Source organism: Pollicipes pollicipes, unplaced genomic scaffold (assembly GCF_011947565.3).
Source record: "Pollicipes pollicipes isolate AB1234 unplaced genomic scaffold, Ppol_2.1 Scaffold_3087;HRSCAF=3621_pilon_pilon_pilon, whole genome shotgun sequence".
In the NCBI taxonomy this organism is placed as follows: Eukaryota; Metazoa; Arthropoda; class Thecostraca; order Pollicipedomorpha; family Pollicipedidae; genus Pollicipes; species Pollicipes pollicipes.
Window position 1 is genome coordinate 29,609,506 of NW_023596225.1, and position 62,500 is coordinate 29,672,005.

Below are 62,500 nucleotides of genomic sequence, written 5' to 3' on the forward strand. Positions count from 1 at the left end.
GGGAGAGAGGAGGGGAGAAGAGAGAGAGAGAGAGATGAGGAGAGAGGGAGAGAAGAGCGAAGAGAGAGAGCGACAGACAGACAGACAGACAGACAGACAGACAGGACAGACAGACAGACAGGGACAGACAGCGACAGACAGACAGACCAGACAGGACAGACAGAGAAAGAGAGAGAGAGAGAGATAGAGAGGGAGACTGGAGAGAGTGAAAGAAAGAAAGAAAGAGGGAGAAAAAATAGGAGGAGAGGATGAGATGGAGAGGAGAGCCGCTTGGCGGATACCCTAGCTGCAGGCAAAATTGTGTTTCTTTCTACGTGTTTGCTCTAAGCATAAATGATCTTCAATTATGTTGTCATGAACAAAGGATGATTGAAAGGAACTAAACGGGGTCGCGACTGAAAGTGTACGGCACAACAGCTTGTTAACAAGAAATGGAACCGGTTGTAAAAAAAACTCGAGTTTAATGGGCAAATGTTTTTAAATTGCGTAAGTTGTTCAGTGTATTAGCAAGGAACATTATTCACAAAGATAAGATAGAAGGATGAGCCTTATTCCTCAGAAAAAGCAGGAGGTTTTTCAGGAGTCAAACCAACCTATCTATATTTCCATTCTCTTGGTTTTTCTTCGCGTAACAAGGTTAATACTGCTGTCTTATCTAGGCAAATGTTTCTCATGGAATTTTTGTGTGATGTGAACATAGTGGAACCAGTATAATGCTTAATAAAAATTGTATCTATTCGGCGCTCTCCCTCCTCTCTTCCTATTCAGCCTGTACGTTTCAGGAGGAAATCTTATCTTGCACTTGTCTTTCGATAATCTTTGAGGGTCCCGTTTATGAACACAAGCATGCAGTGGGAGCACGATACAAGGGCGAAACGCTGCAGTAAACCTTCAGTGCCTCCTCGCGCAGTTTTAACACCGTCATTTCGTGAGCTGTCTCTGTTTTTGTTCGCCGGCAGCCGACTTTCTGGTGCATAACTCAGCCTTGCTTACGTGCCGAGCGGCGCGTGTTTATCAACAGGCGAAAACAGCACGCTCTCTATGTGTCACCGCGCTGACGTGCCGCCCGCTGACCAGCGGTGCCGCCCCAGATACCGGCCACAGAGTCGACCGGACACACCTAGGGGTTTGCCAGAGGTGCTGGAAGACAACCTGTGCGGGAAATTTGTGGGCACCAATTGAAATAAACGTCCTAATAAGCCTTCACTGCTCTAGAGTTTTAAGGGGAAATTTGGAGAGCAGTTTAATATTGATAAGATACCCGACGTCGAGCAACTACGAACACTAAGGACTTCAGGCCCCGTATCCAACATGGCAACAAAAAACAAAACCCTAAATTTGCTCTAATGAGCGAGGGCTTCTGTTTGTCTGGCGTCCCTTTTTTGCCTTTTAGCTGAATATAACTGACCCTCGATGTATCAGGATGCACTGGTTAAACCACGTGACCAAATAACCAATGGCTATGCTGATTTGAGAAAATCTCTGCTTTGATGTTCTCGTTGTTGAATCTTGCGAGCATGAGTGATTAAAATGTTTGTGATGTCGTTCAGTGTTCGTAATACCTGATGTGCATGATGGGTAGATCATAGCCTTATAACACTCAGCACAGGTATTCATCGAATTGCTCCTAAGTCATATGCTTCGCAAGGCCCAGGGCATACTGCATATATTTGGTGTTTGGATAAGAGCTTCAAGTGTGGCTATTTTTAAATGTTTTGATATCTATGTCTCGACAGATTCGCGGAAATTATGCATTTCACGTCGACCGTTCTGAAGTTCACGTCTTTTTGGCATAGAATGCCCGACTGATACCGCAATTTTGTTCAAATGATCCAAGACCTACAGCGACATTATGACATTCCATGTTCAATACGTATTTAATGCAAAAACCTTCCTTTTGTAATTTCTGCTGCGAGTGTCATGATTTTTGAATGTGCAACGTGACCTATTGTAGAGCCCTTCGGAACAGCTGAAGGCTGACATCATCAACCAATAGCCCAGTTCAGGAGTTTTGGTCATGCCTCCAAGCGATCAGTTCGTGCACCATCGGACACTTCCTTTGAACAAGGTGTTCGAACGCCAGAGAACTTTAACTTCTGACTATCGCTGGAATTTCAAATAGAAGGGTTCCCCAACTTATTTTGCGTGGGCGTCGTTCTGAGCAGCATTGAGCAGCTGCATGAGCGCCACCCGGCGATGCTCGAGCGCGGCTTGTGTGAGGCCCTGTCAGGGTCGCGCTGTCTTCGTGGCCGGTGTCTTGGGTCGGCCCCTGGTCTGCCGTTAGTACGTCCGGATGGTGGCACGAAGGACGCGTGTTGTTCTCGCCTGGCACCAGCGCCGGGGCTCGTGAGCGATGCTGAGTTATGCGCCAGGAAGCCAGATCCCGGGGGATGGACAGACAAAGAAGATTACAAAACAACAGCGATGCAACTGGACGAGGTTCCAGTATCATTCTTGCGATACACACACATAAAATACCCGACGTTGAGCAACTACGGACACTAAGGACTTCAGGCCCCCGTATCCAACATGGCAACAAAAAACAAAACCCTAAATTTGCTCTAATGAGCGAGGGCTTCTGTTTGTTTGGCGTCCCTTTTTTACCTTTTAGCTGAATATAACTGACACACACACACACACACACACACACACACACACACACACACAACACACACACACACACACACACACACACACACACACACACACACAACACACACACACACACACACACACACACACACACACACACACACACACACGCATATATATATATATATATATATATATATATATATATATATATATATATATATATCTATATCTATATCTATATCTATATCTATATCTATATCTATATCTATTTATCTATATATTTACATATCTATATATTATATATCGCGCTGAATCCCGCTGCCTTGCATTTCATGATATTCAGTGTATGGCCACCACATACAGCATGTCTGTGGCATGGGAATTCATGGACCCGAAGGACGATTTCAGAGTAGTTTGTCGAAATGCTATATTCACCACCTATCGGAAATGGTTGTCATATATCTGACCGTTCAGTGAGCGATAGTCTTCGCCTAGCACGTCCAAGTGCCGACTTCTTTTGTGTAAACTAGCTGACATGAACAGCTCTGGGTATGGACTAGGCAAGGCAATTGGACAATGCATCAATTGTAGACCAGGCAGAGTTGTCCGAGAGGTTTCTCAAGGATAGATGACCCAATCTGCTTATCATATGAATAGCGCTAATGATATGGCCAACTCGTAACAAAGCAAACTATGTCGGCGGCAACAATAAATTTGGCTAACTCTGAACCGCTGTGATGGAAAAGATACCAAAACTAGTGATAAATATTTATTGATATAGAAGCTAGAGCCGCATCCCTATTAACCAATGAGTTAACAACAGCGAAGGATGCAACGGTTACCCCGTCACCGCCGATCCGGGTGGTCACTTGTTTTACCTCGTTCCCGAAAGATAGTGATAAACGGTGCTAAATGTCAGCTGGCCACTTGCTGCGCATTGTGGACGGGCACGAAGGCTCACAAAGACCGGGGTTCGGAGAGTCCGGGAATTTTCTGCGACTTTTTCGATTCACATGTGTTTGTGATCTCCCCAAACATCAGTACTATTTGGCCGCTCCCTGATACCCCCTTCCCAGGCAGCAGAGCCTTTATGTCTAGTTTAAAGTTATCGCCTGAAGAAATACACCTTTTAGAGGCCCTGCCAGTCAGTACGTCGCAAAAAGCCTGGCTGGCTCATAACCGGCCCGATCACCACCAATGAGGCGCTCATCTGGGCGGTAACGCGACGTCGATTAGCCATTAGCTCGGCGCATCGGCAGTCCGGTGGGGCCTCTAAATTACAGGCTGGCTGAAACGGACGCCGGGCGCGGCTGCTCGCTCAAATTCACGCGTCGGAGGCGGTTAAACGGACGTCTGGACCGACGGCGCATCCGACCCATTGATATTCAATGGCGGGACGCCCTGGGGCCCTGTGATGTTGTAATCAAACAGAGCAGCGGCAGCGCTGCTTGTGCCGCGGAGGTAGCGAACTGCTGCTTATGCGAACAGAGGACTGCACACACGAATCAGCAACTGGGCTGCGGCTGTCGTCCTCTCCAATCACTTCCCACGTGTGTGTGTCTAGCTAGGCTGGAAGCCTGCCGCCTGAGGGCCTCAAAGCTCGCCTTTTTATGCCATCTTCCGCACCCCACCGTTCGTCGGCCCGGCTGGCAACACTCGGCTGGTTTGTTGTGACTACGCGATGGTTCAAAGCCGGCGCGAGCGGCCGCTTACGGAGGACTCTGTCAGCACGTCGTTTCCTGTGCCCTCCGGTGCCGGGCTTCAGCCTCTTGAACAGTGATGCAGCCTCCTGCCGCCGGATCTTGCCCGAATGTAAGTAATGATCGACCCGGGCTAGATTCTTGCGGAGATACAGATGCTGTGCCTTAGATGTAAAACTCCATGGTAATCACCTCTACCAAGTCAAAAGCTTTATTAAGGCTACCAGTCAGTGGGACAGATGAGGGTTTGCTGGCGTTATGCAGTTGGAGCCATCACAGACATAATAGATATCAATATATTTATATGAAGTCTCCCTTTTGAAACTCTGCGGTGACTGCGGCGTGAATATGCGCTATGCATTATCTGAAGGGGTGCATTTTCAGGCACATTGGAATCAGCCCCGTGATTCAAATAAGGATATAAAAACTTTCAACAATATAATCAGCAATATGTAAACGTTTGCATTAATACATTCATTGGCAAAAGTTCCATCATTTACACAGCTCGACGCACATTCCATGCCTTGATGAAGCTTGATTTGTACTCGATTGCCTGCATTTACAGCATGGCGTGACATGATGAGCAGAATTCCGTAGGTATGGATAGCATTTGCTGGGACCCGAAGGAATACTATTCCTCTCCAATTAATTTGATTTCGTTTGGCTATTTTGCACCGTATAACATCAATGTTTCCGATGAAATAATATATCACGATATGTCAACATGTCTATGAAGTCAGAGGACAAAACAGCATCTTTTCCGTTTCAGGTAATGTTATAGCTTGGAGGTTATGTAGCAATGATAGTCATGAGGAATTCAGGGTACAAATACTGACGCCATGCTAATAACCAAGGGCGGCGCCAACGGGCGGTGGGACGGGGGAACGCGTCCTCCTCTATGGCCAGATAGGAGGGGACAGCGCTCTATCCCAACAGCCTTCGTGCAAGGGGATGCACATTTGCACAGATTGTCACGAAGGAAACAGTTTTCCCAATTTTTACCACACTGATTTCCCTCATATCGGCAGGATTGCATGACTACAAATACTAATACGACGCTGCTAACACTTCAAAGGACCACCCGGCGATATTCCCCTAGCAATTACAAACACATCGTCAGCACGAGCACAAGCACAAGCACAAAAGGCCGAGCACATTCGATGTCTTCCCTGCCTGGTGTTTACAGCCGGATGAGGAGGCGATTGTCCGGGTCTGATTGAATCACGTGCGTGGAACCTATGGATCTTTATGCGTGACGGTGAAAACTGCTATTGAATTGCAGCATGCGTGATGCTACAATGCAATGCACTTAATCCCCCTGGTGCTGCTGCTATTTTCGCACACCCTCCCTCGCCGTCCACCACACGCTATCTCCACTTCTGACGTCGTGTTTTTGTAGTAGCTTTAAAGCACAAATAAACCCCACCCTGCATTTTGGCGCTTGTTTTTTTCACCGCACACCTTGAAGCATTTTGCATCTATATTGGTGTTTTGCATAATGGTGTCATTGCATGTTGCTTTCTTTACCCATTGCCGTAACCAGAAATGGCAACGTGTAATACAATGCTGATGAATTTTCATGTCATCGCTACATTTGGATTCATCATCACTGCCTCTTTGAATGATAGTTTTTCAGCAGCTTTGGTGTCAAGTTTCTCTTTGAAATCTAAAGATAGGGTCCCAGCCGGGCTCGGCCGGGGGGGGGGGACGGAAGTCCTTCCCATTAAAGGGAGTGTTCCATTTCTTAGGCATATTTCAAAAACAGACCCTAGTGAAACCTCAAGACTAGTTACGTCTTATAATAACGTGGGTAGTGCCACTGCAGCGCCGTCAAGACTTAACATGGATATCAATTTTAATTATTTTCTACTCTAAATTACGCCGTCAACACTTTGTAACAGCACTACGCTTCTTCCCTGCAGCCTCGACCATCGTCATGACAATTATTGCCCTCATGACAACCATCGTGTTCACCTATGCTGGTGCGAATAAAAGTGCGTTTGTGATTGGCCCAGTGGGCCAGGGCCTGTTACCGAGAAGTGCATTTGTTGAATTTGTGGAGTTACAGCGCGTCGCATGCATCATGTGGTACTTCCATTCCCAAAGCCGAGGTGCGCCTCAAATAGAGCCACGGTGTTAAACATCATAGGGGGGGGGGGGGGACATCATAGGTGGGGAATAAAAGCCATAGCGTAACGTTTCGTCGAATTCGCGGGATAATAGCTTCATATTCGCATATTTTTGGTCTAAACAGACTGTTTCAAGCTTTTTCAGTACTTATTACATCAACATTTTGACAGGTTAGTGTGTTACAAAAATGACAGGATGCATACGTTGGAAAAAGCAAGGCAAATGAAATGTATGCTTTCATAGTGGTGAGCAAGGAGTCAAATGAGATTTCTCCTGCAGGGTCAGTTTCTTCAAATCAAAAGTATCAGCTAAAAAGGATTTCGGAAAAGCAAAAAGGATAAAAAGGATTTTAAAAAGGACTTCAATAGGATTTCGAACGCCCGACACGACTGATCAAATCGTATGCGTCTGATATGATAATAGTAAAAGTGCAAAGAAGGTGGGATACTCCCCATAATGTTTTAGGACCTAGTAGAAATATATTAAAAACGGCGAAGAGCAGCGGCACAAAATATTTGATATCCCTTCTGCATCCGCCTTGTAACCGGGAAATTTTAAAGTTATATACAAGTCACTCCGCTGGCCGAGGTTGCTCTGAGGTCGAAGTCTAAGAATTAGAACCTTCATTACTTGTTAACGCGCGTTCGGGTGGGGGTCAAATGACCCCCCCCCCCCGAAGGTTTTTCCAGAATGCTTTCCGAACCGCGCCGTGCAGCCGCGCCAAATTTTGCATACTGTAGGCAATTCAATAGTAGATTGTTTGGTGTCAAAAATTTAGATATACCTTGTAAAGTCACTGACCTATGGCAGGTCAATGTCAGACCATGATTTCAGCGAAGTCATCAAATTTCAGATCATGATTTCTAGGGATTTCAATTTCAGTCTGATGCAACGACGGAGTGTTAGACAAAGCCATTTATATCTGAGATGCTCTCTTAGACAACACAACAATTAAATGAGCACATGAAATTGACCTAAGATCAGGTATGAACGTCAGCCCAAGGTCAAAACCAACCTGTTTTGTTATCCTAGGGCTTCGCTGTATGGGCTAGTTTCTGGTGCTCGTTTTGAATTTATTGATGGCAAGAACCGGCATTCTACATCTTCTATGGACTTCCTAGAGGTCATAATAGGTCACTGACCTTAAATGGCCCAGGTCAACATTTTTTAGGAATATGCTGCCTAGAGCAGTCTTGTATGATTTCGGTTGCCGTGACTTTCAAAAGGTCAAAAATGTCACTGACCTTAAATGAGCAAGTGACCTTTTGCTTCAAAACGGGTTTCTAGGTTCTGGGGGCACTTTGGAGACCAACCTGGAATTTGACATTGTTTGATCTTATTTTCCCCGAAGATCATGACCTAGGAATCTGTAACTTAGACTTAAGTGAGTTCACGCACAGGTTAACACACCCTGCTAATGTTGTGCCTATAACGCACTTAGTTCCCGAGATCTCAGGGGGGGGGGGGCTCAAATTGACCTCCCCACCCGAGCGAAGGATATCCAGCCGGCCACCCGGGCACTTGTTAACGTTCGGACAGATTTAATGCACATTGCAAAAGTGTGTCGTGCTACATGGGCGTTTACTGCTTTTTAAATTAAAGCATTCTCCAGTCTTATAACTTGCAGTGGAATGGATTTTAGTGAGTATTCCGCTAATGGCTACCCGGACTGCAGAAACCAACTTCCAGTGTGTTGCCCCTGGGTAACCGGGCCCGTGTTTTTTGGATCGATGTCAATCAAACAGATTCGTGAAATGTTTCGTTTCTTTGGATTCCAGAAGCTTCTTCAACATGGCTAATATCAGTAATTGGATAAAGGAGTGTTAATATACTATGAGTTATCGGCTCGATAATAACAAGTAAAAAGCAATCGTAGTTAAACACGCACTCGGGTGGGGGTCAAATGGAATCTCCCAGGGTTTTTTCCGGACATGGTTTTCGAACAATGCGGTGTAGCCGCGCGACCTTTGCATAGCCGTAGGCAAATTAAATAGCGGATCGTGTGGTATCAAACAAATTAGATGTACCTCGTAAGGTCGCTGACCTGTGGCAGGCTAGAATTGGACCATGGATTCAGCGAAGTGAATTTCTAGGGAATCGTTTAATCTGATGAAACAACGAAGTGTAAGGCAAAGCTGCACATCTCTGAGATACTTTCGTAGGAAACACGGCAATCGAATGACCAAATTCCATTGACTTATGGTCAGGTGTGAGGGTCAAACCAAGGTCAAAACCAACTTGTTTTATTACTCTATGGCTTGCTGTAAGGGGTAGTTTCTGGTGCTCATTTCGAATTCATTTATTATAGGAATCGCATTAGACATCTTTCATGGATTTCCGAAAGGTCGGAATAGGTCACTGGCCTAAAATGACCCAGGTCAATATTGTAAAACACTGCGAAATGCATTTTATTTAAGGCCATTGCGATGCAACATGTCGGTCATGTAACCTGAAGATACCCCATTTCACTCAGTTCTTTCCTCTTTTCCAGCTGGTAACATTCTTACTCCATTCCGCGCAGAAGCTGCGTATACCAGTCCTCAGGAGAGTCCCAGACGCAGAGAAGGATCAACGCAGCAGCAGTATGTTACGTGCCTGCCTTCGCCTGGATTTAGTGGATCCAGCCGATGCCGCAGTCGCTTTTGCCAGTCGAACGCATCACGTCAGAGAACGTTTGGCTGCGTTCGGGACCGTACCGCGCGTGGTGGTGTTGCAGACCAGGAGAACGTATGTGAACTCAGTGACCCTGAAACAGTGCCGATGAAGTGCATTTGTCGTCACCGTATTAAATGGCTGAATTTACTCTCGCTATTACTTTCCATAAGCGAACAACACTTTTGGATTCAGGCGCCCGAGCCATAGCGTAGCTACGTTGTAAAAATGCATGAAATGTCATCATGCGAAGCTTTGCCACAGTACTCACGTTTGTGCACTGATACGTTATATGACCAGCTGATGAGATGCTGAAGTGCGTTGTGTTGAAGAGAAGCTACGAAACTGCGATGAGATTCTTCCGCCGGCATAGAGCAACGGACTTCCTTCCATGTAGGGGCGGCAAGGGGATGATAACCCATTGTTTCTTTTTTTGGTTTGGTTGGACTATTTCTTCCAGTCGACGCTCACAGAACCAATGTTAAATTTTCAGAAAGTTGTGAGTCTCAGCCCCCAGGCCCCATCCCCGGTCTCCGCACTGGCATGCCTTACGGTGGTGCAGTGCCAGGTACATGAGGATTTTGTGTAGCAGTGATCACTGACGAAGATGCTAGTTGTTACACGCGCAAGTTCCCAGCCATTTATTTTTGTTGCAGAGTCTCAATGGATTTCGCCCTCGTTCACCCTATCAAAAACTGGGGCGCGCCACTGCTTGTAGTTGCATGTTTTAACCAACACATACAGGAAAAATTTCAGGGTACAGCGAACCCACGGCCCCATGCCTTGCTACCTTATAATGGCTTCGGTTGTAATCTCCCAGCCCCGGATCATCAGACATTCTTCATCCAGTAGATGTGTCACCTTCCAGCCCGCGTTATCGTTTGCAAGAGTATATCAAACCGATGAATCTGAAATATGAACTAGAATGATAGTAAATGCGATGACAGAAATATCATCACCATGATGAATAAGACCTATCAACTTCTTTTTTCCTCCCTTCTCTGTTTTTTTTTGTTCCGCCTCCCTAGCTGTTATCTGTGCAATCTCTCCTTTCAGCCGTACAGTAGTAGTAGTCTTGTCCACAGCCGCGGGCCTGAAGCGCGGAGCTTGTCAGCCGGCCGCGGCCGGCGCCGGCTGTACCGCTGGCCGTCATCAGCTGATCCTGGCGACCTGAGTGATGCGCCGGCGGCGGTGCCCGGGGAGCCATCCGTCTTGGCCAGCCTGCGGCCGCCGTACCATCGGTGCGGCCGGTACGGCCGGGTCCGCCCGCCAGGGGAGCAGCGCGTGGAGACGTGCTCATCGATCTGGCGCCGGAGAGGACGCTCACAACCCGCACCCCGCCCTCGCAGCCGGCCGCGCCCCCGAGCCCGACGTAAACATTTATTTGATTGATGGTGCGCGTATGCGCTTGGCGCTAGACGTCTGGAAACTATGTACGGCGGGCGAAACAAGATATCAAGGGAGCACGCAATTTTTTGTCACGGAGCCGATCGTGTTGACACACATATTTGCGTCCTAATCTAGAAGGAGAAATATCTAATGAAATGATTCCGTGTTAGACATGAGCGCAAAAGTAGCATGCAGCAGTAAGCAACAGGTGGCAGCGAGGCACAAAAATAAGGGTAAATGTGACAGTGACCGAATGGATACGAAGCACGGTAATAGGTGTCCATCACATGATCGTTATGCTCGACCGGCTTTAGCATATAACCATTTGTCATGCCTAGTTACACCACTTAACGTTAGCATATGCCATCAGCGGAATAGGTTAGGTCACGGATGCAAGTGCGCTCCGACCGCTCGGCCAGATGCGACGGAGGAATATTTGCCATTGTGTGCGACACCACGGCGAGCCGACTGTGGCGGATACGCCACGGGAGACGAACAAAAACAAAATATACTAAAAGCTCGTGGAGAGGCATTAGCCTAGGGTTGATTTTACGAGAGAAGCCCAGAATGTCGCTTTCCCTGATTTTTGTCATCCAATTTTGCCATCTGGAGGAAATTGATACTTTGCTTTAGAATTTTGCTTTTTATGTTTTTGCTCGCGAGCTACGCGGATGCGAAGTAAACATGACTTGAACGACATACATGTCTTTAATGTGCATGATATTGTACGCCTCTATTTTTATTCCTGCGCTGTTTGTGTTTCCCAGCATTTTCCGCCCAGCCTAGAAGGCTTAACTGTCAATTTTAAAATACAAAATGACCCCCAAAATCCGCAGTAATAGCTCAACGCAGACAGGCTCCACCCCCATTTCATTAAAAACTACCGTTTCCCGGCTGGTTTAGCTCGATTTTGGGATTATTTTGATGTCAGATATCTACCACAAAGAGTAGAGCAGAGTCAAAATGTTCTTGGCCCAAAGCAGGCAAACTCGTTCAGTGTCAAGTGAAAGACATTGTTTGGTGTGCACAGTTTTAGCTCAGTTTATGGAAACCTCACACCGAACTAAAGCTCAAAAGAGAGGCAAATGGACGGCAAAAATTGTCTTATTTGGACAATGTGCTTATGCTAGTTCAAACACTCCACCGGTGCCTGCGCGTGTCTTTGTCGAGCGGCTATTACATACGATAATTACATCATTCATCATTCGTTGTTGGGTGATATGCTTCAACTTTGCCGCTGTAATTCGCCGCTGGACGCCACTGTCATGGCATGTGGGAAAAGCTTGGGGAAAGGAAATAGTGAGGGTCGATAGCCAGCCACCATTTGGTTTCTGACCACCAACACGATTATTAGCTTTGAAGTTTTCATGACACCTTTTACCACGCTTCAAATGTAAATGTTATAGTTCTGTTGTGGTTCCCTGGATTGTGATATCGAACGTTGGTTTTAGCGGGTGGTCGCTGCAATTTAACAAGGACTACAAAATACAGGGAACTGCCATGACTGCAGCCTGCAGCTATATCTGACAAAATCCCCCGATCTTTTCCTTGGCAGTTGTCGCAGGCTTCGTTCCTGAATTTCCACAACAAAATCCCTGACATCGCGGCTCTGGAGTGCTGAATAAAACGGATCAAAGCGCAGTAATGCAGCTGATATCGAACACAAAGCTGTTGTAAGTCCTGTCTCGTATCTCAATCACAGGGGGCTCAGTCAGTAATCCGCTTCATTCGGTGCGGTGAGCTGGCCACAGTTGATGACCTGAAGCTCCACAGATGACGCCAGAAGAGGCGCGGCAAATATTTTTGTCTGAAAAAATAAATCGAGTTTTCGGACTAAAAGGCTTATCATCGCCCAGAAAAGCTCGACCAAAATGCCCGGACTCAAGTGCCGTTAGGTCACTTCCCATGCCTTGGCTGTCCACCTTTGAACGCTATTGGAGTGAGATTGGAATGTTTGCAGCCCGTTAATTGTTATATCAATAATTGAGGAAAGGGAAGGGGAGCAGGGATTAGTGCATGTTGATCGAATAGCCGCCACACTCGCTGGATGCGAAACCGCTTGTCTTGATGACAAAATCAACGTCAGCGGAATCGATGAGGCTCGAGCTACGGCAAGGCAATCTAAGGACAATTCTTTTGTTTTCAGTCACGACGGACGTCATCAATTTTTTTGCAGCGACCGTATCAGCCTACTTTGCCCTGTTGATTGAACTGGAAGCTTGTTTTCTCCCAAATTCTGGACACAAAAAAATAGTTAACTGGCTTGCGCTGCGCGAACGGGAGTGTTTGGATGATGTTGCCTTTAAGTCGATGTCTCCTAGATGAATCGGAAGTGACGCCGACGCTCGCACATCATGCTCGTGACCGTCAAGGTCTGTGTTCGAATCCCGCGCGCGGAACATCCCGCCGTTCAGCCACCACCACCAGTGGCAGAACTGAGCCATAGCAGGCGTTCGCGCCGCACCGATATTAGCCGTTTTCAAATGAGATGGCCAGTCAAGTCAACATGCAGCAAGCGTGTCTTTCAATTATGGCCTCGGCTTTCAGGCGACGCGTTGAAATATGAGAAGGTGTGGCTGTGGAAGCTTCTTAAGCTTTCCTGTATTATTATGTTGCCAACACAACTGTGATGCTTATGGGCTCCTACTTCATCGTTGCCGCAGTCGGTGGACACTGCATGAAACTGGTATGGCATGTAGAGACGATTTGGCGGGTCCATGATTAGGTCTGAGTAAAGTGCCCTTAAAGTCCTAGGGCTTTTATCCGCATCGGGAGAGCACAACCTGCACGAATACGCTGTGTTGGGGAATGGCAGGCACATCTGACTCCGAATGGAACTATGGGCTTAAGAACCAAGCAAGAGCACGCCATAGTGTCCTAAAAGACAATCTTTTGACTCATCTCGTGCAGCTAGTCACCTTTCCATGCAATGGAATTTACGCGATCCAAAACAGCGCGCGCTAACAAATGTGAGCAACAATACATTGGAAATTATATTGGTAGCATAATATAAAGTTTACTAGGCCAAAAACCCAATGGTCTCAACTCACTGAGATTTTTTCACGCCAAAATTCACTCGCCCGATTTCATGGGAATCATCTATTTTATGTCATGCCAGCACCTGCCAGTCAGTCACTGCCCAGCGGTGTGCATTCTTAAGCTTGAAAAAATGAATAAACAGGGTCCTCTGAAATACAAAAGAATATTTTCCGAAAATATTTAGGGGACTTGAAGAATGTCTGGATATACTTGCAGCAAGCCCTTGATATGTGTCCCTATACGACCCCATCCACCTTCATGCAGGTACCTGCTTTCATATTCACTTCAATTGCTGTATACTCAGGAGACCGAATTGTTCGCGTGACGTTTAATGAGAGAGTGGTAGCAACAAGCAATCTATTGTGCGGAACGTGCCGTTGGCACGCTTGTGACTTAAAACTATCAAAGCAAGTGCTGTTAGTTGTTGCATGCTAGATGTCGTTGACCTGTCCACGCTAGCAGCATTAGACAGGAACTTCACTTAACACTTTATCCGAAATCCACGAAAGCTTGGAAAGACAAAAGCAAACCGGTGCTTGGCTTCAACTCTATCAACATACCCGGTAATTTTTCGGCGGAAGCGTTTTTGTTTAGTCATCATGTACCTCTTCGTCAGTTTACGGCCGCAAATTTGCTTCCGTGGAGCCAAAAAAGCGTGAGAGGAGGAGTAGGCACATGATGCCGAAACAAAAACGCTGCTGTCGTGGCGGGTACCGGCTGTATTGAGAGCCTTCATGACACTTTCGGTTCCGGTCTTCTTGAAGGGGAATGTTTCACATTTGGAGATATTAAAACAAGCATTAGATCCATATCTAAGTGCAAAAGACTGCTCTAGACAAAAAGACACTAATTAGTAAATGTCTGCTCCTCAAATCGTTAGCGCTTAATTATGTCATTAAACGTTTGCATAACATTTGAGTGGTTGCCAAACCGGCCGTGAGAAATTGCCACCCTAGCATATGGGCTGATTCACCTGTAGTACTTCAACTTTTCGAGAGGTGTTGTGGTGATGGGTGCTGTGTGTCTGGGACCCAAATATCGCCGTGTGCACGTGTTTTGGCCGTTTCTCGTGTTCTTTCATATAAATCCTAGGTCTTATATTGTCAGCTTGCATTCATGTGCTCGGTTATGGCGCTATGATTTAGTTATTGGATTGCAAGTCTCATTGCTGTAATGCCACCTCCTTGTAAGGATCGTAAATCTGTGTTGTAGTCTATGTACATTACTACGTTTGTGCGGATTCCAGACCATGGATGTATCACGGGGAATGAGTGGGCCGACCAATAAGGCAAGGGAGTTTTAACGGACTTTCATAGTGCACCAACTGATCGACTGAGACGAGGTAGTATTGTTACGGGTGAAGCAATTGTTCGAGCTACTATTGCCGCCCAGTGTGTTAACAGGTGCACTTTGTGCATACTAACACTCGAGACGGGCATGATTGTTCGAAGAATGACTCCCTCCGAGAAAGGTCTTGTTTCTTACAGCATATTGCATCCTTATTTAAGTATTTACTGTACGAAATACGACGCTATGAGGCATTATAGCTGAACTGCATAATAACAAAAGACGTATGTATCCTCTTAACGGCATAGTTTGGAACTCAACGTCACGAGGACAAGTTAGGATCTTATTAGCAAGGGTAAATAACAAGCACCTAAAGCGACTCGAACACACCACGCCACGGCTGGATGTATTGGGAGGTGGGCGTTCTGACTAACTAGTACTCCGGGATGGACCTAGCTAGGTATTCCTAGAACATTTTTGACACACTTAGGTCGGAAAGCGATCAAAAAGAAAGTCCGAAATCATTCGGATGGGAAGGGTGCAATTCTCACACTGACAGGAAGGTCATCGCCGTCATTAGGACTTAATGACGCACTCAGCTATTGAGGCTATATGGCGTTGCCTACCTCTCACCCTAACAGGAAAGGCGGGCACCGCGGGGAATCGAACCCCGCACCTCTGGTTTCCCAGACACGCAGTGATTAACGCGGACGAGTTAACCACTACACTATTGGCATCCCGCTGATAGGAAGGGAACATTTTTATCAACCAAAGTGAGACCAGGTTAAAGACCAGATCGACTAATGTTGATCTTTGACAGGTCACTCGTCAAATATCTCAGCTCGTATCACACGAGCCACAGAAAACCATCTTGAGAGTTAAGCATGTTCAGTTTAACGGTACTTCATCAAACGCCAGATAAGCCCTGTGAACTTTGTGAATTGACCTAGGTCGTGTGGCTCCTGAGTCCAGGATCGGTCAGGCACTGAGCTTAGAAAAAACGGCGGGACGAAAAATGACCAATTCAAAAGGATGAAAAGATTAGGTCAGTAAAACTTAAATCAAGAGCGGTGGGGTCAAGTCAAGTCTGCTCATGGTTTAGGTATTTGCACCGAGAACTATCCCATGAAATACCGGCACACCACGTTCTCAAAGCCGTTTACCTACGCCGCATGAAGAACACTTGCTGTTCACAATAGCAATGCCTCCAACCGATGGGATGCGTGACCTGACCTAGGTTTATTGGCCTGAGTGGCACTTGCTCATCTTACCAGGATTCTAGGCACACCATGTCATCAGTTTTAAGGCGAACAAATGCGATTTTTTCCATCCCCGCCCATAGATATACGGTAAATCATGCAAATATAACATGGCCCAAAGCTAGTGGCTTGGCCATAAAAACAAAATCGCAGCCAATTGTAGACATCTTGCACTACCTGAGACTGACAGCGATTTGTTTCGTCTGCAAATCTAGAGAAAACTTAAGCTTTTTAACTAGGCATGGTTTTACCCATCACAGTTCAGTGACCTAAGGAACAGCTCCGAAAATAAACACACACGGTCCGAAGTTAAGTGCAAAGTAGACAAGCATTAAGTTAACGGAATATTTATTTGGTCATCTATATCAGTTTGTCTGCAATCGTCGATGTGTTTCATTTTTGTGCTTTTGATGGCATGACTCATTTGGTTCAAGTAATTGGAAATGGGCTAGGAGACTTCCTCGTACTACACCGTGCAGACACCTAGCTGCGAAGCAGGATGAGAGGATTCGTGGCCGAGTTGGGATAAAACAATTTACCACGGGCCATGGGTAGGTAGGTGTGTTTTTCAGGACATGCCGCACCAAAACCATTACTAGCTCCGCACACTTTTAAGGACAACACCTACGCGAGCTAAGCTGAAAAGTTCGCCACGCTCAGAGAAAAAAATTCAGAAAGCTTTGAAATTCTTAATGCCATTCGTTACATCCTTAAACTTTGAAAATTAAATGAGAATGCCCAACTGCCACCAAAGAAGTCCACACTAGTGAATCACACTGCGTTTTCGGTTCGCGAGTGCAGTCGGCAGATCATGCGCTTGACCAAATTGGACCGCCTGCCGCGAGAAGCTTCATATATATATATGGGTGTGGGTGTGGGTCTTTATGTGGGTGCGGGTGTGTGTGTGTGTGTGTGTGTGTGTGTGTGGTGTGTGTGTGTGGGTGTGTGTGTGGTGTGTGTGTGGGTGTGTGTGTGTGTGTTTGTGTTGATTTTCCTTAGCTGCGGGCTACTTTTTGGATAAGACAAAGTCCTAGCTGAGGGAAAGGTCTTCGGCTGTTTAAGTCCATGGTCATCACTCCGTTATCGTTGCAGTGGTCGGAAAACGGTGCGGCGTTAAAAAAAAACATTGACTGCAGGCAAATATGCCCAATAAGTTAAGTATATTATATTCTGAACCATAACACGATGACCTGTCGGTGAAAGCGCTTGAGGACTTCATCGTCCCCCAGGTCATACTCGAGCAGGCATTCGCACACGAACACGCGGCGCCGGGCACACTGGGCAGGGGAAGCTGGGCTTATGAAAACCTTTGACTAGACACTCTTAATTTCACGAAGCTCCCCGCGTAAAGTCTGAACAGTTTGTGTGAGGAGGTCTGGGTCCAAAGCACCTACACGAAACGTGTTGTGGAGACCTCGAGCTTGCCACTCGAGAAGCTCAGCTCCAGTTCAGCAGACTATCGCTTCCGGTCTTGTACTTAGATAGCGTCATGCTTCGGTGTTTGTCATGTCTCACATAGTTACCCGCAAAAGCTGGTTTCTCATCAAGAAATACGATGCATATAGTATAGTAGATATATGCATATATCTATGTTATATACCACTGCACAGGACCGCCCTGATACATATACCGGCCTTGACCAGTCAGTTACATTATATATATATATATATATATATATATATATATGCGCTTGCAAAAAGAACATGAAAAATCCCAAAATATGCAGGACACTTAACAACCAGATAGCCGCCGCACTCGCACTTGTTCTTTCGCTTGGACGTTATTGAAGTGAAAATGTCCTAATGTGATATTGGCGTCATTTCAACTGACCGCCAAAAAGCGCCAGTTTGAGCCAAACATGTTTAAAGAAATATCAAAAATATTGAAACTAAATGTTGACCAATTGCTGGACGACGAAAATCCCCACGAAATGCAGCGTTTCTAGATCAAAGGTTTTTAGGCAGCCCTACACAAAGCAGTCTTCATCAGCGACGGAGGCCGGCCACCATTGATGGTGAGCACTTCGTCGACTAACTTGAGCGGGTGACAGTTGCCTAGCATTGCAAGGAAGCCATCCGGCGTGTGCTGCCTCCGTCTGCCTAAATGCGCTGAAGCAGAAGCGACTAAGGGAACGGATGGCGAGCGAGGCAGTGGTACACACGGTTGTCGACGCTTTGGAACAACGTTCCCTCATACCTCGTCGCGACCAGCGACTCGGAGTACAATCTAAGCACACGGCGATTGAACGCCATTTTCAGAACGCTCTTTCCCGTCCGATAATACCTCACGCACCGCTGGTTCAACAACCATACAGAGCAGCACCAATCCGGCGCCAACCCAGCACTGATTTAGCGTCAATTCATTCCGTACCGATCCGCCCCGAGCCGTAACGATCCACCGCGCTCCAGTGCCAAGCAAGCACAGGTCCACGAGCGGACATACGCGATTCAGCACCGATAGGGTCCTCAAATACCGACCCCGTCCCGACTCAGTCCACTGCTAGCGCTGAGGCCACAGCTCCACTGGCACCGTTCGTCGCTCCTCCGCGCTCGGGGGACCTCTAGCACCGAGACCGCAGCTCCACTGGCACCGTCCGCCGCTCCTCCGCGCTCGGGGCGCCTCCAGCACCGATGCCGCAGCTCCACTGGCACCGTCCGCCGCTCCTCCGCGCTCGGGGCGCCTCCAGCACCGATGCCGCAGCTTCACTGGCACCGTCCGCCGCTCCTCCGCGCTCGAGGCACCTCCAGCGCTGAGCCCGCAGCTCCACCGGCACCGCCCGCGCTCGAGCCACTTCCAGCGCCGAGGCCGCAACTCCACCGGCACTGTCCCTCGCGCCCCCGCGCTCGTGCCGCCTCCAACGCTGAGGCCACAGCTCCACCGGCACCGCCCGCCGCTCCCCGCGCTCGTGCCGCCTCCAACGCTGAGGCTACAGCTCCACTGGCACCGACTGCCGTTCTCACACGCTCGGATCGCCCCCAGCACCGTCTCCGACGATGGCTACGCCACGAACGCGTCAGACGTTACTCTCGTAGATGACGATCTGCAAGAGCGGAGGTGACGGCTGCAGTGCGTCCAGCTCGGCGTCGTCCCATCCCAGACTATCCTTCAGCTTGGCATGTGCCATCGTCTTGCGCAGCTCCTTGAGCTCGCGAACCAGGTCGACGTCGACGGTGACGCCGTGGCCGTGCTCTCCCAGCTTCTTCAGGTGTTCGGCCAGCGGCCCGGACAGGCTCTGCGGGCGCCCGAGGTCCGGTGAGGGTCCGACGGTAAGAACCCGGCGGCTCGGAGGGTGACAGGCCGCGGAGGGTCGATCAAACACAGGTCAGCGACGACCAACGTGCGGCAGCCGGCCACGACGGGGCGAAGAGTGGAATGTTACGTCAGATCAATGCCAGGAATGAGGAGATATTCTTTATTTCAAAGTCTCTGCTGCCAGCTGATTTTGGCGCATTTGGTTAATTGATGATTGATACGGATTGCTGCACTTTTTGCACAAACTGACATCGTGGAAGTATTTGCATTTGCACCCGGTCTACAGAACAAGGATGTCAATCATAAACGGGTAGTGGTATTCCTTCCAACAAATAGGCCTGGTCTTCGCCCAGTGAAAGGAACTAGTGGCGCCACACATTCAGCACTGCATTGATACACCCCCAGTAAGCCACGCCATTAAGACATCACAAGAGGGCTGTGATGGATTTTGGAATAAGGCGTCACGCAACGCCAGTAAACCATGTACATAATTAGCCCGAATTGAATGACTGATCCTGTGTTCAACTTAAGAGAGAAATTAAGAGCCCTTCCTGCCGTCGGCTTAGACAAGTTTGGGAGCAAGTGTAGCCAGCGACAACAGGCATAAGTTTCATACGTCGTCGATATATATATATATATATATATATATATATATATATATATATATATATATATGTAGTTATGAACACAATGCCTTCCATTACTCTCCTCTGAGCGAGCTGAAGCTCTGAATAAGTGTTTCTAGCTGTGGATTATATTTTACACCGAGATAATGCTGGAATTCGCAGCTACTTCTCGTAATTTCGGCCCCCAATCATAGCTGCAATGGCGATTGTTTGGTTCAGACTTAAATGTGTCCTGCATCATCCTCGCAATGCTTTTAAAGGAAACACCCAGCGCTCGCACTGCCAGTGCTGAAGCAGCTTTTACACTCGTTTCCCACCTGGATTCTGGAGGAGAGCATCTTCATTTGGCGCCAGGACTGCGCGTACTGGCGACGGACGATCTCGATGATGGTGGTGGTGAGCGCCAGCCCCACCAGGATGTACACCGTACACACCAGCATGTACTCGGCGTTCTCTGCCGAGCGGCCGCGGGGTCAGCCAGGTCACGGGCTGGTCGAGGTCAGGGGTCAGCTGGCCTCGGCTACTGTTGTCAGTACTAAGCATCGCGTGCTTGCAGAAGGATCAGAAAGAATTCCGATTCGGAACACTGCCTGAAAGCGATTTGTCAGAGACGAGTAGCAATTCAATTAGTTCCTCACTCGCAATTAGCACGCCACCAACCGCGAATCCCTTCGTTAAAAATTCCCGCACCATTCCCTGCTGCCATCCATCGCCGCCACCCCACTTCATTAGCCCTCCCCATCACACTCACCAGGCACAAAGTCGCCGAACCCGATGGTCGTCATGGTGATGAAGCAGAAGTAGAACGACTCGTAGAAGGTCCACTGCTCCCAGAGCAGGAAGAGGCCGCCGCCGACGGCAATGTACAGCACCAGCGAGCCCAGCGCCACCAGCAGCGTGAGCGCGCGCTCCTGACGCTCCGTCAGCTGGTGTCCGGGCCTGGCGCCGCTGCCGCTGCCGCCGCCGCCGCCGCCGCTGCCGCCGCCGCCGGCCGAGCAGCGCCGCTTCAGCCGCGCGTACAGCGCCGACACGGAGGTGGCGAACAGCGCGCCGAGGTCGGCGATCACCGAAACCGTCATCGGAATGCCGACCAGCGCGAACAGCATGCAGAACAGCCGGCCGGACGTGGTGCGCGGCGCCATGTTGCCGTAGCCTGCGGGCGTGTCGCGGGTCACGGGTCACGGGGGGGGGGGAAGGGGGCGGCTCCGGAGACACGAGGTGAGGCGTTGCTGCGTACGAGTGTGTCATCCGGACAGATGGTAATCCATAGACTCGGTGCGAGCGTGTATGGATGGACTTGGGGACGGGGGACAGAGGTTGACCGATACAGCGTTGTCTTATTTTGGAAGTCTTGAAGCGAAGCATTAAAGCGAATTCGCCCCATGCGTAACAGCCGTGCTTATCAGATCACGTATGCAACATTAACGGACACGACTGTTATTTCCCGCGAGAGCCTCGGAGCCTAGTACCTGGCGTGATCTCCACCCGTGGGTCGACCGACAACCGGCCAAGGTGATGTGACAACCGACCTAGGGATGCCATGGTGATGTGATACACGTGAGGCATGTGACGTGTGACGGCGATTTAAACAAGTCCCACTTGAGTGCCAGTAAAGGTATTTCGGGCACCGAGTTTCCATAGACATGCAACACTTGACCCAGTGTCCCGTCCACCAAAAATTCAAAGTTTATTTGGAAAATAAACGAAGGAAAGGAAATTCACTTCTTGTTCACACCAGTTTAAGCGGTGAAAGCTGCAGGCCGTTTGTAACTGGCGTAGCGCTGCGCCATAAGGGGGTCGGGGATCGATGAACTCCTCCAACAGTCCAGCCAGGTAATTACGGCTAGGTAATTGCAGGCTCCAAAAAGACCATTGTTGCGATTGTGACACACTGAGTCGATTCCTCATGGCTGTAAGACCCCGCAATCGCTTGCTACGGTTGTATGCCGTACAGGTCCGTCTATGCGTAAGCGAATGCAAAATAGTTAATGGCCTCGCTTTTGCTGACCGCAGCAAATCGATCCCTGCATTATGGAGTTATAGCCGATGTTAAGTCGACAATATCCGATGAACCGTACAGCTTATCAGCGAGTCGGACTCAGATTGCGCCTGGGTGGTATGCTCGTTCCATATTGTTGTTCAAACCACTCCACGTTAAGTATACTTACAAGACAGATTGCACCTGACCATGGGACCATTTCATGCGACCCAAGCGCACGTGATGTGTGCCCGATCAAACCAAGCCCGCTGTTTCTGCTTTGGAAACGGCCCTGAAACGGCCTCACCGAGTGGTGAGATCTCCATTCGGGCCGAGGGGCGCCGCAGATAGAGCTGACCATTCGGGCCGAGGGACGCCGCAGGCAAGCTGACCATTCGGGCCGAGGGGCACCGCAGACAGAGCTGACCATTTGGGCCGAGGGGTGCCGCAGACAGAGCTGACCATTCGGGCCGAGGGGTGCCGCAGACAGAGCTGACCATTCGGGCCGAGGGGCGCCGCAGACAGAGCTGACCATTTGATCCAAGAGACGCCGCAGGCACTGCTGACCATGTCCAGTCGGTGCCTGCTCCTAGTTCCGCGCTCCTCACCTCCCTGCCTCCCCGCCTCCCTGACTGCCGCTCCGGTAAACATACACAGTGGCGCAGGCTCGTCGACGACCACCGGCCGTCGGCGCCGGCTGCGTGGTGGACAGCCAGCGTCGGACGCGGAGCCTCGTGCGTCGAATACCGGAGCTCGTTACGCGACAGGCACGGCACACGCCCTGCGTTCCGTCATCCGCGACGTCGTCGATGTATGGCAGCCGGCCGACGCTGGCGGCCAGCGCGACCGCCGTGCACGACGCTGTGGTCTTGACGAACGGCTCGGCGACGGCGCGACGCCGGCCAGCGAGCGCAGTACCCAGGCACGGCTAGGCGACATCGAACGCCCCACTGAATGAAGCAACTCTGAACTTTCAGAGCGATTCCGAAACCTTGGGGGTTGAGTTCCACGAATAGCCCGGCTGGTGACTGGTAGCATCAGGTTATTTGGTAACCAGCGACGGATCGCGGCCATTGCCTTGCTGACTGAAACCCACTATCCAGATGGCTTTGCCATGACCCTTTAACAGCGGGCCTATTGGCACATTTCGCAGGCCTGCCTGGAAACGCCCGATGGTAGTCGTCGAAGGTGAAATCCGCAAGCGATCAACTGGTCACGTCGCACAGAAACTCACCACGGCATTTATACAAGGGATTTTGTCATGAATGGATTCAGTAACTGGTCGGTCATCTGCAAAATGTCTGGGAAAGTGAATGCCATTGCTTCTAATCCTATCCCAACGACGACAAGTACGACTGTGGCTGACCAGCTGTGGCGAAGGACTGCGTGCCACCAGGTATCTCACTAATTTTTAGTTCCCAATGCTTCCTTGCATGATCAGCCTAGCCACGGCCGATAAAGCTAGTGGTAGCGACGGTGACCCTCACTGCTACCAGTGCCGTGTAAACGGTCCGGGAGCCGGTCACCGCTCCTCGCGGCTTCCATCAATGCTTCCAAGAGAAAAAAACACTGATGGAAGTAACCAAGAGAGAGGGAAGGAGAGAGAGAGAGAGACAGGGGGAGAGAGAGAGAGGGAGAGAGTGACAGATATAAAGAGAGTGACAGAGAGTGAAAGAAAGAAAAAGAGAGAGAGAGAGAGAGAGAGAGAGAGGAGAGAGAGAGAGAGAGGGAGAGAGAGAGAGAGAGAGAGAGAGAGAGAGAGAGAGAGAGAGAGACAGAGAGAAAGAAGACTGACCGCTCCTCCAGGCCTCCGTCAACACCTTCGCAGCGCAAACCGTTGAGGGAGCCAATGAGTGGCCACCTCCTCGAAGCTTCAATCAGCAAATGTCCGGCGGCGATGGATTCTGGCTTCGGTTGAGCGATGGCGCTGTCTGTCGGCCCTCGGAGCGACCAGTTTGTTTTGGCCGGCCATTATCGGTGGGCTGGTGCCGGCCGACGGCAGCGCCCGGGTCCAGGCCGCCGCCACACGCGGCAGGCGCAGCCGGCGGCGGCTCACCCATCTGGCCGGCCAAGGTCTCCTCAGGTCTGCGCTCAGGTGGTGTCGAGACGCGGAGGCCGTCACGGCTGGCTTACTGGTGGTTTGCGTGCGTGCTGAACCAGCAAACGGTAATCAGCTCGCGTTGGATTCGTCGCGCGCAGCTCGTCGCCGTGTTAAAGTGCTCCGCGTCCGTCTCCGCTGTGAGACGTAGCTCTTTGGTCCGCCATCCCGTAGCATTTCACCCAGCACTTACCAGCGGGCTTTACGTCGGTTTGTAGCTCAAACATGCGGATAGCTGAGCATAGTGCGCCACTCGTTGCCTCAAAGTTTCAAAAGGAGACATGAAACACAAGGCATTTCATGACATTCAGACACACTGATTGGTTCAGAATTGTTCTTAGGTACTCTGTGTGCAAAATTCATTCAACGAGAGGCCTGGCTGTGGCATTATTGTTATGCGCCGCACAAAGATCGTGCAACATTTCTTCACATACAATGGTACAAAAAACATGTTTAACGCATACAAATTTGCATGCTTATTTGTAATATTGATACCTTGACTGTTTTAGATATGATGTGGGCAAGTTCTGGGAGGAACGTGATAGGCGTGTGGCGTACTCAACACATTGGATTATCAATGCGTTGAAATATCCGACAACGACAGATGAGATATCCGATTACAGATGGTTATCAATGCGTTGAAATATCCAACTTCTTAGCTCGCCAGACGGGTGTGCAATTATGTTTGGCGTTCGCACGTTAGATATATGTGACTGAAGTACTGGATGGTTTTGGACCTCCCAATGTGTAACAAACTTAGTGGATGGGAATTAATTTGAAAACATATTTAACATATGTTTGAATTCTTGGTAACTGTGCCGAAGGTATCGAAAGGGGTTAATATTGTGGATGGCTATTGGCTGCAATAAACTTAGCATTTACCTGCCAGTGGTGGCGAAGCCTCTGCGAAAAGGGGGGCGGGAAAGCGCGATTTTTACCTCGTTCTTAATGAAGAGCAATTGGGATTAAAACGCGGTGTTGTCGGGACTTGGGGCCACAGCTCCCCCAACCCCCGCTAAACCACCGTCCCTGGTCTATGTAGTTCTCATGATCCAATCTCTTTCGGTTTAGGCCAAGACGTGTTGCACTGGAGTACGTTTGCAGATAGGTGACTGGTTCGAGAAGTAAACCTGTTTCAGATTCAAGTCCTTTAGCTTGTCCGCGTCTTCAAAATGTCACGTTTTCACGTCAATCGAATGGAGAAGTTAACTAGTCATAGTCGTATTGCCATGTTGCACAAACCCATCACCTGATGAAATAAGGGCATTTGTGTTAAAAATGCTACAACTTAGAAATAAGTGGGCCTTTTGCTGCTAAAAATTATGGCGATGCCATCGATGGCCACACAAATATAAGCCTGCTAAAGCGATACTTTTCGAGCGGACCTGGGCCGTGCTGCCGAAGGTAAAATAAATCCGAAAAGTCGACGTTAAAACTGGCTGGTACTTACCGTCCCTCGCTGTCACTTGCTCGCACAGCCTCACCAGTGGTACCCTGATGTCCGAATGGCAGTCACAAACCTTTACGTTGGGCATGATGCTAGGACGCACGTTAAGAGTTACTAACGGTCGCAAGAAACTTTTTATAATAGCTGTGGCGCCAGCAATACAAATGTAAAACTGAGACGGAACCTTTATTAGATGGCCGCGGACGGCACCCATGTGGCAACTAACGTCCCATTTCGTGGAAACAGCATCCAACAAACCGCCCGTTTAGTAACTACACCCCGTGTCAAGCCACACCCGGTGCTCCATTGCGTCGGTGGCGCTATAGAGGAGATTCGGGGTTGCTACTTACTTAGCGGGCTCTCCATAACTGTTTTATACATGGCTCGATACTTTTCTGAAAGAAAGCTTTTCCTCAGGCCCCTTCGCTCCTTTCTCAGCTGTCATCCTTCCGGTGGGTTTTCAACCATCATGCCAACATTTTCTTTGAAGCGGATGGATATGGAGATGTTTGTCTCCTGATTTAGGGATGTTTAAGCCGTCGACTTCCTGTTTAACCTCCTCATCTGATTCTGCTCATAATTTTGAGTATCAACCAGGCCATAGCAGTTCCCGAATTTTATAGTTATGTCACTTATGGTCTCAACCTGATTTTATTCACATTTAGTGTACCGTGTGCTCCAAATGAAATAAGCACGTTGAGTTCTGATCAAAATTGAGACATGTCAGACCTTGGCAGGCGAGATCCCAATTTAACCGGTGCGGAGCAGGCTGCTTGGAAAAATGCCCTCTAATCTCCAACCGCTTTCGCCCATGAACGTCCGCTTCGAGACAAATGTTCAGCACCATTAGCGCAAGCTGACCGCCTCGGTTGTGTCCGCCTGGGCGGACGGTCCGGCTATTTTCTGCGAATAGCATCGATGTTCTACCGCTGTGTTTCAGCGACCAACAGCTGCCCAGCAACATCTGAGCTAATCTGTGGCATCAAGCCAGAAATGCTGTTCTAAACACAGCATAGGAGCACGTGACGTTGTGAAAGTCATTCAAGCCGGTATGCATCACAAGATTCATGTGGACCGTGGATCGCTAGACAATAGAAATAATAATATAAATAATGAGATAAATGATAATATAAATAATTATCGCACGTGGACTGGTAGCGGAGTGCCATGCTGTGCAGCGCTATTCTGTCTCCCAAAACAGGCTTTGGGTAAGCCGCCACAACCAAATACATGGATAAAAAACAATGCTCCCGTTGGATACTTAAAAGCTGGCAGCCTACAGTACAGATGAGATATCATTTGAAAAACGTTGGGTATGTCTGCTGCTGTACAATTATCACAGGGGTGGTGGTGAACATCACAGAACTGTAACATGCGCACACTCCTGTTAGTCGTACACCTACTACTCTCACTCATTTTGACCTGGGTCATAAGAACATCACAGAAATGGACCGCATCCCGTTTATGCATCATCTCAGGCACCACGTTTGGATTCTTCGAAAAGTGAGGAGCCATGTTCCACCATCTCCCAATGGTTTTCTTCATGTGATTTCTCCAAGGCTGCCAGTCAGCACTGCCAGTATACGATAATAAGGCTCCGTCCGAAACTACGGAATAATTCATGAGACATAATGCAAGACGAAAGCAAGTGTGCCCTGTGTGCCTTGTCGATTGAGTCAAGGGAAGCACAGAAAATGCATTTCAATTGCTGGTATCCTCTTTATCCCTCTTAACTGCAACACCATCGCGGGGCTCAGTCGAAGCGACCAAATATTATGACAGAAAACAGCCTTAGAAAATGCCTAGAGAGGCAGAGACACTGCTGCAGCCGCCAAAGGCACGCACGCTTCCGCCACTGGTTTCTGTGTTTCATCCGCAACTAGTGTCATGAATGCACGGGTTTCCATGAAAGCTGGGGCATAACGCTTAGCCGTGCCCTATTTGCACACACTGCAGTTGCTTTCCAATGCCGCAGAGATAACGTTGAGAGTATGTGAACCGGAAGATTTTACCCTGCATTTGATCACATGCTTAAACTTCATACGAGCGCGCTGCTGTAACGAGAAACACTGCCATGAGCTTCCTGAAATGTATGCGCTGGATCTGCTGGAAGGCTCTCAATATAAGCCCTTTCCTCGGAGCATTAAGTGAAAGTACCACATCCCGAAGGAACCAGCCGATATTCAATCCCATTCGTGTCGTATCTATATGTCAAGAGAGAGCAGCGCTCGCGGCGAACTTCCTGCGGAGAAGCCGTCCAAAAGCCTGAGATACAACGGAACCGCCTATTTCTGTCGCATGAAATATTGTCTGTCCGCCCGTACTACTTTACGGGGTGCTCTTCCGCTTCGAACAGTCATCCTATCACTGATTCCACTACCAACCAGCCGTTTCTCAGCCCGGACCAGAGACGTAAAAGTGGAACGTTCAGCAACGCGGTGGCAGGCGAGCACTGCAAAGTTGTCGTAATGCTGAGAAGCTCAGCAGCAGCCGTGGATCAGGTCAGCCATCTGTCATCAATGATGAGCTGAAATCGATTCATTGTGAAAAGTGCAATCGGTGTCGCACGTATAATTTGTACTGTCCACACTGTCACGATCAAATGCACATTACTTGTCAGCCTCATCGAGCCGAGAATACATGCGCACCATGGCCAAAGTTCTAGTTTTGCCATTTGACGGAATGGCAGTACTGTTGGCGGAGGTGGAAGGCGCCAGGCTCCTGCTCCCCGTCCAGACTCTACATGCCAGGGAGGGCGCCGGACTCCTGCTCTCCGTCCAGACGCTGCATGCCAGGGAGGGCGCTGGGCTCCTGCTCTCCGTCCAGACGCTGTATGTCAGGGAGGGCGTCGTGCTCCTGCTCTCCGTCCAGACACTGTGTGCCAGGGAGGGCGCCGGGCTCCTTCTCTCCGTCCAGACACTGTGTGCCAGGGAGGGGGCCGGGCTCCTGCTCTCCGTCCAGACGCTGTATGCCGGCGAGGGCGCCAGGCTCCTGCTCTCCGTCCAGACGCTGTATGTCAGGGAGGGCGCCGGACTCCTGCTCTCCGTCTAGACGCCGCATGCCAGGAGGGCACCGGGCTCCTGTTCTCCGTCCAGACGCTGTATGCCAGGGAGGGTACCCAGTGGGCCCCGGGAGACGCATTGGACAGTGTTTATGCTCGCCGACGCCAATGTTTATCAATGAGAGGAGGACACGCGCGCGCCGGCCCGCTCGCCGCCCGCTGCCGACGAACTGTGTCAGTTGCCGCGTGACCATCCGATGGTGGGCCGCACGCGGCGGCCACGGGCGGGTAGACTGTACCGGCAGACACGCGCGTGTGACGGGTGGCCTACCGCACATTCTGGGCAGGGACTGTAAGTCAAATTCGGAGGAGATAGATTCTTAGGCTTCGACGTCATCGCGGCCATTCAGTAAACGATGTTCCCTTCATTCGCAGGTTTCTGGAGGTTTTGACGACTGGCGTACCGTAATATACCTGAATCGTTTCGCCGTAATTTAGTCCTCTGAAAAACACAGCTTATATCGGATCAACCAGACGTCCAAATGAGCAATAACTGAAATGAGGACATTTGCCAGCAACACTACGCGTTATGCATTTCCTCAAACTCAAACTAGAGAACGCGGATGTTTTTGCAGGCCATACTTCTCGGCAGGAATGTTTCCGGTGACGTGGTGGGGATGGGGGAAACACAGCACCACAGCAGCTTGAGAAATGGAAGAAGGCTAGTGCAATTTCTGCTGCGTCAACTACGTTTATGATTATCCCTCGCAGGATCGGGTCTCAAAAAAATGGTTACGTATCTACGAGCTTATGCGACAGGGATTGGTAAATATCTGCAACTGCGATCACAGATGACAGCATCTGTTGATGCTACCTGCATGATTACAGTATCTGACCGCTGATCTACAGGCGTGAGCGACAAATACTCGAGAAAAATCTGGAGTTGCGATGGCCGAGATAGCATTTTGTTGGTACCTTTTAGCCGTTAACACCATTTGACTTGAAGGATAGACATGTCATTCATTATAAACGCGTCCTGCGGTGGATCTCACTTTGACCTTTCTCTGACATTGTTTTCTGAGTAGCTTCGGAGCGGTGCAGCGTAGCAAGGCCAACTTTTGCATGGCTGTAAAGAAAGAAAAAGACGACATTTTGGCGCCAACAATTAACTATACCCCGTGAGGGGAGTGTTCCGCATTTGTATGAGATTTTAGACTGAGATAACCATTTTGAAAATCATTCAGTGAAATTTACAACCCTTCCCCTTTCAATACTTCAAACCACTTGTCTCTGATCTCGACACCCACGGACCTGGGCAGACTACTTCGTGCATATTATTTCAAGGTAACCAGGCATGCATGATGTTATAGCAACGCCGCATGAGCACTGCCACCTCATTGGTCATGCAGTAGACAAACATGATCATCAAATTATTTGTGTTTGGCGTAAATCAGCACGATATAAGGATTTCGGATGGCGCTTAATCGATGTGGTGCCTTGAGTACAAGCTTCGAAAACGAATGGCGATTAATGCAGCTTCATACGGGACTTTGGACAGTGGTAAGGGTTATAATAGAAATAACACCGGGAATCGAATAAGTTAAGGATAGCAGCATATCGAGTATGTAAATGCAAGTAAACAATATGCAAGCACGGGAAACTATGCAATTATATCATTAGAAACGACCAAAATACGAGCACATGACGATATTCGGTTTCATAAACACGCTCCAGTAAACACTGCCACCTCTCGGCAAGTTAAAGTACTACAAGTGAGTCAGCCCGTCCGCTACAATGGCAGTTATGGCATAGCCAATCTGGCGGGGACTATGACATATAGACGTTCCATGGCGTAATCAAACGACGACGTATCGAGGAATATGTTAACTAAATAGTAAAATGTTGTTGTCTGGAGCAATTTCAACGCCAAAAAGCAAATCAACAATTACAACTGACCTCATTGCAACATACCTGATGCTTGTCTTGATATCTTTAAATATTGATCATTCCCTTCAAAGGGAATGCTCAACCATTGAAACATATTGAAACAAGCATCAGCTATGATGCAATAATCTCACTTATAATTATTGGCACACTTCTACGTGAATAAGGCTAATCTAGGCAACACATTTTCTCCGTTTATCAAATATGCTCGGCACTGATTTGGAATGGCTGTATATATATATATATATATATATATATATATATATATATATATATATATGCATATATATATATGTATATATATATATATGTGTGTGTGTGTGTGTGTGTGTGTGTGTGTGTGTGTGTGTGTGTGTGTGTGTGTGTGTGTGTGTGTGTGTGTGTGTGTGTGTGTGTGTGTGTGTGTGTGTGTGTGTGCGTGTGTGTGTGTGTGTGTGTGTGTGTGTGTGTGTGTGTGCGTGTGTGTGTGTGTGTGTGTGTGTGTGTGTGTGTGTGTGTGTGTGTGTGTGTGTGTGTGTGTGTGTGTGTGTGTGTGTGTGTGTGTGTGTGTGTGTGTGTGTATGTGTGTTTGTTTGTGTGTGTGCGTGCGTGCGTGCGTGTGTGTGTGTGTGTGTGTGTAGGATTGGCATGGCGTCCGCAGCAGCATCTTCGGCGATGCAAGATAAGAACTTGGTGAAAGGAAGTCTTATGGTTGAAAATAACTGAACCTTACGTGTTTGCAGACATAATGTAACAAGGAATATTAAGCAGCGGGTATATGCATACGGTTCTTTGTTATGTAGCATGCGTTTTTTTATAAAGATTCTATGTTTTGTATCAGTTTATAGGGTGACAGATGACTGAATCATTTTGGGATGTGTGTACGGTAAAGCAGAATGGCATTGCACGTTGATTACTGGCTTTGGAACCCTTCTGTTCAACTTGAAATGTTTGGACGTGCGATAAAAGCCCATTTGTTAGCTTTTCATAGGGACAATAGATCAGAAAAGCCTGTGATCGTAAGACAAGCAAGTTCAGATTAGGCTGAAGAGTTAAACAGTTATAGGGATAAAGCTTACCAAACGTGTTTTGCGCATGTCAACCTACGGAAAAAAGGTTGATCATAACTTCGCATTCCACTTGAAAACATTCACCAAACACCATTACGTTCCTTCGTTCCTTCGTCTCGGAATGCCAAACACATAAAATGAAAATACGCGCGGAGGCAACGCTCAGCCACCAGGCCCAAGAGGACGCATTTCCAAACAAGACGATAAACCGTGCGTGCTTTCACGGCCTGCATCAACAAACGGCCGACATATGTCTAAGGGAGGCCGTGAGCGGCGGCGCCGAGGCCGCCGCTACCGCTCGCCGTCGCCGGTCTGCAGCGTACATCGCTCACAGCCATCCGTAGGCGACACTTGCGCCGAGGACCGTGTGAACGCGCCGGCTGGCCCGCTCATAACTCTGTCCGGCAGCGTCCGCACGCTCACGCCGAGTGCGCGCGGCCCCGGCAGATCAGAGCGGCGCGGGGCGCGCGTGACGTGCGGGCGCACCAGCCGCCGCACCGGCCGCACCAGCCGCCGCACCGGCCGCCGCCACAACCCAGCTGCAGGGCAGACCTATGTCCCGGTGCCTCCGCCCGCACGTGCAGTGAATGTGAGAAGCATGTGTGGGCCAGACCTGATCACACTTACAGCGGACTGTAATCATCGTGTTTTGTGTTATAGACTCCCTGCGCATCGCACTGTAGCGGTCGGAAAGGAGCGATACATGGATAGGGCTTGGCGAAATATGCTGGCATTGTTTGGCTGCGGCCGGAAGGCGTGCCAAACACCGACCCGTAGGGAGCGGCTCACGGGAAGTCCCCGACGATGTGAGTGGCTCACCGGCGGTGGAGAAAAGCGCACCCTCGTCACCAAACACGAGCAGCGGGCGCCCCGAGCGCAGCGCAGTCTTCTGCGGCGCAAAAGTCACCCGGTAGGAAGTGGACCTCAACTGGGGCCAGTCGGGCGCGCGGCGGGGCGGGAACAGACCACGTCCAGGAGCGGCACCAGCCGCGGACGCACCGCGGACAGCGCGGCGGGAGGATCCCGCCACTGGGAGCAGGCGCCTGCCGACGGCGTGTCTCGCTGCGAGGAGTGGCCTCCATCCCGACGAGATGGAGCGAATGCACAATGTAAGCGGCAGCGGTGACTGAGGGACACCACGAAAGGGCGGAGCGACCTAATGGTGGAGCACCGGAACGCGGGCAATACGGAGTATATTGACGCGGGAGAGGCGGAGGACGGACGTGTGAGGACAATGACGGGAGGAAACAAGCAGGACGCAGGGATGTCGGGGAGGACAAAATCGCTCGTGCGGCGTGGGGCACTATCCGCTGACCAGGAGGCTGTGGAGTCAACCCTTAGAGTGGCGGAGCAAGGGCGGCGGAGGGCAGTGATGGAAAGCAGAGACGCTGGGCAAAAACACGGCCGGTTCTGGCAGAAGAACCAGCGCAATATGTTGGAATATCTGAGTGGCTGTGCTGACGCTAGGAGTAAGTGCTAAAGATCAAGGCGAGTAGGACAGTCTCAGTAATAGACTCGGCCGAAAAGTCATGCCACAGAGAGTCATGAAGGTATCATTCGAGGCATGACGACAATCACCGTGAGATGCTTCCTCATCGAGTACCACATATTTGCTGTGGAGCGAGACACAAACTGATACGCTTTGAGTATGATTCGTGTCACCAGACGTCACCAGACCAGTGTCACCAGACATCAGCAGACTCATGTCAGGCGGACATTACCAGAATTCGGTGTCAGGGACATTTGTCATCCTCTCAACCACTCAGCTCTTCTCAACTCTCAATCAGCTCTTCCTCAGCTCATCTGCGCAGGAGCTGTAGCACTAAGTCTGGGCACCAGTCGGCCTCATCCACAAAGTAAAGTTATGGTGCTTGGGTTGGTGAAGCAGTCGTGGGTAATCACGATTACCAGCCATCACGAACAGCAAAACCCGATCCCGAACTAGACATTATCTTTAACCTAGACCTAGCACACACAGGCACGTGCCTATTGAACATATTAGCATATTACACACATAAATATATATATATATATATATATATATATATATATATATATATGCATATATTGTGCTACATTGCATGCACGTATAAAGAGAATGTTTCAACCACTCCGTTTCTATTGAGCGGCAGCTTTTGGGATAAACTCTGCACCTTTCTCAGCCATGGCCAGACAATCAAATGAAATTCAAATTCAGACACGCGTTAAGAAAGCCTAAAATGTCACACAGACACACACAATGAAACATGCATATCTCTCCGAGACTACACAAGCTAAATAGACGGCCGGATTACATTTCGAGCAGGCAGTTAATGCAATAGATCACATTCAGAACCGATGAAAATTTGGTAGGTTTCGGGTCCAATCATAGCTTCATTCAGAATCATCCACAAGTTTGCTCGGCGCCGCTGAACTTATAAGTCTATTGTGAGAAGCTGCGCCGACAGCGAGTCCATCGGCTGGCGGCTGGCATTCCGACACGGAACTCACCGATGGTGGTGAGCACGGTGGACGAGAAGAACACGGAATGTATGTACGTCCACTTGTATTTATGTGCCGGCTCGCCGGGCGTGACGTTGACGCCCGAGCGGACGGCCCTCAGCAGCTCCGTCTCGTACTTCTGCAGCAGGCTCCTGTCGGTCACCGCAAGTCAGCGGGCGGCGACCCTGACCTCCGGGCGGAGGGTCCGGCCCGATTCCCGACCGGAGCTATGGCCGCTGGGCGCTGACATGGTCATCATACTCTCTGGCGGGCCATAACATGAAACAAAACGGCGTGCGCCGATCACGCTAAAAAAGGCTCATGCTTTCTGGTACGAAGGGCACATAAAAGATTTACGGGAGAAAATGGAGCATTCGTGTAAGAACCACCAGGGGAATCTGACTCTCGGCGGCGCTGATGAAGCTCCCTTCCCAACTCTGACCAGTAGAGGGGAAACTCCCGTAACAATGGCACGCCTGTCTTCAGATGTTCGCATTTTCTGGGCAGCCGACATCTATGATGCATTGTAAGGGAGCGGAGCGGCTTGCTGGCAGGGCTTGAGACCAGCAAAGTCGGGAACAACGGACAATAGTCACTAGGGCAGCATGTCAGTCCACCCCGCGGGGAGCTTGCACCTTTGGCCTGGCTCCGGTCACCACGCGCAGGGCGACAAAGGCCAGTAGAATGTTCTGACAAGTGGATCATTCTGGCATTCAATTGTAGACCAGCTCAATCCCAACATCTTTAGTTTTCAGATTTTGGTGGAAGTCTTTCCTGATCAGATCAACGGTATTCATCCTGCATCTGGGGACATCTGTGAGATGTAGCTACATAGCTACCTTTAGCGCCCTGTAGCTCGTTTTAAAACGGCGGGAGTGGCAGAAACCCCCACTTTGTTAAATGTCATATAAGCTAGCAAATTATTTTCATTTTTGTTGCTGTTTTTGGTACTTCGAACTTGTGACTTTTGATAGATTGTGCATCATGGCATGCCAGAATGCAGCAGAGACATGAACTTTTTAGCCAAAAATGACCTCCCGGCACTTCACATGACATTTTTTATGTTGTGTGTGTAAAGATACCAGCAATAAAGATGTAAAGTAAAGTAAAGTACAATGAAAAGCACATATGTACTTTATGTAAAGTATATGTACAATGTACATACAATGTAAAGATACCAGCTGGTTGTGACCTTTTTGGGATTCCGTTACAAAAAGACTGATGAAATAGTTATTTTGGGCACTCATTCGTCATATTTTTGCCCTCGGGCTACAAGGGGGTGAGGCATCAGACCATACGTTTCTTAGAAAAAATTCAGAGCGGTTTTGTGCACGTTAATGACATTTTGTGTGAATGACTGAATTATTTGTACACATGTTGCAATACATGTGAAGTTTCTGAATTCGACGGTTGATGATCTACGGCGTCTTTCGTCGACGTCATGTAAGTTACATGCTGCTTGAAAATGACAAATAACACCTATTGAACACTCGTTATTCATGCCTCCATACCTTGAACGAAATCATCGGAGCCGTTGCATCATCATAATTTGGTACTATTGTTCACGTTCAACCCATTATTTCCTATTCCTACTCAACTCACAGTTTGATATTGTAATCTCGCCTGATGTGGCCTACCATGACACGAAATAGAAAAAGCGAGGTGTTTCGGGTTAGATCGAGCTCCATTTTTTTCAGCATTTACCCGCTACAAAGTTCGTGGATGGGATCTGCTTAAAATCGTTGAGTTTAAAGAAATTTGGTTCGCTGTGTCGGTAGAGTTGGCAGCTCAACGATACAAGTTTGAAATTTCCGCTTTGGAAAAAGAGCTCTCGCTCTGTTTTGTGGCATCCAGAGTTAGCGAGTTTAAAAAGACCCAAAATATTTTGCACTGGAAAGCAATAAAATTCGGCTCAATGACTTCACAAAACGGCCTAGTCATGCGGCCTAATCTGCACACCGGTAAGAGCGTACAATAAATTTGTGTGGTCGCCGCCTGATTCTCGGCGAAGGCTGCTGGGAGAAATCTACCCCCATCTCCTAAAAGTTTCCAATTTTTCACTGGTCGTGTCATTCCTCCAGTCTATTCCCAATTGCCATCGACAGCCCAATGCAAATAACTTTGTCTGCATGGTTGGTATAACGTGTGATCCCAAATCCTGGAAAACGTAGGGTCATGACCCCAAATGATAATGTACTGTCAACGTCGCTGGCCTAACCGTTGATTTTCACACACAATATCGTCTTGTGCATAGCATATTATAGCTCATAGTGTCTTGAGATATTATATAAATATTTATAAATGAATACATATGCATATAAATGCACTTCAAACTATCAGTCAGCTTTGCTACTACACTCGTCAGTGATGCTATTCATATCATGAACATTGCCCAAGCCAGCTTCACCTCCAGCCTGAGCGATATGTATTAGTCGGCCCTGGCAAGGCCATAGGAAGCGCTGTAATGGTACTAACGCCATCGGGGGTTTTGGTGTGCGCCGTATCAAACGTTAACTGGAACTAGAACACTGGTGCTGAGCCCTTGAAAATCTACACCTCATTGCTCACGTCTTCGGATAAGTTGTCGGGATCGGTATCTCATGCTGATAATAAGTAGGCTACTTGGCTACGAGAAAAAAGAGCTAAGAACATTCGCCTGACGGTGTTCCCCAACTCTAACCAGCAGAGGCAGCCCCCAACACGGACTGATCATGAGCTGAACAACTCCTGTCCGACAAATTCCAACTGAGCACGTGTGTGTCAGAAATGAGCCGCCCGTCCAACCAGCAACGACCTTGGCAGAACGACATGCCACTGGAGTAATCCTTTCCATTGGGTACCTCTAAGCCGGGGGTGACCGAAGTCCTTTCAAATCCTTATACGAATCAATACTCATGTCCCCAGTGGGCCTGGGTGTAACCTTGCTGTTCATGGGTATGTTGTTGTACTTCAGCACTTTGGGGCACATTTTGTCCATGGTATTTAAGCCACGAAAAGGGGAAATAATTCCCGCTTACATCCCAGTGATTCCCGTAAAGCTCCGCTTCCACAACCATGTTTTGCTTCCTTCAGAAGCAGACTGTGTGTTTGTAGAATGACCTATTCACAAGGCACTTGTCCTTTGGCTTCCCAGTTCCTTTAAACCAGCAACGAAACAAGGTCACAACGGATCATACGTGTCTCGAACAACACCACCACACGATTCGCACGATTTTAGAGTTGCCTTTGAAAGGGACCGGTGCGTTCCAGAAAGTGTGCTGAGCCGAACTATTTTTCTCATGCCAGTTCTTTCCATTCATTTTTCATAATTTATGCTAACGAACAGTGGCTGGGTCATGCCGCCCTCCTTCGCCTTTTCCCACGCCCATGCATCCCTCCGCAAAGCTTCTTTCCGCCTTGCCGCCTTCCAGGACACCGTCGGAAAACGGGTGAGATGCGAGAAATTACGGATATTGCCAGCAACGCAGCTCAGCTACGACATTCACGAGAGCCTAGGCGCTTTCGTCGCCCGCAGTGAAAGTGACTTACGAGCCATTGCTGTCCTCATAGATTAACAACCCGCACAAATGTACGTGTCATGCGGAGCAGCATCTCGGGCAGATTGAGGCTATGCGAGCCTGCCGGCAGTGGTGCCCGCACTCGTGCCCTTCGGATGACCTCACGTGACCCTGACCTGACCTGTCCAGGCCAGGACACCAGGGCGGGGCGGACGGGCTCATAGATGGTGGTGGTGATGGTGCAAGGCGCACCAGGCTGATATGGTGTATGCCAAGTGTAACCCGTGGTCATTGCGAGTTGAATTAGATGTGACCGTCCTGGAGTATTCTCTAGCATTAGCACGATTCACTCGATCGCTTATCGTAGTTCGTTTGATTTGCTTGTTAAAAACAGACTTGACTCTATGCATAAATAAAGAAAAGTTATGCACACCGTAGCACTTGCTGCACACACAAGCAGTTTCGCCACCAAAAAAGAGGGCAGTGCTGCTACTTCCACCGACCATCTGGGAACACCGGGGAAAAGAAGCCACACTAGCCGCTGGCCTGGCCCTCTTTGCTGGGCTCGCGGATACGGCTCGCCGCTATCGGCCCCATCTATTCCGCCTCCGTCCGCATGGGACGGCCGAGCCGCCCTTCCGTAAACGGTCCCCGGCGGCCGGACCAGGACCATTCCGCGGTCCTTCGGCTGAGCTTCCCTCGAGGGCCGATTCAGAGCTCAGCGGCAAAGAGCGTCGGTTTGATGTCCGGCAAATCGGGTCGACCAACGCGGAAAACTGCGATAGCCTGAAGAGTGGGGGACAGCTACGCTTCTTGTCGGCGGCGGCCCACAGTGTCGACGGGCCTCGCGGATCGACAACAGAGACGCCGTGCAGTCCCCACCTTCCGACCCTTTCCCTCCTTCCTCCGCCCATCCGTCACAGCCGGCACCTGAGTTCCGGCCTGCGTCGTGAGTCCTCGTCGGCGCCGGCCGGCGTCCGGCAGCCGTGTCCAGACTCATTTCCGGACACCGGGCACACATAGGGCGCAGCTGCGGTCCTGCCTGTGCCCGCCGTTCGCCGCGCCGGCGACCGGACGGAGTCGAGGGCGACGGCCGTGACCCGCGGCAGGCCGGATATTGCCCGGGCGGGGAGCGGGGCCGGCGGCAGGTGAGCCAGGCACGGACCGGGCGCTGGCTGGCGTCACGCAGACACGGACCGAGCGCTGGCTGGTGTCACGCAGACGTGGACCGAGCGATGGCTGGTGTCACACAGACGCGGACCGAGCGCTGGCTGGTGTCACGCAGACACGGACCGAGCGCTGGCTGGTGCCACGCAGATACGGACCGAGCGCTGGCTGGTGTCACGCAGACGTGGACCGAGCGATGGCTGGTGTCACACAGACGCGGACCGAGCGCTGGCTGGTGTCACGCAGACACGGACCGAGCGCTGGCTGGTGTCACGCAGATGCGGACCGAGCGATGGCTGGTGTCACGCAGACGCGGACCGAGCGCTGGTTGGTGTCACGCAGACGCGGACCGAGCGCTGGCTGGTGTCACGCAGACGCGGACCGAGCGATGGCTGGTGTCACGCAGACGCGGACCGAGCGCTGGTTGGTGTCACGCAGACGTGGACCGAGCGATGGCTGGTGTCACGCAGATGCGGACCGAGCGATGGCTGGTGTCACGCAGACGCGGACCGAGCGCTGGTTGGTGTCACGCAGACGCGGACCGAGCGCTGGCTGGTGTCACGCAGACACGGACCGAGCGCTGGCTGGTGTCACACAGACGCGGACGGAGCGCTGGTTGGTGTCACGCAGACGCGGACCAGGATATTCGTCGAGATACGACAATTTTAGTCGGTTCTGAATGCTCCCTCAGGGCGTAGTCGGACATTTTGGCATGTCGAATTCGCCACAGGCCTTCAGGTAAGTCGTCAAGATGTCGGTCAGATAGACGGGAGCCAACGCCTTGGAAAAGGTAGCCGTGCAATCTGACGTCGCACTAACCTGGACTGAGTGTCCGTTATGAGGATAAGATCAGAATTGGACGAACCTCACACTGTGATATCGTTGAAATGAATTACAGAGCTAAAATAATACCGTAGAGAGACGTCCCATTGTATAGTTGTGGAGAGTCTCCCACTGGAGGAGTCGATTCGACAGAAGCCAAAAAAATTTGTAGCCAATCAGTCTAATGTCCGTCATCCCACAGCCGGGACTAAATACGACAAAACGTATCGAAAACATATTATTCCGCTGCCAGCGCGCCACATAGCGTTGTGCGCGAGCATATGTAGCTATACATAGGCATATACATATAGTTGGCTTGTATCATTCTGGTGAGGGCGTTTGGCTAATGCATGTGTGTAGCAGGGTGGCGTTAAACGGGAACAGTAAAAGGACGACTCAAAAGAAAAAAAAAACATGAAAAAGAAAACAAGTGATGCGTGCGACGGCTCTTCGCAAGGTTATCACGCATGTCTCGCTTATTTCGATGCAAACGTAAGTAGTTCTGTTGCCGCTTTACCAAGTATTCTGTCCTAGTTGGTGATAGTATTTGGGGACACCAAAGTCTTCCAGCATGTGCTTGTAAGCACAAGAAGACTAGCTCTGATTCATGAAGCCTGCTGGCAGCGTAGGTGTACACCTATTTCTGGCACGTATTACAACAACCTCTCTTGATCGATGCAAGCAGGGAATGACTGGCATATCTGTTCGTCCACAAAATAATGCAGTGAGGTGTCATAGAGCAATGGGATGATATATGCATATATGTGTATTTGTGTATACTTATGTATATATATATATATATATATATATATATGTATATTGTATATGCGTACACCTTTCCTCCTTTTCTCTTCATATGATCATTACCGTTCCCCATACATTGATGGCACTCTCCTCATCTTAACGGAAGTGTCCCACCTTTGGGGCACATTTCAAAAGTGTGACCTCGTGAAATTTCAGGACTAGTTACAGCTCATAATAGCACTGGGTAGTGCCTTTGCAACACCATCACAACATGATAGGGATATCAATTTTGATTATTTTTTCGAGTGAGTTACATCGCCAACGCTTTTTAACAGCATTGTGTTTCATCTCTGCAGTCATGACTACCGTCGTCATGACAACCACCGCGCGCATGTCTACTTATGTTATAAAAAAAATCGTTCATCATTGCCCTAGCGAGCAAGATGTGGCTACCGAGAAGTTGGTTGGTTGAAGTTTGAACAATTGCGCCACGTGGATCATGCTCAAATTTCCTTGTTTTTCAGTCTCATTCTCAAAGCCAAAGTAGGTCTCGAAAAGAGCCACTGTGGTACAAGCCATGGGGGGGGGGGAGAAATCAACGTTGTGCTACGACATTTTGTTCATTTCGCGGGACAACAGCTTCATGTTCGTACATATTTTTGTCTTATCAGAGTTTTCAAGCATTCGTAGTATTTACTGCACAAACATTTGGACACACTTGTGTGTTGAGAGCATTACAGTAAAAGTACACTGGAAAAAGTAAAGCGAATGAAATGTATTACTTTCATAGTGGTGAGCATAGAGTTGAATGAGATTTCTCCCGCAGGGTCGGTTACTTCGAATCAACATTCTGACCTGTCAAGAAGGATTTCGAGAAACTGATCATTATTGATCAATTCGTACGCGTCTGATATAAAAATTAGTGAAAAGTAAAAAAGATGGGATGCTTCCTCTAAAGAACCAACGCGGGAGACCTTTTCCTCACCAGCCCCGCCGGCGACCTGTCCGGGCGGCGACCTCGACGGCGGTCCGGGTCCGCTGACGGCGCCCGAGGCGAGGGATCCTCCCCGGCCACGCCCAGTCGGCGGCGGGCGACGGTGTCACGCGAGGGTATCGACACCGAGCCGGCGACATCACCCTAGGGGGGGGGGAGGGGGAGCCGCCATGGCCGTGCGGAGCGGTGCTCGTCCGGAGCAATGGCACGTGACGTCACAGCGCGCTCACAGCTATTGAGCACAGATACTCGATTCAGCAATAGACCGAGACGCCACTTCTCACAAAGGGATGTCCTGACGGTAGACCAAGGTACTTCGGAATTTGCAGCTGGTGTGTTTGTGCCGAAACTTCCTTTGCTAACTCAGAATCCGACGAAAAGCGCGATTGTTCATATAATTCGCCGAAATCAGCCGATCTTTCATGGGCAGTGACAGCTCTGGCTGACCAGCTTTAATGCGGTGAGCCTTATGAGACCCGGGCGGGAAAAGGGCTGCTTCCGAAATGAGAGAGCTGGCTACCGACCACGCATGGCCAGATATCAGGCAAAGTGGCGGAGCAAAAGTTATGACAGCAGAGTGATCCCGTTACTTGTAATTGAACTAAGATATATGTGATGTCCCCTCTTTTGAAAACTGGGGTGCGGTCGGGTCCGAAGTAAAGTACTCTTGAGGAGGTCAATAAGTACGTCCCGCCACGACAAACAAGAGATGAGGAATACCGCTGGCTTCGTCCAAAGCAAGACGAACGGCCACTCGGTCCAGAGCGACGGTTCGCAAAGGCCAAGAGACCAATCGCAGTCGGTAGATTGGACAACTTCGCTCCAACACGGCTGCAGGGATCGTCCAGGAAGTCTGGAAGTCGCCTTCGCCGATAAGTGGATTGGACAGCGAGTGGACACTGCCCCCCCGGGACAGATTCCCGCACTGCCAGCGTTCGGCCGTGTCCCAACGGTCGCCACCATCCACAGCTCTCACATAATCAGGCACCCCGAGCGAGCATGACTACACGGGGTACGTCGTCACGCGACGGATATCGATGGGTGCCTTTGCAATTGTCATCACCGCGAATCAAGTTCGTAATCGAGTCATATCGTTCCACCAGAATATATGGTAACTAGGCTAACCAGATTCCTCGGTGGCCTGTTTTACGGTGCATTTAAAGTTTGTGGCCGACAACACGGCGATCCCTCACGGAACCGGAACCCCCTCGCCGCGAGCCCGAGCCGCTGCTGGAATTGCGTTTGGAACCTACGACTAGAGTGTGTCTGGTGGTCGTGCACGCAACGATACATGCACGCAGTGGTTGGGGCCCTTGATGCGAGCATTTAGCACTGTTCTGCACTGCTCCTCCGTACGATACGTGCATTCATTGTCAGGAAGGACCACATTTCGTTAAACTTCCTAACATCTAGTATATTTTTCATTTCGGTAGAGTAATGCTCATTTAGGCGGGCCAGTCCTACAGCTTATTTGCTATGACTGAGAATACTGGCGTATAAGAATTTTCAACAAGGTCGACAAGTTGGAGCATGCCGATTTTGTGATTCTGTTGCCATATGACACCGCAAGGCTCAGGCTGTTTTTCTTCACGAGCTTGGCGAGGAGCATTCCTTTCCCTTTTCCTGTCGGTACAGCATGGTTTGCTGTCCACCTACCCGACCAGCCGGTCCAGGTTGATGACGTCCGTGTTGTTGACGATGCCCCACACGAGCTCGTGCCGCTCTTGCATCACGTGGGCGTAGACATCGCGGAACTCGGCAATCTCACTGGGCAGCTCAATGTCCTGGAATATCTGGACCCGGGACATGGTCAGGGCTGAGTGCCCATCAAAGTGGCGGACCACTGGTGCAGCACTCATGCATCACATGCCTGGGCGCGCCACTGCCCGGCGGCACAAGGCGCCAGGCCGGGCACGTCCGACCCGGCCATGTGCAGAGGCGCGCCCAGGCGGGTAATGCGGTACCATACACTGGCTTTACACAGCTGTTTGCAACACATCCATGTAGTTGCGCTATTATACACCATAAAGCACCCAAATTGGTAACTCGGAAGTGGAAATGCGCCACCTCCCTTGCGAAGTTAATTAAATGGACTATCGCTGGGCCTGTACCGTGCATTGATGATTTACTTTCACTGCGGGTCATTTATCACACCACCACCACCGTCGTAACGCGGGCAACTAGCGGTAACAAGAGAAACACGGACAGGTGACCACCGGTCGTGCGCAAGCAGCGCCCAAAACGCGAAAATGTTAACTTATGACGTCTTCACACGGTATCACACGGTACTTTTCACGGCACCACCGCATTCGCGCCTCTGGTAAGCCAGGCTTTGCAGCTGAAGCAAGTGAGTGAGTCCAAAAAAAACTGAATGGCCGAACAAGGATCGTTTTCGTCTTCAGCTGGCTTGCCCACGCACAATGCGGGCCATTTTGAACAGCCGCAAACACCGATGATGGATGGTACGCGATCAAAACACATGATGGTGGGAAAGGGGTAGAGATGATCAAGTTATCAGGGCATGGAATAATAACTGCAGCGAGAATACTATGATGCTTCGGGAGGAACAGTTTCAGCAACTAGGTGATCTTCCTGTTTAAGTTAGGTTACGGGAGCTCACTTTAGCGACCCTTAGAGTCATTGATAACTGTATTCGTGTAAACCTAAAAGTCGCCGTAGCGATATTGCCAGCCACGTTAGCGTTATTGCCTCCACGTTTGCATCGGAGACGATGCTAACAAGAAAACAGATGTTTGCTGCCAAGCAGATTGTGATCAATTTGGAAATTGAAATAAGGTAAAGAAGTCGAATGAACACTAGGCCTCAGAATGGCAAAAATAAGCACGGCATAGTGTAACTGTGTAATGAGCAAATAAATAGTGTAACTGAGCAAATGGGGTATAATTAATTACCTTAGTTTTATGAAAAAGATAACCTGCAGACACACACAGGTGGAGGCTGACATGATGGAAAACTCTTTTAAAGATCAGAGAAGCGGCTCAATGCTACCCAAACGTAAGGCAGGAGATCAATTAAATTACGGAGTGTGAATTCCGTCATCACAAACTTTGCGGAGCTCTGAGGCTGTATGTAAGCCCACCAGTTCCCAGAGGTTGCGGCGCCCGGTGTGACCTGCCGCCTGGGGCTGCCCAAACCTGTGCTGGTCACACGACAGCCAAGGTCGATGCAGATCGGGAGGGTCCGGGCTACCGTCCACCAGCTACTGGTTTATATACTTAGACAGAACATTTGAGTGGACATGTGTTTAGGATCTAGGCATGCCTACACTCTAACTTAGGAAATAGTGCATTGAGCTTGAAAAGTGGTGCTAAGCCATGACGATGCAACTTCGTCGCTTAGCATGCTGGGCGGGCTCGTCGAGCGAATCCTGACTTTACTACTCAATCGTGGGATTTCAGTTTAAGGGTAGAATGTTGTGGAGAAGGCTTAGCGTACCGCAATGCTCGGCACGGTTTGCTATGATGGCGATTGATACTTTTAGTCTCACGGGCTACTAGGACGATGTAGAGATGAGATGCCTGCACTAGCTGCCATGCGGAGTGGGTTGTGAAGTGGTCAGGACCTGAACCAAAGACGATGGGTCCAGGGCCGAACGTCATACCCGCTTTACTACCATAGTCCCTTGGCACGGTCCCGTCCCCGACCTCATCTGACCTCGAGCGGCCGCCGCCACCGGCTGCAGGCCATCCCAGTCAGAGGTGGCTAGAAAGCACCGAAGAGGCTGGAACCCGCCCAATCCGTCACGAGCAGGGTGGTAGGCAGGCGCTCCAGCAGGTTGAGTTTCGGGGACGGATTGCGGTGTTCGGACGCGCGGTCGGGTACCTTGGCGCCGCCGGCGGTGTAAACGATGAGCAGCAGGATGAGGCCGAGGTGACCCCCGGCCTTCTTCAGACGCTCACCGGCCCGCCACCGCCAGGAGGACGGCCCGTTGACCACGGAGAAGCTCACCCGCCGCCGTCGCCGGTTTGGACTGCCCATGGTGACGTCATCTTGCTCGCTCGGTCGGATGATAGGTCAGCGGGCTGGCGCTGCAGACCGAAGGGAGGGGGTTAGAGGGGGAGAGAGAGAGAGAGAGAGAGAGAGAGAGAGAGAGAGAGAGAGAGAGAGAGAGAGAGAGAGAGAGAGAGAGAGAGAGAGAGAGAGAGAGAGAGAGAGAGAGAGAGAGAGAGAGAGAGAGAGAGAGAGAGAGAGAGAGAGAGAGAGAGAGAGAGAGAGAGAGAGAGAGAGAGAGAGAGAGAGAGAGAGAGAGAGAGAGAAGGAGGAAGAGAGAGTCTAGTGACGCCATTGCGCTTGCTTGGCCTTGTAGACGGTCAGTTGGTTGGTACTGGAAGCGGGAGAGGGGCGAGGCTATGTGGAGTCAACTCTAGTGACGTCATTGTGACGTCATTGTTATATGAGCGGGACAGTCGGAGACATCGGCCACTCGCCAAGCTGCCACTGGTTATGTTTGGAAAACTAAGAGACTGGCAGAAATCGAATGAGACAGTGACAAACCAACAATATACATTAGCTTAATGGAAGATAATTCTTTTCATCGCCCCATTTAAATGACCAGAGCCGCCACCGGCATTGCCTGACCTATCAATTATAATATCCGTTTAGGTTCCCTGATCTGCAAAATTCCTTGATCAAACGGTGCTACGTCGCGTGACCGACGAAATTCGGCGAGGACGCCGCTGACATTTTTCATTAATGAAACAGCAGCCTGGTCTCCACTCATCGGCCGACGGCCGTGTGACGCGGCGCAGCCCTCCAGACGTAATTAGATGGCAGAGGCGCGCGATCCCGATGCAAATAACGGCATCTCGAGCCGGGCCCCGGGGCGTAAGGAGAGTTGGAGGCGCGTCCACTGCAGCCAAATAGCACCTTGGTCCACACTCCCTGCAGCTCTAAGGCCTCGTTTTCTGCTCCTGGCTGTGCGTCAGCGTCCTCGAAAATGGTGCTGGCAGTGTAAATAACTGGCTTCGTACGAAGCTGGCTGGGCTAAAAGCCAGCCGACAGGATCTCCAAATGAATCCTTGGTGTCAAAGAATATCACTTTTCACATCAGATACCAATTGCCAATCACCCAATATCAGAGTAGCCAGCTGACAGAGCAGCCAGAGCTCTGACCGGGTCCGATCAAATCTTACTTCTCTCACAAAGGAAACGGTCGGAATGGAAGCACGTCCAGCATGTCTTCCAGTGCCTTGATACCTTGAAAAGGAGATATGTGCGGGTGGCTCCGGTGAAAAAGGACCAGAGGTGATGGGCGATGATCGGAGCCATGTCTGCTTCCCAGAGAAGAGGTTTAAAGCGACTAGAGCTGACGAGCGGTGATCAGAGCCATGTCTGCCCCTCAGAGAAGAGACCAGCCTGATTAGAGTCATGTCTGTCTCTCAGAGAAAAGGCCAGTCTAATCAGAGCCATGTTTGCCCCTCAGAGAAAAGGCCAGCCTGATCAGAGCCATGTCTGCCCCTCAGAGAAGAGGTTTAAAACGACCAGAGCTGATGAGCGATGATCGGAGACATGCCTGCCCCTCAGAGAAAGGGCCAGCCTGATCAGAGCCATGTCTGCCGCTCAGAGAAGAGGCCAGCCTGATCAGAGCCATGTCTGTCCCTCAGAAAAGAGACCAGCCTGATTAGAGCTATATCTACCCCTCAGAGAACAGGCCAGCCAGACATATCAGCCATCCACCTGTCATGTCCACAGATTAGACCCCTGACAGGAGATCCCTGATGACCCAGGGAAGGTCAAGCTAGATCACCCGCAGAACTGGTCAGATCATCCCATCGCTGAACAGCCAATCAGCAGTCAGCACCTTCGTGACGTCCAGTCTGACGGCAGACCCATCCGGGCCAGCCTTCTGGCAGCCCTGTCGGCACCAGTCCGCCGCGGCGGTGCCTTTGTGAGTGACCCAGCCTCGAGAGTCCGCGCTGGAGCCAGCCGGCCGCATCGTTCCGGTCTGGCTCCGGCGGCCGCGGGCGCCGCGGGCCGGCGAGCTGCTCCAGCGACAGCTCTCGTCCCCAGACCGGAAGGCGGTCGTTGTTAATGGTGCATCCCGGCCCGCCCGCGTCACCGTCGGCGGCGGCTGCAGAAGGGCGAGGCGGCGGCCGCGGCGCTGGCTCAGTCGGCGTCGCGGTCACGTTATGCTGCATATTTATTGGTTTTGTCCGCTCCAGTCCATCACATTCCTCTCAGCGGCCTATACTGATAATGATTGTATGGTTTTATAGCTCATAGCAAAGCTCATTAGCGGATCATCTTCAAGCGACGGATCATCAATTACAGAAACATTCGAGTTCATCACCCATAGTTTCCAGCTGCCCGAAATGAGAGACAAACACTCAACGATGACCTTGCCGAGTCGGAGCCCATCCTTTTCGGTCGATCACCGATCTCTCCAGCTATGTGCACTACAGATATACCAAACTTGTGCCTGCGTCTGCGGCGCCACGCTACCTCAGACCAATTAAGAACGTAGTCACGCTTTCAATATTGCTAGGGTCCAATTCACTTCGATGCTGCATGAACATAAGCCAAAACCAGTCCAATTTTGCGATAAATTTGTCGGACCCAGAGCTCGCTGACCCCAGTGATGGCCACGCTCATGTGATTATGGTGGCCGCGTTATCTTGCCAGTGATGGCTACGCTCACACGACAGTGATGTCTACGCTCACTTAACAGTGATGGCTACGCTCACTTAACAGTGATGGCTACGCTCACTTAACAGTGATGGCTACGCTCACGTGGCAGTGATGATTACGCTCACGTGACAGTGATGGCTACGCTCACGTGACAGTGATGGCTACGCTCACGTGACAGTGATGGCTACGCTCACTTAGAAGTGATGGCCACGTCCACATGACAGGTGACGGCCACGTTCACGTGACAGTGATGGCCACGTTCATGTGACAGTGAAGGCTACCCTCACATGACAGTGATGGCTACGCTCACGTGACAGTGAGGACTACGCTCACGTGACAGTGATGACCACATTCACATGACAGTGATGGCTGTGCTCACGTGGCAGTGATGGCTACGCTCACGTGACAGTGATGACCACGTTCACATGACAGTGATGGCTGTGCTCACGTGACAGTGATGGCCACGCGCACGGGGCAGTGATGGCCACGTTCACATGACAGTGATGGCTGCGCTCACGTGACAGTGATGGCCACGTTCACATGGCAGTGATGGCTACGCTTACGTGTCAGCGATGGCCACGCGCACGTGACAGTGATGGCCACGTTCACATGACAGTGATGGCTACGCCCACGTGACAGCGATGGCCACGCGCACGTGGCAGTGATGGCCACGTTCACATGACAGTGATGGCTACGCTCACGTGACAGCGATTGCCACGCGCACGTGACAGTGATGACCACGTTCACATGACAGTGATGGCTACGCTCACGTAACAGCGATGGCCACGCGCACGTGACAGTGATGACCACGTTCACATGACAGTGATGGCTACGCTCACGTGACAGCGATGGCCACGTTCACGTGACAGTGATGGCCACGTTCACATGACAGTGATGGCTACGCTCACGTGACAGCGATGGCCACGCGCACGTGACAGTGATGGCCACGTTCACATGACAGTGATGACTGCGCTCACGTGACAGTGATGGCCACGTTCACATGACAGTGATGGCTACGCTTACGTGTCAGCGATGGCCACGCACACGTGACAGTGATGGCCACGTTCACATGACAGTGATGGCTACGCTCACGTGACAGCGATGGCCACGCGCACGTGACAGTGATGGCCACGTTCACATGACAGTGATGGCTACGCTCACGTGACAGCGATGGCCACGCGCACGTGACAGTGATGGCCACGTTCACATGACAGTGATGGCCACGCGCACGTGACAGTGATGACCACGCGCACGTGACAGTGATGACTACGATGAGGTGACAGTGTGCGCTGAGTGTCCTCGTATGACCTCTGAGCAAACCAGCACACTCGATGCTTCACCGATTTTTAAAAATGATTTTGCTACGAATACACATTTCGTTACAGCTCTTGTACGAATAGCAGCTTTAACAATTTGTTGGTGCGGGAAGTAGCTCCGTGACATCGCTCTGAATGGGCCACTCAGCTGCAGCTTGGACTCGTCCTCAATAAGACCTTGACCGTTCGCGAGCCGAAGCCAGACGCGACATCAGCTGATTTCACGCTTTGCTAAACCCTCTCGTCCGGCGGCAGTGGTCACCATTTGTTTCCATGAAATCGCATAGAACCGAGGACGAACGGAATCTCACCATATCCTGCTCGACCAGCATTTCCATAATGGTTTCAAGCAGGCTTTTGTGGCTCTGCCCTGAAATGATATGCAAGTCAATAGAAGCCACTGCTGCTCACGCACGAACGGCTCTCCACGGCTCTCACAGACGTCTCGTGTTGTCCTGTGCTATCATCCGACCTGTATTTGGCTGTCACTGCCAGGTAAGTCCGTGCGATGTTGATGCTGCTGCACCGTAATCCATTAGCAATTTCAAGCTGTGCTTGCGTGAGTAACTGCTAATGTTTCATATTTTAGCCGTTCTGTTGGCCAGGCCGTGACTAGCGACCACGGCAGCGGCCAAATGATGACTCTACATCAGAACAAAACTGCAGGCTTTTTCAGTGATGAGCACGTGAGACAAAATGCGAGGTTGTCGTGACACGACCGTGGTAAGTTTGGGAGCATTGCCACCCATATCCCTTGCATATTGCTCCTTCTTGTTGAGTATTGGCCACATTGATAAACGTCGGTTCTCTTTGTTACTTCAACGCATAAGAACTGCGAGAAAGAAATGCGTGCCTTGTCGTGCGATGCTACTGATCTCCGCATTGATTATTTTCCCGGCACCTTGTGTGTGGGCGCTCGACCAATGCAAACTGCTTTATGCGCCCCCCCCCCCCCCCCCAGTCTCCCGGGTTCGCCGGGGACGAGGGACAAGGGGGGACCTACCTTCCCAATAATTCTGAAAGTTGGCATGACAGCTCGGCTCCCTCCCCAAACTCATTTCGCGAAACTACAACCCTGGAAGCAATATAGCTCTTCTGTCCATGCGTATTGCTCATGCAGTGTTATATTTGTCAATGTCGTTGCTTCAGATGCTTGTAGGCTCTTGTACGGGTTGTAGTTTGGCCACACGAAACATGCTGAGTTGTGGCAATAATTGATAAATACAGCACAGGCATTTACCAAATAGGCATAACATAGGCATATGTCACCTCGTTTCCTGACGCCCAGGATCATGCCGCAAGTCCAAAAACAGTCGCTCTGAAAGATATCCTGCGTGAATTTTGGAACTGCTGGGCTTCCGAACGAAATGATGCACAGTTACCAATTTTAACAACTCTGCTGATATTTCACATGTCAAAACACGTACTGCTTTGAATAATTCTGTCCGAAGAATTGTGACAAACTTGTATGTGACTGTCTGAAACCGAAACGATCAGCATCGGTTTTCGGTCGTCCAAATATTTACACTCCTATTGATATCAGTAGCCAGGACCCGCTGAGCGCTTCTGGCACTGGCGCCAGCGTGCTACCAGCTGCGGTCAGCGCACACCGGCCACCCGCAGCACACACCCGCAGCGTCCTCCCTGCAGACACCGACCACTCGCGACACCCTCCCTGGCAGCTGACGAGACGACCAAATGGTCCGTGTCGGCGGCCGGTGCCCAGTCCGGCCCACGACGAGACCGCGCAGATATGTCTCCATCGGGCGCCAGATAGCGCGCTAACCAGACCCAACGACGCATTAGCGGCGGCGGATACGTGCCGCGCATTCGTCTCACCTTGCGGCGGCGCGGCGCGCCGGGCGCCAGGCCGGGAGCCGGGCCCCGGGTAGGCTGTGCCGCAGTGCTCCGCAGCCCAGCGGGCTGGCATGACACTATGCTCGGCTCTGCGCCGGTGCCACGGCACCGCTGGGCGCCGCGGTACACCGCGGTAAGAGGGAGGGTCGTTTGCCCGGCAGCATCGGTATGGTGTGAGTTGTCTGCCTGAGTGGACGGATAGTGGATGTCATGACTGCTAAAAGCGCTGGAGGATTGCAGGGCTAAAGCATCCAGTTCTCGTGCTGGGGTCGGCCCAGCTCGGCCCAGGGTGGCTGGCTGGAATCCGGCGACTTCTGAGCAGCTTACGGCTTTACCCATACGCACGCATGAAGCTTCCTCGCCAACAACGCATGCTGGCTCGGAAAAAGTCCCTTTGCGACAAGCTTTTCGGTGCTTTGTGATAAGTTGATAATGTAGTCGAGTCGTTGGGTAAACCATGGACGTAACCAGCACTGCGATCGGTTGATCCCGGACCCAACAACTGTTGAGCAGAATGGATTGTTTTGTGTTTTGACCGCATGAAATAGCATTGAACCAGAAATGGACCACATTAACATTTGATGCGCTGTCTCGTCCATGGGGTAGATGGGAACGGCGTATTTTAACAGTAATGGAAACAAACACGCCAGGGTTAGACGTAGATGCTCCGTAACTGCCAGCTACATTTGCAGATTTTAGAGGAACCCCCAGGCAGTAAAAACCAGGCCTGCTCAACAGACCAAATCAGCAACAGCAAGCGATTCCAATGCACGCATTTCAAGGACGCCTAGAACTGATGCAGCAGGGAATGCAGGCCATTGGTAATCAACAGACTGCTGGCCAGGCTGGCGGCTGAGGTCATGCGTGTCGAGCAGCGATGGATTCGGTGCCGGCCACCGCTGTGTCGGTCCGCCCGCGCCGTGCCAGCGCGGTGACCTCGGCACCGCCCCCAGCCAATTGCTGGCGAGGCGGCGAGACGCTCCCCCGTATTGCGGCAGGGACGAGGCCACCAGAAGTGACTGGGGGGCGGGCGGCACGTGACAAGGCCTCGACAGTATTTTGACACAAGTCCGTATCGGGTTTCTCAATCCATTTTCGTAATGCATGATGAAAAATGGATGAAACCGCTCCCGCTTTTCACTACTGCTGGAGGGTCGCAGCGCGTCTGCCTCAAGGCACGGAGAGGAAGAGTTGGTCAATGGAGAGAGCTCAGTGTCAGCAGCTGATTTATTGAGAGGCACTGACAAATGGAGGCTGAGTGTATCCGTCAGGATTGTGCTCACTTTAATCAGCGTTCATCTTTGCATATGGCGTACTTTCCGATCGATTCTCAAATGTTCATTACACAACATGGTTGACTTATAAATGTTGTTGTATGGTGTGAATTACCAGCTAAAAAAGAGCTATGTATATTTTTATGGTAGTGTACTTTCACAAGCAGGCAGATAATATCGGACGGGCCTTCTTCAATACAACGTTTGTGAATCCCTATGTTGAAGCCTTCCACGAGTTTTGGTTGCGATAAAAGTATCTGCGCCACTTTCAATCCCGAGTCGTCGAAAGCAGACTCACCTGTCGTCGCATCTGCGCTAGCACAACACCCGCCGGTCCACTCAAACAGCGTGGGCCCGTAAGACCAGTGTCCGACTGCAGTCATCGCCGGCGACAGGTGACGGCGTTCTCCCTCACTCCTTGCCATGGGCTCGGCAAGAGACGCCACTCCGCCAGCCCGCGCCGCTTCCTGGCACGCCACGCACGGGACCAGGGGCCCTCGCTGTCACGCAACACGTCATCGCCGAACCACTCCCTCCCGTCCTCTTCTGCCATGCGGCGCACGGGCCAGCGGATCGCCCCCCCCCCCCCCCCCTCCGCTCTGTCATGCGGCGCACGAGCCAGCGCACGCTCGCCTGCTCCCCGCGGTCTAGTCCCCGCCCCAGAGTTGTGGCGATAGGCGCGCACACCAGAGAGTGTCATCAGCGAGCACGGCGACCCCAGGGAGCGCGGCGTTCATATTGCCCGGGGGACGCGTTGCGCCGGCGCCGGTCGTCGATGAGGCCGCAGTGACGGCGTCAGGCGCGGCTCCGAGGAGGGCGACACATCCCCGGCCAGCGGCTAAGTGTCCGGCGCCGGCTGTCGATGAGGCCGCAGTGACGGCGTCAGGCGCGGCTCCGAGGGGAGCCACACATCACCGGCCAGCGGCTGAGTGTCCGGCACCGGCTGTCGATGAGGCCGCAGAGGCGGCGTCAGGCGCGGCTCCGAGGGGAGCGGCACACCCTAGGCCAGCGGCTGAGTGTTCGGCGCCGGGTCTGAGATGCCACTTCTCAAGCAGCGGGGATGAGCGTTGGCTGACAGGGACGGACTCGATGCTCGGCGTGGATAGCTGAGGCCCCTCTGGATCGGCACTACCAGACCCTTCAGGGCGTGGCCCTGCTCCGGACACTCGCATGTGCGGAATGGCCAAAGGAGGGCTATACCGCCTATGTGGTGATTCACATTTCCTGTTTTATTAAGAATTGACTTCCCATGCTGAGATGTTTTCCCAAAGTCAAACCATCTTAAATTATGTGGTGCAATGCTTGCAGTCTGCTGGGAGACGCAGCGCGCAGCGTCGCCACATCTGCGCTAACCTCTCACGCTGAGATGTTTTGCAAAAGCCAAACCATCTCAAGTTATGTGGCGCAGCGCTCGCAATCTGCTGGGAGACAGTCATGATCCGCAGTGACATGTTTAAAAGCGGCGAAGGGACGACAAGAGCCAGCCGGGGCTGAAGCTCTAGTAACCCCATCCCTACCCCATCTCATAGCGTGCTGATAACGAGGCTTGTGAACTCGCGGACTATTGCAAAGCTATTGACGCATTCCTTCCTCTCTTAGGGTAAGGCTCTCCTTCGCCTTTACATTGCGTGCTAGCTTAAGGGAATGAAAGTCCACAGCATAGTAAAAGTTACCCCCTATACTGCAATCGCTATGAATGCTGCATCACTTTTCCACTTTCACATCCTATTGATATCATATATATCTGTATATATATATATATCTACATATATATATATACAGATATATATGTATATATATATATATATATATATATATATATATATATATATATACCTCCTATGGTGGTGTGGCGTACCGTGTATTTGATTTAAGGACTCGCGTAAAAATACTGATGGTCACGCCTGAGGTAAACGCAAAGCACATCGCAGCTCTGGAGCACCGGAGCTGGGTAGAGCTACAGGCTGTGCGTGGACCGGGTCGGAGGCGGCGCGCCGGGTCAGGACCGCCCCATCCCGGCTGGCCATCGGCGAGTTATGCCCGGGGGCCTAGCGGGCGGAAAGCCGTTAACGTCCGACGACCGGCGGACGGAGGCAGCCAGCGATGCCTTCCGACTCACTGCGCTCAGATGGTGGATGTACGAGGGGCGCCCTCCCGGAACGGCGGAGAGCGGCAGAACCGAGTGTGGGCGGTACGGTGGTCATTGTGCAGCCAGCACCGCTGGGCAAGAATCGGCGGATTTGTAAAGACGAGCCTGGTCAAGTAGATAAATGCTCACGCGACAAAGTTACACGCGAGTACAGATTATTAGCATTGTAAGGGGTAGACACGTGTAGGATTTCCCGATGGTGGTGGGGGTAAAATTAAAAATGTATTGTAGAAAAACCGAGAATAACGCGTCGTTGGCTCGCGGGATTTCTTGCATAGCGTCTTGCAGTATCGCAAGTTTTCAGTCAAGTTATTTCTACATGCCTAGCCCAGTTTCTCATTGCCGAGGTGTGTTTCAATGGATATTGCTGCATATAAAATTCGATACTGGGTGCACGTGCCCGCGGGGTCCTTTCCTCCTGAATATACGCCCCCGCTAGAGAGCTTTGAGCTACGCTCTGTAGCAGGACCAGCCAGTCCAACTCTACGATTCATAGCAGCGTATGTGCAAAGCACCGTGCAGCCACCCTGTCGTAAGCATGTGCTGGTCCATGACTCGAACTGTCCGTCAATGTCCTGAGAGGCGTTGACCGGTGACATGTGTCGCGTCATAGCCAACCGAACAGTATTCTGGTGTGCCCGCTTCGCCGACGATGGCCAACGCTCCACGACGCAGACCTAAACAGAGGTAACGCAACAGTGGTGCCGGCGAATTTGGCGGCAGACAGTCTCAAGAGTCAGGCCGGGCCAAGTCCAGCCTGAATGGGGCGTAGTCATCAGGATCCCGCGGCACGTCATTACCCTCATGAAAAGAAGCGCGGTCGTTAGCACAAAACACCGGTGGAGCCGCCAAAGCTCGTCCATTGTCCGGCGGCGCGAGGCGCAGCTATCACAGCCGGCCATTGCGCTCGCCGAGGTCGGATAAGGAGGGGGGGGGGGGCTGGAGCAGGGGCGGAGTGTCACAAAATGAGCTGGGGGCTGAACAGTGAAAGACGGCTCGGCCTGCCCAAAAAAGCGTCAACAAACGGCTCATTTCCCGGATCTTGACCATGTCATTGTAAAAGTTGGGATGGGGATGGAGTTCAATTTGCCAGCACTGACCCCCTCCCCTCCCCTCCCAGCTCAATAGGAAACTGCACCCTGGGGCGGGGAGCTGTGCAGTGACGTCTCAGGCCACCAATATATCCCAGGCTGGTACAGCGCGTGCGCTCAAGCCTTCATGAGGTGTGGTTTTTGTGCACAATGCGTTGGTGAGTGATTTATGATTAATGTGTTCAGGCTAGTTGATAATGAGATTTGTGTCATGCCAGCCCATGCAAACGGGCGTGCATAAACAAGACGTTTAAGATATATAGCAATACCTTGACGCCGTTGTCAAAGCTAGCCGCTGGACATTGTAAGTCATATGCATAGACAATTCACATGGAGCCATGTGTGACCGAATCGACCCAGAAAATGACATTGACATGGTGACATGTATTTTGCGTTTCCGTGCCATCTGCTGGCCGGACATCTATATGGGCCAGCCATTACTGCTGCAGTATTTGAATGGGGTGCATTGGGTACATGGCAGGTACATGGTCTAGCCGAAGGCCGAAGCAGAAGACCATTATCTCGCGTCCCACCGCAGCCGTTCCATGAATGCTAAGTGTGCTGAAACCGAAAGGAGCCCGACGCCACCAACAGCCTGATGATACCTTATCCTTATAAAACCTTATAAAACCTTATAAAACCGTATAATACCTTATAAAACCCGGAATCCCCATTGTCTTTAGATGATTACTTAGCACAGAGGACGTGATTGTCATGTGGGAATCCACTGTATCGCGTTTACTGTGCCCAGTTTTGAAACCTTGTCCGTGACGAATCGATCGTCACTGCAAACATCGACAGTGGCGAACCGCTTGGTGGAAAATTATGAGTGAAGAAAAAGTCTAAGAGCCTGCATGTGAAAAGGAACGCTTTTACGCCCATCCCAAGAGCGCAGAAGATAACATCACTGGAGAAAAATTGAAACATCACGGTAAGATTACACCATTGCGCACGGAAATGTTGGTTGCATTCGCAAAATAAGGTCATAAAAGCTCAATCAATCTCAATTGACTGCAACCAATGGTAAGGGGAGGCTGGGGGAAGTTGTATCCTGTCCAAGTAGAATCAGGACGATTTATTCTAGATTTATGCGACGAGTGGCAGTCTTGAGTAACTCAGCCAACGCACAACAGCTCTTGATCTTTCAGCGTCATATTTTCGGGCGCACACGTGCACGCGTCTTGAGGTGAACGAAACACATCTGTTTATCATATCGTTGAAAATTTTAGCGATCGGTACCAATGTGAAGTATTTACGGCATAATTAGATCAATCTAAATGTCATACTGAGTGGCGCAAAATTGCATTTGTCGCATATGCTGCAAAGCATTTGGCATCTATCAGTAGCATATATATATATATATATATATATATATATATATATATATATGTTGACATCAGATACCATATCAGGGATATCAGGGTTGGGCGAACTCTTTTCCAAATGTCGGGCGGTACATGTCGTATCAGCCGCGCATGAAACATGTTGTGGCGGTGATACAATGTACGGACAATGCGTCACTGGCTGAGATACCGTCAATGACTGGCTAGCATGACGGTCATAAATTATTGACATCCAGACAACAGGTTCACACGCATATTGCCTGTGAAAATCCATCATTTTTACCCGGGCAAACGAAACTGAGGTGGCAGTAGGCTGTAAAACAAACACTGACTGATTAAAACGGCAGTGACCTGTCATGTTGCAACCACGATGATTTACGAAAAAGCGCAGACGAGCCCCCTTGGTCTACATGTCGTCATGCATTCACTTTGCTTTAAACGCAGCCTGCTCTGTGAAAAACAAACGTAAGGACAACTTTTCCCACCATGTAATACCATTTATCCAAGGGCGGGGCAGGCTGTCTAGTTTGAAAACGGTTCATGCAGAAGTCATTTAAAAAACAACAAACAAACATGACACGATCTCCACAATTTTACCGCTGCATATGAAGCCGAAAGTTACAGCAGGCTGCAGATATAATAATCTCAGTAGAAAAGCAGGGGCAGCTCAACGCAAAAACTGGCACAACTCTCCTTGTTCACCCCTGCCTGAGCATTTGTTCCTGAAAACTTAGTGTCGTAAAACATTGAACGATCCGTTCACTTACAAAATTTCCCATCGTATTTCACTCACTTCTTCGGGAGTTCGTGTATCTGTCGACGGCGATGTGCACAGCGGTGTCACTTTGCATGCTTTTGGGGACCTGATCCTCACTCCATGCTGACTTGAACCGCTCAACGCTGTTTTGACCCCACCTCACGCTACCCCCAGCACAATGCATATGAACAATAAGGGAATACTGGGCCAATAAAATGCAGCAAGTGTCTGAACTGCTGGTACACTAGGCTCTCAACGCGTCATGATCTATACCATCATAATCATACAGCTCCATTACCACTATCACATCGGCTTCAAGTGGGGAATTGTTCCTTGACAACAACACAGTGTTGAAACCGACCAAATCCTCCTTGTTAATTACAATTTTTAAATTGGGCGGGCAAGTTAGTCGCCGAAATACCGGGAAAAATTCGACTAGGAGGATATGTTAGGCTAACTTTATTGGCTCGCCCGCCCCCCCCCCCCCTCCCCTCAAACGGTTCTGACAAGTTACAGCCCTGGATGTGCGTATTAGGGAATTCCGTGCCGCGCGGTTCTATCATGCAGAATAAGCATTTCTTGCATCGACACCCTCGGGGCTGGTGCTGGAAAAAACTAAGTGGCTGTTGTATGCTGTGTGCCTGGGCGCCAGAGCTCTTCAGCCGTTCGGAATTAGCGTTCAGGGCAACAAAAAAAAATCCGAAAAATTAATGACGGCAGTGACCCTTGTGGCCATCCATACGTATTCTCATCTGTTCAGTTATAGACACTACAAGTACCAGCTGTATCAGCTGTAGACACACTTAAACGGGTAAAAGCTACCTTTAAACGAGTTTAAGATTCCAGCGCCACCGGTGCGTGTGGAAACGACTGCAACAAAGCAGCATGACCGTGCAAAAACTGTCCCGAGGCACTCCGACTCACTTTAGGTCGCTCATGTCTGAGCAGCTGACAGTAGAAGGCACTCCGCACGCGTCCTCGCCCGCAACCAGGCGACGTCACGAGCGTGAGTTCAAGCGCCGGTCTCCGTCCCCTCCAGTTCACTTGTCTCTGCCGAGGGCGGTTCACTGTAGATCTGCACTCCGCCGTCGGCTCACGTACTGCCCCACCTCTGACCTGTGACCCCGCCGACGGCCGCGGGACGTCTGATCGCCGCTGGCAGGCGGCCCACCCGGCAGAGGGGGTCGGCGCGCGCCACAGGCCGCGTATCGGACGGGAAATGACCCGCCCGCAGAAAAACCGGCCAGGGCGCGGCGCGCGGTACGGCGAAACGCGGCCGCGCTGGGAGGCCGCTCCGGGACGGTCGCGCGTCTGGAGCGGGACAGACGTGGCGGCAAACTGTGATGGAGCGGCACCGCGGCGCAAATCGGCGCAGACGCGGCGAGCCAGCGTGATGGAGCGGTACCGCGGCGAGCAGCGGGACATGCGCTGTGGGACAGCGCGATGTAGTGACGCGTGTCCAACAGCGGGGCGGATACAGTGGGATAGCGTGATGGGGTAACGCCTGGGTAATATAGGGACAGATGCAGTAGAGTAGGGCGACAGAGTGGGGCCACAGCCAGCATCGGTTAGGTAAATGGGCAAAATTAAGCCAATTGCCGAGCTTTGCCTCAGTTTAGTTTGAGGTGGGTGTGAAGAGTGCTATGTTACACACCAACTATATAATACAGGTGCTATTTCATGAACGGAATTCATTTGTTGCTGATGCAGCTTGGATGGGCAGCTCCTAACGGCTGGGCAGTGTTCAGAGGAGCAACCAAGAGTGTTCTGGGTGTGGTGGTGGGGGGCTCAGTGTGCACACGTCGCGCTGATTTTTATTTGTCCGTCATGAGTCATCCATGGCGAAAATGAAAATTGCGGGTCTAAATGCGAAGAGTTGATTTCCCTCTCAGTCCCTCCTACTCATTCATTGTGTCGTTTGGTAATATCCATTTTGCGGTGAAGGCGCGAGAATGTGTTGAGAATGTGTTTTTGTGTATGGAAAGTCCGAAAACCAGTTGTTCAGTGCATTAGCAAGGAACATAATTCACATAGATAAGACAGTAATATTAGCCTTATTCCTGGCGAAAAACCAGGGTCCAAATCGTAAAAATCAATAGAACTTCCGCTATTGTTTCGATTAAAGCCTGTTGCCGAAATAAGAACCCAACCATATCTCTATCTCCTGGTTTTTCTCCGGGGAATAAAGCTTATACGACTGTCTTATCAGCCTGAAAACCATCTTCCTTATGACTGAATATTGAATCAGTTTGGGAGAAAATGACATGGTGTCCCCTTTTTGTCTTTTGGGCAGGGACCACGGCGCCATTGTCACCCCTGGATCCGTCAGTGATGGCAACAGTGGCGTTATGCGTGAAATAGCGACGATAGGTTAACATGAATGCCACGGAGGGTGCGGAGGTGCTTTAAGAGGCATTTGAGGTTGTTAGCGATCTTTCTTAGACTTTTCTCCCCGCCGAACATTTGAAATTCGACACATTAATGGGATGTTCTACATTTGGGTGGGGTTTCAACCGGAATAGTCATTTTGAATATAATTCAGTGTAGTTTACAATCATGCCCTTTTTTTTAGACATAAATCAACTTGTTGCTGAGCTGGACTCTGGACACTGGAATTCAGTGTAGTTTACAATCATGCCCTTTTTTAGACATAAATCAACTTGTTGCTGAGCTGGACTCCCGCGAACTTGTGCAAGCTATTTCGTGCGGACTAGCTCAAGGTCACCCGGACATTCATGTCGCCATACACACGCCAGGGCAGACATCGTCAACTCATTGGCCATGTACCGTTCAAGACCAATATACAATTCGCGGCACTAGCGACCGTCAGTTGGCATTGATATATTTTGATGCGTTGAGTGCTAGGCTCGAACACATATTGCGTTTTGTGTTATATAATGCAGGAATTTGGGCAGTGGTATGAGTTATGACGGAAGTAATTCTGTTCTCGAATAACTTCTGTGGTCGAACCTGGCAGCGACTGCGACGTCATACAAACGTTCCATGACGTAGTCAAACGATGACGTATTGAGAAGCTTATTTGAAGAAAGTCAAATGTTGGTTGTGTAGAACAGTCTTCTCACATACCAATAGCTGTAAGTGAGCTGATTTCGTCATATGTTATACTTGCCTCAATATCTTCAAATCTGGAACATTTCCTTTTAAGCGACCCATAAGTCGCCTGAGAGGCAGCGCGGCAGCCGTGAGGCGGCCACACAGAGCTGTCGGCGGGGCGGGCGTGGCGGGGAGGCAGGACAAAGCCGTAGACGAGGAAAACAGCGCGAATAAAGAGACGGGTGAATAACGATAGCAGCGCTGCTGCCATCGTAAGCTATCCTCACCACCGGGCCCTGCCCCGCACAGGAATCCACTTTCAGGTGTGTCCGAGCGCGCGGGTGGAACTTCTGCAAACTCCTTGTGGTTGCCTGATGTCTGACGGTTTCAGAGCGCATTTAATCATACAGGGCTTGCGAGGATACAGGACGATGCGGTAAGCGAGGAAAGCAGACAATGCCAGTTGAAAGCAGACAATGCCAAATTCTAGTCCTTGGTGACAATCATCCCATAGGGAAACACTAGCCGCACATAACACGACAGTTTCACTGTGTGTAGCTCGCATCACCACATTATTATACGATCGGTGATAAAGGTCTCCACTCCTAGTCCTCCAAGGTAGAGGGCACATGGGCGAAATGTCAGATTTGCAAGATTGAGGCAAGGTGATACTGGTAGTATATGCGAGAAGTGGTAAAGCCTGCCGACTTGTTGGATAAAGGCAGCGACAAAAATGCATATTTTCATGCAACACCTGTTGCCAAAAATATTTTTGACTGAAAGCTTTATTGACAGTCACGACAAAATGTCGCAACGTGTTATGCTCAATCTGACATGAAATCCCCGTGAACAATTTCCGCTACACAACATCAGCAAGTCTTTCCGTAAAAAAACATTTGCCGTGCTCTATGGCACAGTGGTATCTTTTCATGCTTCATGCCAACCCAGAGACAAAAAGATGCTATGATTTTTGGTGGGTTGATCGACTCGGTGACGGATCGGCGGCAAAGCAGCGTATTTCCTATGTGTATTTTCCTGTTTCCTATGAATCGGTCGTTCGGCCAATTCGCTGTTCGCTGTTAGCAACCAACTCTAAGTGCCCCAAGCTAAACAGTATAAAATACTGAAGAAGACCAAGCTATGGCAACGCATCTGGTCACAAGGGTATGCTTAAATCGTTGCGATGTGACTGATATGAAGTGGGCAGTAACTTTCAACGCACTGCGACTTTGCAAACGGCCTTTGGTATTTTCACAGGCATCTGCCCGGGAACCAATCTTTGGGCCATGTTGACTTCATTGACGATGCTGCAATTCAACATTTAAGCTGCCACTTTTTTAATTTGTTATATCCGCATCCACCCGTTTATGTATTCCGGTGGGCATAAAAGGGTCCCTTCCGGTAAAAGTGTGCCGCGAAGCTACCATATCAAAAACTTTTTGGCCGTGCCTGCAGGCAACTACGACAGTAAACACCAATTTGGCAGGCATTACAAAACATATCAAACAGAAGTGACACGCGTGAAGATGTAGGCGCTGTCGACATATAAGCAAAACGGAGCACGGCAAGAACGAGTCAGCCAGCCCATAGGCGAATCCTGGGGGGGGGGGGGGGCACGGGGCCATGGCCCTCCCACAAAACTCTCAGAGTATGTTTTTGCCCCTCCCAAATCATTCCCAGAACTTCATAAAATGTTCGTCTACTGACCGTCTGTTTTAACTTAAAGTGTTTAACTGTTTTTGTTTTAACTTCTGTTTAAGATTCAAAAGTATTTCGGTGCTTGAATGGTGTCCCTACTAGGCAGGGGCACCATGTGGTGCCTCTGCCTAGTATGGTATCCCTAGTATGGTGTAATCATGT

At 50.4% G+C, this 62,500-nt stretch overlaps 1 protein-coding gene across 1 annotated transcript; it reads right to left on the bottom strand.

The window, feature by feature from the left end:
- Nucleotides 1-17,224: 17,224 nt before the first annotated feature.
- On the bottom strand, nt 17,225-58,703 carry LOC119090579 (TWiK family of potassium channels protein 7). Its single transcript, XM_037213408.1, has 8 exons — nt 58,511-58,703; nt 44,995-45,200; nt 42,808-42,944; nt 33,937-34,079; nt 20,950-21,082; nt 20,681-20,868; nt 20,247-20,383; nt 17,225-19,283 (listed from the first exon to the last, which is right to left on the bottom strand). Exons 2-8 carry the CDS (start codon nt 45,148-45,150, stop codon nt 19,065-19,067), a joined length of 1,113 nt encoding a protein of 370 aa, XP_037069303.1. The 5' UTR covers nt 45,151-45,200; nt 58,511-58,703; the 3' UTR covers nt 17,225-19,064.
- Nucleotides 58,704-62,500: the final 3,797 nt, after the last annotated feature.

Bases quoted from the DNA above. Each gene is read 5' to 3' on its own strand.
- LOC119090579 (XM_037213408.1), bottom strand. From the start codon at position 45,150: ATGGGCAGTCCAAACCGGCGACGGCGGCGGGTGAGCTTCTCCGTGGTC. The intron at 42,945-44,994 runs GTACCCGACCGC...TCCCGGGTCCAG, and splicing joins ACACCGCCGGCGGCGCCAAG to ATATTCCAGGACATTGAGCT. The intron at 21,083-33,936 runs GTGAGTTCCGTG...ACACGCCCGCAG, and splicing joins CACCGTGCTCACCACCATCG to GCTACGGCAACATGGCGCCG.